General features: G+C 42.4%; 4 protein-coding genes and 1 pseudogene across 6 annotated transcripts; 3 read left to right on the forward strand and 2 right to left on the reverse strand.

Annotated features, from left to right (window-relative positions):
* The first annotated feature begins 837 nt into the window (after positions 1 to 837).
* On the forward strand, positions 838 to 5,063 carry LOC113035974 (uncharacterized). Its single transcript, XM_026191905.1, has one exon. The coding sequence runs from the start codon at positions 852 to 854 to the stop codon at positions 4,950 to 4,952; it is 4,101 nt and encodes a 1,366-aa protein (XP_026047690.1). The 5' UTR covers positions 838 to 851; the 3' UTR covers positions 4,953 to 5,063.
* A 4,863-nt stretch (positions 5,064 to 9,926) lies between these two features.
* Positions 9,927 to 17,371, reverse strand: LOC113036518 (tubulin alpha chain-like; annotated as a pseudogene).
* A 5,810-nt stretch (positions 17,372 to 23,181) lies between these two features.
* On the forward strand, positions 23,182 to 28,240 carry aqp11 (aquaporin 11). 2 transcript variants are annotated; one of them, XM_026193555.1, is made up of 3 exons: positions 23,182 to 24,084; positions 25,720 to 25,836; positions 27,476 to 28,240. In XM_026193555.1, exons 1-3 carry the CDS (start codon positions 23,487 to 23,489, stop codon positions 27,574 to 27,576), a joined length of 816 nt encoding a protein of 271 aa, XP_026049340.1. In that variant the 5' UTR covers positions 23,182 to 23,486; the 3' UTR covers positions 27,577 to 28,240. The 2 variants fall into 2 exon arrangements, 1 of the variants encoding a protein (XP_026049340.1); XR_003274523.1 differs by lacking the exon at positions 27,476 to 28,240 and adding an exon at positions 24,814 to 24,904 and having other exon boundaries at positions 23,425 to 24,716; positions 25,720 to 25,779.
* A 1,762-nt stretch (positions 28,241 to 30,002) lies between these two features.
* On the reverse strand, positions 30,003 to 35,277 carry clns1a (chloride channel, nucleotide-sensitive, 1A). 2 transcript variants are annotated; one of them, XM_026193479.1, is made up of 8 exons: positions 34,875 to 35,277; positions 33,789 to 33,925; positions 33,459 to 33,590; positions 33,243 to 33,353; positions 32,261 to 32,266; positions 31,810 to 31,983; positions 31,049 to 31,115; positions 30,003 to 30,372 (listed from the first exon to the last, which is right to left on the reverse strand). In XM_026193479.1, coding segments are annotated over exons 1-8 (747 nt in total). In that variant the 5' UTR covers positions 34,994 to 35,277; the 3' UTR covers positions 30,003 to 30,371. The 2 variants fall into 2 exon arrangements, with proteins under 2 accessions (XP_026049264.1, XP_026049263.1); XM_026193478.1 differs by lacking the exon at positions 30,003 to 30,372 and having other exon boundaries at positions 31,045 to 31,115.
* A 28,211-nt stretch (positions 35,278 to 63,488) lies between these two features.
* On the forward strand, positions 63,489 to 65,123 carry LOC113036672 (uncharacterized). Its single transcript, XM_026193097.1, has 2 exons — positions 63,489 to 64,229; positions 64,263 to 65,123. The coding sequence occupies exons 1-2, from the start codon at positions 63,721 to 63,723 to the stop codon at positions 65,092 to 65,094; spliced, it is 1,341 nt and encodes a 446-aa protein (XP_026048882.1). The 5' UTR covers positions 63,489 to 63,720; the 3' UTR covers positions 65,095 to 65,123.
* Positions 65,124 to 71,592: the final 6,469 nt, after the last annotated feature.

Raw genomic sequence — 71,592 nt, forward strand, 5'->3', positions numbered from 1 at the left:
AATTCCCACCCAAAAATCAAGGCACCTTACAGAAATTTAAATGGGAGGGAAAGCAAAATCCCACCCATTATCTAAATCAGGCTGTTGAAGACTGGGTGAACCATACAGGTCATCACCCCAGTAGGACTTGTTCACAGAGCATGTGGTTTAGAAGGGCGGTGCTGAGGGGCATTCCGGAGTCAGTAAGCCAGAAAATGGAGGATAATCCTGATTTGCAGGACTGTGACTTTGCAATCTGGAAGAAACATTTGATTTTTAATCTTAACAAAGTGCAGATTAAGTCTGATGATAAAGCGGAGAGCGTCGAAGATTTACAGTTGCAACTGTTGAAGGTTCAGCTGCAGAAAGCTAAAAACGACCTGGGTGGAAAAGGTGACAAGCCTAAAAAGCAGCTTGTGGCCGCTGCGGCTCCCCCTCCTGGTCCAGTTGCCCCTGATTTGTATCCGAACCCATGGCCAACTGATCCACAGCCCCCCCAGTATGGTGCTTATCACTCCCCGGCCCCTTATGGGCAGAGAGGTTCCCCATTTGGAGGAAACAGAGGTGGTTTCAGGGGAAGGGGTCAGATGGGAGGTGGTAGGGGAGGCCAGATGTATGTTTGTTTCCGGTGTGGACAACCTGGACACTGGGCTAAAGCGTGCCCTTTGAACCCGGCTGCTGGAAGAGGCAGGGGAGCCCGTGGTGGGCCCTATCAGCATCCTGGCCACAGAGGTGGACCTCGTGGTGCTGTAGTTGGAGTGCCCCCGGCCCCACAGATGCCTGTGATGGGGTGGGAGTACTACGAGGGTGGTCCCCAGCTATAGGACACCCCACAGACTGCCCAGGACGGTGAAGGGACAACGGCGGACCCTATGCTGTCCATAACTGTAGATAGAAGAAGAAGCAGCTTTTTAGTGGACACTGGAGCTACGTACTCCACCATTAAGGATGTTGCTCGTGAAAGACTTACTGACAGAGTGATTACAGTGGTGGGCATATCTGGGGAACCTAAAACTCTGCCTTACACCGTGCCCCTCCCCACAACGGTTGGAGATCAGACCTTGTTACACAGCTATGTTTGTTCAAAACAGGCGCCTGTGAATTTACTGGGAAGAGACTTGTTGATTAAATTAGGAGCCACAATACTCTGCTCTTCACAAGGCCTAACTGTGACTCTCCCTACTGGGGTTGTACTTCCCTGCTCTGATGGGCCAGAGGGAGGTGGTCAGTTTCTGCTGCAACCCTCCTCCTGTTTGGCGGACTCTGCTGACATCTACTGGGCATTATTGGAAGTTGAAACACCTGCTGAACCAGGAGTTTGGACTGCTTTTCAGCAATGGCGGCCGTGGCTCTCACTCCTACATCCTTATGTCCCTCCCCCTGACCCACCTCATGTTACACTGTTTTATGACAGGCATGACACCACCTGGTACCAGCACATGTTCCAAAAGCAGTGTGAGGGGCGGGCTTGGTCTCTGAACATGTCGTGCATTTTTGCGGCACCGGAGGGAGTGGCAGCAGCGGTTACTTTTACAACAGATCAATTACAGTGGTACATGATGTCTGATGAGGCAGCTCCCCATGTGTCACTGGCCTTACATCCTGGACACCAGGCTAAGGAGCTGGGTGGAATGGTTAAACGTTCCCTTGCGGCCACTGACTGGACACCTACAAAACTCCCACAGGTTTTGTTTTCTCCATCTACCAAGACATACCAAATTTTAAATGATTGCTTTAATTCCTCAACACTGCAACATGGAGTGGTCAGCGGGTCACATGGAAGAGAACACACAGACCACTGTGATGCTGCGCCTTTACTCGACTCTCTTCCAGATTGTTTGTGGTCCCTTGGACCCACAGATGTAGGTTTAGTTGATGTGGAGCCAGTCTCTTTTCAACTGTCATCTGCTACCCCTTTGTGGCAGCCTCAGTACCCACACAGACCGGAGGCTGAGGCTGGGATTGCAGAAACAATTTCTGGTTTGGTCACTGCCGGTGTCTTGGAGCCCTCCTGCTCTAAGTGGAACACGCCCATCCTACCCGTTGAGAAAAAAGGCACGGGGAAGTTCAGAATGGCACATGATTTGAGAAGGATTAATGCCTTACTTGGCACTCCTACTTTGCCTGTGCCTAATCCTTATGTTGCCTTGACCAACCTCCCACCATCTCATGCCTGGTTCACCTGCATTGACTTGGCGAATGCCTTTTTCTGCCTCCCACTTCGTGAGTCACTGCGTGACATCTTCTCATTTACATTTAGAGGCCGACAATGGCGTTACACTCGCTTACCACAGGGATTTGCCCTCTCCCCAGGACTGTTTAATCAGTGTTTGAAAGAACTTTTACAAACCAGCCCACTACCATCTGACTGTATGTTAATACAATATGTGGATGACCTTTTGCTGTCTGCCCCCACGGCTGACATCTGTTTGGAGGCCACAAGAGTGGTACTTCACCACCTGGCCAACACAGGTTTTAAAGTGAGCAAAAACAAACTACAGATTGCAAGAAAACAGGTTTCTTTTCTAGGCCGCATGGTCTCACAGTCCGGTATTTCCTTGTCCCCAGAACACAGGAACTCCATTTTGCACCATCCAAAACCTCTAACTGTAAAAGACATGTTGTCATTTTTGGGCCTGACTGGTTACAGCAGGACCTATGTCCCAGACTATGTTGGCCTTACTTCCCCTTTGCGCGTTTTGGTAAATGAACAAGGCATGAGAAACCTCTCTGCTCCCCTCTCATGGACTACAGAAACAGAACAGGCGTTTATAAAGTTAAAACAACAGCTTTCTGTCGCCTCTGACCTTGCTGTGCCAGATTATGCTTTGCCTTTTCATCTTGATGTTTCTGGAACTGGAACCCATATCAATGGTATCCTGTTCCAGAAAAAAGGGGGAGAGAGAAAAGTGTTGACATATGTAAGCGTAATGCTTGACAAGACTGAAAAACGCCACCCACCGTGCACACAACACGTTTCTGGACTTGCAAAAATCATTCAGAAAACAGCACACATAGTGATGAACCACCCACTAAAAATTTTGACATCACACAGTGTGGTGGCCTACGTCTCCTCACAGGCCTTCACACTCACTTCACTCAGGCAGAGACGCCTCAGTACCATTTTGGAAGCACCACACATCACCTACTCACATGAAGGCATAAACATGGCTGATCACATGGGATCAGGGGAACCACATATGTGTGAAGAGGTTGTGCAGGTACAGGAGAAAATCAGGCCAGATTTGCAGGCAGAACCTCTAATGGATGCAGAAAAAGATTGGTTCACAGATGGATGTTGTTTCAGAACTGAAAGTGGAATGTTGAAGGCTGCATGGGCAATAGTGGAACAGACAGACATGAGATGGAAAACAGTGAAAGCAGAGCAGTTGACAGGACAACAGTCTGCACAGAGAGCTGAACTGAGAGCGGTGATTGAAGCCTTAAGGATGGGAAAGGGACAGAAAGTGAATATATACAGTGATTCAGCTTATGCTGTGGGAGCAGTGCATGTGGAGCTCAAGCAGTGGCTAAGAGCTGGTTTTTTGACAGCCAGCGGAAAGCCTATTAAACATGAGATAGAAATGAGGGAATTAGCGGAAGCACTGTTGTTACCTGTTAAGGTGGCAGTGGTAAAATGCAAAGGACACAGTGCCGGATTGGACTTAGTGGCATTAGGTAACAAACAGGCCGACTTAGTAGCTAAGCAGACAGCTGGTTACTTACCCTCCCTGATTATGGTAATGGACCCAGAAGCCACACCCCCTCCAGAAAGACCACCCATACAACTAGGCCTAGCCACAATCAGAGAGTTACAGGACAAAGCCAGCCCCCAGGAAAAATCATTATGGGTAACAAGAGGGGCCACAAACACAGATGTTTGGCGTGGCCCAGATGGAAGGCCCATTCTACCGCCAGGGGTCAGACAGACAGCAATGGAAGAGGCACATGGAGTGGGGCATGTGGGACCTGCACAAATGATGAGGAACTTAGCCGCCTGGTGGCACCCTTATCTAAAAGACATGACAAAATACATGGTTAAAACCTGTAAGGAGTGCAACCAATTTGGAATCAAGCCCGCCTTCAAGCCAATAGCAGGGTACTTCCCCATCCCACTTTGCCCAGGGAAAGAAATAATCATTGATTACACAGACATGGTGGACAGAGTAGGTAGTTACAGGTACCTGCTGGTGGCTGTGGATGCATTTTCAGGTTGGCCAGAAGCCTGGCCGACAGCAAGTGAAAACAGTGGAACTGTGGTGAAGTGTCTGATTAATCATTATATACCACAGCATGGGTTTCCCGAGGTCATAAGGTCGGACAATGGTTCACATTTCAGGAACCACGATCTGCAGAGGGTTGAAGCCGCATTAGGTTTGAAACATAAGTTTGGCTCAGTTTACCACCCCCAATCCCAGGGGAAAGTGGAAAGGATGAATCAAACTCTAAAAACTAAATTGGCTAAAATCTGTGCACAGACCAAATTAGATTGGGTTAAGGCATTGCCTCTTGCATTAATGTCCATAAGATGCTCAGTAAATCAAACCTCTGGTTACACTCCATTTGAGTTGGAGCATGGCAGGCCTTTTCCTGGCCCCTCCTCTCGCCTGTTAATGTCGGATGAAGCTGATTCAGACCTCGATCCGAGGACATATTATAACATGCTCCGCAGTTTTGTTGCCCAGTATTCCTCACAGGTCGCTGAAAGAAACCAGCAAGAGCTGAAAGAGGCGGCTACACCTGGAATGGACTACGTCCTCCTGAAAGTCACAAAGAGAAAGTGGGCTGAGCCTCGCTGGACAGGCCCTTACCGCATAACAGAGCGGACCTCCCACGCTGTCAGGCTCGAAGGGAAAGGTGACACCTGGTTTCATTACACACAGTGCGCTGCTGCCACCGAACCAGGAAGAACCTTGAGAGAGGTGCAGAAGGACCTGTCAGAAGGAGCTGCAACAGCATCACCAACCACTTGAGGGAGCCAAAACTCAACCTACAAGCCGGCTGGTTACAAAAGGGGGTGTTCTTCATACTGAACTAAACATTTTTATTTTTCTATTTTTAACATCTTTTATGACTTTGCTTTTATATTGGCTTGAGTTTTTAAGATTTACATTTTACATTGCAATAGTTTTAACCGCTGAAAGCTCATTTAAAGTTGTGTCACTGATACTTTTTGTTGCTCTTTAGCTCCTAGAACACGCCCTTGGCGAGGTGGGGGGAACTGGACCACCTTTCTGTGCCCCATCATCCTCTATTAGAAGACATCCAAGCTAAGTAAACATGTCTTGGCCCTTTCCCCCTGAAATGACAGGCAGGCAAAGATGTTGCGTCTTTGTTTGCTTCCTGGCCCTGGGTCTCATTCCCATTGGCATAATCCTGATCTGTGAAGGGCCCCCGAAACTTCTGACACCTTCAAGTTCAAAAGCTTCGCCCCCTTCTGACAGTCCCAATCTGACAAATGTAGCCCCTAGGGTCTTGCCCACCACTTCCTCTCCAGTTTTGCCCACGCCCGATCCATTTAGAAAGAAACGAGACACGGTTACCTCCTGTACCCCAAGTACGACTAGAATGATTACTCTCTGTGTCCCCAACAATAAAAGTTGGGTAGTCGAAATAGATTTCGCTAGCTTCCCAGTCACTCCCGTCACCAAAGACCAAGGGGGGGATCTTTTTAACCTTGCAGTACATCTCTCCTCCTCAGTGTGGTATATAACCCTGGGAGGTTGGCATCAGTGGAAGTGGTCCAGTTTAGTGTCAGAAACGGACCTCGATTGGTCCAAGCACTCTAGGGGTCAGGCTTTGCACTGGAGAAACCAAAATATGCTCAGAATAGCAAAAAAACCGGATCTTTCAGGCTTAATTTTTACCCTAAAGGATCTGGCCTTGACCTCCTGTCAACAATTTATACTTGCCCCTTGGACTGATCGCACCGCCCTGTATTGGCAAATGGAAATATGCCCTAGCGTTGGTGCAGCTCCAAGCTCTGTAGTTAAAGATGATAATCCCACCTTTAATGGCCCTCCGGTGACATATACAAACGGGGGGAGAAACGGCCGAATACGCATAGTAGAGACAAATAAAATGTCTAAAGATGACCTCTTCCAAATTCTAACCGGTATTTCTGGAGCAACAAACAACTGGTTACTACTAGCTGAACAAGCTGCTGACAAGACGGCTTCCGACTGCATAGTGTGTATGGGAGCCCGCCCCACTTTAAGAGTGGTACCGGCGCCAGTCAATAGTGCATGCCTCCTGCATCTTATGAACAATACAAAACGAGGTCATTGCTCATATCTGGAAAACCACTTTCCTAAAACTCAACGCTCGGTCTCTAATAAACCACCTTTCTTTTCTTCAGATGTAGCTGTGAACAATTTCACTTGTATTAACCTGACTGGCAATGCAGTAAAACTAGGTAGCTTGAACTCTTCTTGGTGCACTGAGATGACGGTTATGAAACCAAACTTCCGACCTACGGCTAGGGCTGATTTGTGGTGGTGGTGTGGCAATAACAAGTTATATGATGGTTTCCCTCGGGATGCGTCAGGTCTTTGCGCTCTCATAACTCTTATTTTACCTGTTTTAGTCACTCCAGTAGATCTCTCTATAGAAGTACACGAAGTTGGCCTCCCATCCTCCTCTGAACGCCGCTCTAAACGTTCTCTAATCCCAGGTTCAGCTCATAATCCAACCTATATTGATGCTGTAGGTATACCCCGTGGGGTCCCCGATGAATATAAACTGCGAGACCAGGTTAAAGCAGGATGGGCCTCGATACTTTGGATGGTTGAAATAAATGCGAATGTAGACAGAATTAACTACATTCACTTTAATGTGCAACTGTTGGCTAATTACACTCGAGATGGTTTTGAAGCTGTGCATGCACAGTTATCTGCCACTTCCCTAATGGCTTTCCAAAACAGGGTCGCAACGGATTTTCTCCTCGCAGAAAGAGGCGGAGTCTGCAGCCTTTTTGGTCAGGAGTGCTGTACCTATATCCCCAATAACACAGCTCCTGATGGTTCCCTCACTAAAGCTATTACTGGTCTCACAGCTCTTACTGTTAAAATGAAGGAACACTCGGGCGTTGATACTGCCATGTGGGACTCTTGGCTTAACATGTTTGGCAAATATAAGGCCCTTGTAGCTTCCATCCTAGTTTCCATCTCAGTTTTTGTTGCTGTCCTAGTCACCTGCGGTTGCTGTTGTATTCCATGCATTCGATCCCTCTTCCAGAGACTGATTGTTACAGCTCTCACTCCTGAGGATAAGGATCTCGCCCGGCAGATGCCTTTATTGGCTAGTCAACTTCCCACCTCCTCGCCAACGGATGATGAAAACTCTGATCGTGAGGGTGACGAACATTATCGTCTTTCTCTTGTTTAAATGCTTCTAGAATGGTTGTTTCTCTGTGGTGTTTTGTATTAGGCTTGTTATTAATTGTTTCCCTCACCCACTTCCTCTTGAAGGATATATCTGGTTGAACTGTGTCTGGTCGGGTTGTGAGGGTTAAGCGATGTTCTCAGGGTCTCCGGACTTAAGCCTGAGCGAATGTGTACTCCCACCACTGGATATAAATTGTTTTTTTCCACACCCCTTCCTCACGTTTTACCATATTCACTTTTGAATGTCCTTAGCAGTTACCGTTCTGGGTTTATTTTACTGTTGATTTATTCTTTCACATTTTCACGTTTATATCTCTCATTATTATAGTATACTCTGTACTCTCCACATTTTTATCATTACTTATGCTTTTTGGTTGCTGGGTTACAGGAACTGTTAATTTTGTGTCACTACCCTGGTTGCACTGACTCGTTGTATCCTTGTGTGCAGGACAGCTGTTACTGCTTTCGTCTGGAACCGAGACTGCTTGCAGCCGACCCCTGGGCAGGGTGGTGCCTGGACTCTTTTCTCCTCATCTGCAATGACAGATAAAGACAAATGATAAGACCCGAGGAGTTTTTCGAGCCAGGCTTCGACACGTCTCTGTGTTCCTTTGAATGTTACTTATTTTTGTGTGTTGACCCATTTAAGATGGGTCAAAAGGGGGATTTGAAGAAAATATAATCTGATCAAACATTATTCAGCTTTAAATATTGTTCAGCTTTAAAGTTACTGTGCAACTGTGTAATAAAAATGTGCTCACGACTTTGGCCTTGAGAGCGATAAGAAGCGATCGCCTCATCCTGCAGGTGCAAGATATCTGCAAGCGAAGAGACTAGAACACCCAAGGCCGATTTCCTTTTATGGAGTTGTTTTTCTGCTAATGCAGCACGTTCCTCACAACCCCCTCCTGTAAGTTTTAGAGAATATATACCCATCCTCACAGCAAATCTTCGGAATCTCCTGATGTGAGCTGTGTTGAGAGGTTGTCTCTGTCTCAATAAAAGTTCACTGATTCCCCATCTGCCGCAGGTGTCCGGTTGTCTTCATTCTCCGCCAGCCTGGTTAAGTCAATTCCTCCTTAACATCTAAAAGAACCTATTTAATGAAGGAAGACGGGTTCACTTTGTGTTTAATATTATTCTATTGCTGTTGTTGTTTTTTTTGTATCCTTCACGAGCTAACTTCCGCTAGCTTCCTGCTAGCTTCTAACTCCGTTAAATGTAATACATTTTGTTTTCATGGATGCCTGGAAGTTAAACTTCATAGTTACACCTGGTAAAGCAGCAATGCTGATCGTTTTATTAAAGATGAAAGAATTTAGACAGTTTTTAACTCTTAGTGATGCTGCAGTGTTCGTTTGACCTGAAGTATACGGAGTTTAGGACCTAGATTACTCCCAGATTTAAGGGCATCTTAGTCCGACAAATACGACAATAACGATGGCCGCTTGCATGTTCTGCAAAAAAATGTGCTTTGTCGTGTATCTGACGGACAAACACCAAACCAGTTCCACATCACGGAAGTTGCACCATTTTTACAAACCAATTCTGGTTCATCTGTTTCACTCAACAATCGGCCATGTGCGTATGAAAACAAAGGCACTGCGCATGCGCGTTTTACTCATATTCTATCGCGATATTTCATTTTCCTATCGTTGCCTAACATTATACCGGTATTACCGTGAACGGTATAATATGGCCCAGCCCTAACACACACACACACACATACACACACACTCCATTTTTATCTGTATCTAACATTTCCGAGCAGCATGTCTTCATTATCTGTGTGTCTGCACTCTGCAAACACTCTGATTTCTGTGGTTTCAGATCCATTTCTCTCTCAAGGGAAATAAAGGGATTACACGGCCGTCTTTTCCTGTTTCATATGTTAGGCTATGGCTGTTTCCCAATTCAGGGTCTGCAGCCTTAAAGGCCGCATTTTAAGGCCGATTACGTCACAGCGACGCGACGAAGGCTGTCCCACTTCGAAGGCTGCTCGAAATCCGGCCCTCAAATGCGTCCTTCATTTCCCTGAATTTTAAGGATGTGGCGGTGTAGACTTTGTGGCCCAATATATCCCAGAATGCATAGCGCGGCAGTGGGTGTGGATAATTTTGGCGGAAAAAAACGGGGGATGAGGGGCGCCCGAAGAGTAAAGGCTTTGTGAACTAGGGGGGTTAAGAAAGATATAGATTCACTAAAAATGTTGCTTTTAGTTATTATAATGTTAAATTATTATATTTTAATTTATTTACGTTATTTTACTTTATTCAGAATTAACCTGGCGGTTAACTTTCTTTTCTAGATTTTGGGGGGTGAAAATTAAGCATACCAGTGATTAAACAGCTCATGTACTCTTTATTAAGCAGCACCTTAATAAAAGAAAGTGCTGATATTGAAAGAACAGAACTACAAAACAAAGTGGTCATGTCTCCATGTTACACTCTCACATAGCATTAAAACACATTTTCAAACACATTTATTTAAAGTTGAAAAATATACACAGGAATGTGTAACAAGATTTGGTAGAACGTAACAGTGCTTCTGAGCGAACTTGCATAACTTTGATGATTTTATTGCAATGAACCTACTCCTCACCTTCCTCATCTCCCTCCCCATCAACAGAGTCAACTCCAACCTCTTCATAATCCTTCTCTAGAGCTGCCATGTCCTCTCTAGCCTCAGAAAACTCACCCTCCTCCATTCCCTCACCCACATACCAGTGAACAAATGCACGCTTGGCGTACATCAAGTCAAACTTGTGGTCAAGTCATGCCCAGGCCTCAGCAATAGCGGTGGTGTTGCTCAGCATACACACAGCCCTCTGGACCTTGGCCAGGTCTCCACCAGGAACCACAGTGGGTGGCTGGTAGTTGATGCCAACCTTGAAACCGGTGGGGCACCAGTCCACGAACTGGATGTTGCGCTTGGTTTTGATGGTAGCAATGGCAGCGTTGACATCTTTGGGCACCACTTCGCCACGGTACAAAAGGCAGCAGGCTATGTACTTGCCGTGGCGAGGGTCACATTTCACCATCTGATTGGCTGGCTCGAAGCAAGAGTTTGTGATTTCTGATACAGTTAACTGCTCGTGATAAGTTTTCTCTGCAGAAATGACGGGGGCGTAGGTGGCCAGGGGGAAATGGATACGAGGGTAGGGCACCAAGTTGGTCTGGAACTCTGTCAGATCAACATTGAGGGCGCCATCAAAGCAAAGCAGTGATGGAGGACACAATCTGGCTGATCAACCTGTTCAGGTTGGTGTAGGTAGGACGCGCGATATCGAGGTTCCTACGGCAGATGTCATCTCGTTATCTACCATGAAGGCACAGTCAGAGTGCTCTAGGGTGGAGTGGGTGGTCAGGATGGAGTTGTATGGCTCAACCACAGCGGTGGACACTTGGGGAGCTGGGTAGATGGAAAACTCCACCTCCTGTGCAAATCTCCCATCCAGACGTTTAGGAGACACAGAGTGAAAGTGGACAGTACATCTTTGGTTTCTTAACATGAAACTCTTTGCTGTAACCAGGGGGAGCACCAAAGTGACCCCCCTTAGACTTGTTAGTTTTAATCTTGTTTTCCACTGAGGTTCACTGGTTTTCTAATATAATGTAAGTCTATGAGCTGCAGCCAACCCACCAACCTGATGACGTCACGTTCTGTTGTAAAAACGTCAAGGACTTCTTTCTTAAATCTAACTTCACAGACAATGTTACATCTATGCAAGTTTGTGAGAGCAGGGCTTCATGGTGCAAATTAATGGCCTGTATTTATATAGCGCTTTACTAGTCCCTAAGGACCCCAAAGCGCTTTACATATCCAGTCATCCACCCATTCACACACTGGTGATGGCATTGTAGCCACAGCCACCCTGGGGCGCACAGCCAGTAATCCTCCCCCTTTACTAAATTATAAGTTTGGTGTATTTTGCTTTACTAAGTATTACTTCTTAGGGCTAAATGCCCGCAATGTGCTGATGAAGGGATGCAGGGATCAAGAGTATGGAGGGTCAGGAGTGACAAAATTAATTAATTAATACACCATTAATAATTAATTAAATGTGGCAATAATTAATAGATACCCATTAATTTCATTTATGTATTCAATTTTTAATTCCATCCATCCATTCGCTTCCGCTTATCCTTTTCAGGGTCGCGGGGGGCAGGGTCGCGGGGGGGGGGGGGGGGGGGGGGGGGGCAGCTGGGATAGGCTGGAGCCTATCCCAGCTGTCATAGGGCGAGAGGCGGGGTACACCCTGGACAGGTCGCCAGTCTGTCGCAGGGCCAACACACAGGGACAGACAACCATTCACACTCACATTCACACCTAGTGGCAATTTGGATTATCCAATTAACCTATCCCCACAAGCTCAATTTTTAATTAATTATACAAAACATTTAATTCATTATTTAATTATGTTTTTTTTTTTTGTTCATTTTGGCACTCCTCACCCTGCAGCTGTGTTCTTGATTTATTTTTATCCATCAGCTTCACCCATCAAACTCAGAGGGCGGGGTTAACGCTGTTTGAGTCAAAACCATTGCTTCAGGCTGGTGGCCATTCCTTCAGCGGGTGTGATAAGTTTGTAGCATAAACCTATTCACTGGAACGTTAAGGACAATTCAACTACACAGAAAAAAGCATTAAACACCAAGTAGGCAAAGTTCTTCACGTTACTCATGCATGAGGGAGAGAACCACGACAAGCGCCGTTCCTTCGCTTGACCCCAGTCGCTCTCGTCCACTCCCCCGTAACACTGCTCTTTTATTGAGGTTACATGAATATACATAGGTTCATTAACATATGACGTCTACATACACACAAAGAGTACCTTGCCTGTGTGTGTGTGTGTGTGTGTGTGTGTGTGTGTGTGTGTGTGTGTGTGTGTTGTCAGAGTGTGACCCCATAAACGACTTCCCTAACCCTGCTGGTTTGGAAGTCCAACAGTTCATCTAAACAAAAGGCACTTAGCCTAAAACAGATATAGACACGTTTATCCGACCATAAAACAATAAGAGAAGGTACGACCTCTCCCATGCTCCCAGAGTGTGGGTGTGAAAGCCAGAGCACTCTGGAATGCACACAAAGCCTTTGCAGACTATTAAGGATCACACATCCTATCACTACACAATCGATTATACACCTCTAAGCATATATGGTTAAATATTTCTAAGCATAAATGACAATAAATAATACAAATTTAACAGGGCGTTTCTCAGCAACAATTATGAACATGTAGAAAATAATAATAATGGATACTTTATTGATCCCCATGGGGAACTTACTTGTTTTTCTCTGCATTTGACCCATTCACTCAGTGAAGCAGTGGGCAGCCCACTAAGCAGGCGCCCGGGGAGCAGTGTGTAGGGACGGTACCTTGCTCAGGGGTACCTCAGGGTAATCGTTAAGTGGATTCGAACCGCCGACCTTCCGATCATGGGGTGACCACTTTACCTACTGAGCTATCCCTGCCCCCTAACTGAACTGTGCTTTGAAGTACTCTGTTTGTGTGTCACCAAATATACTTTTAATATTTTTTTAGCCGAGGATGTAGCGTTTTTTAAGATAGAGCCTCTTTGCAGAAGTGCTGATTTTGTGGATTTCCTGGATGTCTGCCCAGCCCAGCTCTCATGACCCCAGCTGACGGTACACCGGCTTCATTTCCTAGGGTTATATCTACTTGTTTCAGTCGCCATTTCTGAATTATAATGAATATTAAAAAGGAGGAGAGAGCAAATAAATCAGATTAACACCTGATCTTTGTGCTTTCTGTTCAATAATCAGCGTGACCTGTGTATACACGTGTAAACTTTATTAAAAGAGATAATATTGGTGTTTCTGTCATGTAGCAACTCTTAGGTTTAACTTCATCAGACTTGTTCGACACTGTGAAACCCATCAGTATTAGTTTTCTTCTAACATCCAGAAGTCTGCACGATGTGTTTTGTCTTTCATAGTTTCTAAGAAGCCTTTGAGAGTTAAAAGGAACATGAACATCATTTTAAAAAAAGAGAGAGAAAAAGAAAACACCCCACACAAATCAGATGTTACTCTGATTTTATTTTTATTTTAGTAAACTCAGAAAATTCTACAGTTGAATAAATATTAAACAGTGGATATTTCTGGACAGACTGGAGTCTTCATGATCAGCATGCTGGTTCAGATGCTGCTCCTCTCGGTGGAAAATGTGCTTTCTCGTTCCTCCTCTGTCAAGAGATTTATTCTAAGAGACACTTCTTCAGCTGAGAGTCAGAGAGTGGAGACACACACGCTGCAGTTTTTACTTGCAAGGGCGATCACAGAACGCTCACACCAGAGTGGGGGCCCTGCGATGTGCGCTCTGCCACTGCCCGGGTTTTTATTTATATACAAAAGTAATACAATAGTGAATAGACAGAGGAATGTTGGTGCGTATGTATGTGCGTATGTTAGGTGTATTTTGTGTGTGTGTGTGATTCTGAAGGACGCGGCCCCTCTTCTTGTGAGGGAGCGCTGATAAAAGTGTCCAGCTCTCCTCTTCCTGGTAGGAGATAAACTGCTTGTTCAGCTATTATCGCTGTGGGAAAGAATTTATAAAACAGAAACAAATCTTATAGTGGACAACAGTCTAAGTCATACAAAGGTCATCATGCAGTGTTCTATCACATGTAAACTTATATCATTAAAAGCTTATACTGACTACTAAGTACAATTTTCCATTGACATCCTCATATAAAAAAGATTTTTAATGTTAGTTTTAATTCAAAATTCACGATTAAAAAGAAAAAAACGTAACACATACGAACACCAGATAAAGAAAACCGAATGTTTCAGTCTAACATGTGTGCCAGTGAGACAATAAACTTCAGTAAAACTACGCAGTCATGAAACTTAACTTTAATCTGTGCCAAACCGATTTGCTCAGCTGTAAATAAAACAGCGAAGTAAGCACAACCTGACAGACAGAACCTGAGTGAATTGAGTCCAATGTTTAACCACTGAGAGCTAAAACTCAGTGGTTTTAAAGCTGTGTGCCAGTGATTGGATAATCAGCCACTGATAAAGTGCTCTGTAGTTTTCTAACTGCCTTTTAAATCCTGTTTGTCATCTTTAACCCAGGTCAGTCACTTTATGTTAATCTTCCCAGTTATTGTCAAAATCAGCTAAGCTAGAACACCGGGGCTGTGAGCTCAGTACACTCTGTCAGCTGACTGTTAGCAGAGCTAGCGACATCACCGAAAACATCGCCTGTGCTGAATTTTCACAACCTGAACAAACGTGAAGATTACATTACTACATTTGTGGCTAAAAAATTATTAAAAATGTAGTTGGTGACAGAAAAACGCGGTATTTTAAAACTTTACTTACATTTTAGGGCGCCAGCACGATTGCTCCAATGACTGTAGAAAACATTGTGTTTTGAAATGCATTCTGGGATACCTGGCTGCCCCAAGTCCACACACCAGTTCATAGCAATTGATTATTTAGGCCCTGTCTTCACTTACTTTGCAGGGTAACCAATCAGATGTTAGACAAGCTGCAGTGGCAGCATTAACCCCGCCCCCTGAGCTTGATGGATAAGGCTGACAGATAAAATGAATTCATGAACACAGATGTATGACAAATTCATCATTAAATAATTAATCAAACGTGTCAATAATTAATTAAAAATTGAAATAAATAATTTAGTAAATGTTGTAAATGAAACGAATGGGCATTTAATTAATTATTTAATGGTGTATTTAATTAATTCATTTTGTCACTCCTCACCCTCCACAGCAGAGAGGCCTGCTGCTGCATTTTGTCTTTTAGGTACGTGTAAATGTTAGAGATTTTGTGTTATGTTTATAATGAGTTCGTCACCTAAGGCGGCACGTTAAATAGTGTTTTCAGCTATCCTGGGAAAAGTTACTTTTTTATGAATATGTGTTTTGTAATTGACCCATCTTAGTGAAGATTTAAATATTTTGAGTAATTATCAGTAGTTTATTTTTACTATACTTTGCTTCATACTTTCAGTTTTACCCCACTATTACGTATGATTTTGAAGTGGCTGTTGAGGGAAACTGTTTGTCATTTTTATGTTTTTCATTTATTGTGGGCCAGAGTTGCATGGACTCCACACTGGGATGAACAGATCGTTCAGCATCGCCTCAGTCAAAACACGCGATGGGTGCTTTGACTTACGAAAATTTTCGACTTACGAAAGACCCTCGGGAATGAATTAATTTCCTAAGTCGGGGGTTCCACTATAGTTTTTAATGTTATTTTTGCACAAACTGGCTGGAAAATCCTCAGTACTATAAATTTAGGTCTTTGACATTTAATGAGAAAAGGGATTTCATTCAAACACTTGATTGTTTTTAGGAAACAGCAACTAATACACAAAGCCTGTGAATGCTCCGCCAGGGCTGGGTATCGTCACTGATTTCTAGAATCGATTCGATTCTAATTCACAAGGTCCTGATTCGATTCGATCCACGATTTGATTTGGATTGGGGAAATTGTGCCTCAGACAGTCAGAAATTATTATAATTCTGATCATTTATCAGTACATATCCATATTTTTACATCTATAAAAAGAAAGCTGACACTTGTGACACTTCATCAGAGGTGTAAGCATCACAGCAGATGCCTTTGCGTCAAAGTAACTGAACATAAAACACAGACAAAGATGAAGGAGATTTTCCTGGCCTGGCTTTTTAAAGCAGATAACCTAAAAACTATTCTGCAGTAGAAGAAGACAGTTAAATAAAAATAAAAAAAAACAGCGGCCAACAGTGCTGTACACAAAGGTAGACTGGTGTGGAATAAGCAAGCGAATAATGCAGAAAAGAGAGATGTTTAGATGGGAAACTGTTCTTGAAGTACACTGAGAGAGAGAGAGCTCAGCAGGAAGTGGGATTTTATTGTGGTGGTTCAGTAAAAGGACTAGATGTTACAATCCCTGATAATGCACTGCTTCGAATAGAGAAAGTCTTGAGGGATGGCTGTTATGAGGAAAGGCAGCCCATAAACTTTACCAGCAGGACACATCGTTGTATGCCTGAACTTAACAGGGTTTTTTGGTCTTTTACCCAGGCTAATCTGCCATTTTTTAACCTTCCTTGGTTATGTGTAGGGATTAGAGATCTGATCTAGATTATCATATTCAATTTTGGGACACATCGTCAGTAGTGGACCTTGGAATCATCAGGTGTTTCGGCCTTTATCACTAGACACCCTCATCCAAGGAGGCTCTGCCAGGGTTGATCAGGCCCTGGAGTGTGTCACTGGTTTATGTTAAATTGTTTTTTCTCTTCTTTCTTCTGTTTAGTTTTCTACAATTTATTTTCTTCTATCAATTCCTTGCTACTGACAAGTAATACTTACCTCTTTAACATTTATGGAGGCTCACTTCTTTAAAGGGATAGAAAAGGTGATGGAGAGAAGTAAAACAAAAGAGACAAGATAGGAGAGAGCAGAGAGGAGAGCCGGAAGGGGGGCGCCCAATCTGGCTTCCCATACCTCTCCGCCAGATCAGGCTGTACGCTCTACCTCCCCACTGCCTCCCAGGAAAGAGAAGAAGAGCCCTCTACTTAGGCATGCCCTCCACGGGATGATCCATCCTGGGCATGTGTGCCGCGGTTAGCTGACTGCCTTAGCTGCCAAAGTGATGTCAGCCCTTTTTAACCATAGCCAGTGACTGGTCCTTTCAGCAGTGTTAGCTAATTCTCTTATAGCCTGCCATTGCGCTGTCCTCTGATCCCAATCTCTCTAAGCAGTTTTGCTGTTGTACTGGCAACAAAGCCCCTGCACCCCACTTCCACTGGGCGCACCTTGATCTTCCAGCCTCTGTTCTCTGCCTCAGCTGCCAAGTTGGCATACCGCAGCTTCTTACGCTCAATTGCTTCCTCCCATGGTACCGTCAGCTCAATGACGTACGCAAGTTTTCGGGAGTTGGACCAAAGGATGAGGTCTGGTCTCAGAGTAGTTGTTACGATGTTTGAGGGAAACATTAGCCTCTGATCCAAGTCCACTTGCATCTACCAATCCCTGGCAACCTTCAGCGGGCCCAGGTCCGGGGTTGAGGGGCTTGTCCTCGGCTTGTCTCCCTCCCGGACAAATGTTGATGAAGGCCGACGATCCTCTTGGTTTGTGAAAGGTTGAGTGTTGATGGATTTTCTCTTGCACTCAACTTTCTTGGCTAGACACCTGAGGACCTGGTTGTGTCTCCATGTGTCTCTGCCCTGAGTAAGGCTAGTCCTACAACCAACCAAGATGTGCTTGAGTATTGCTGGGACTGTACACAGGGGGCAGGATGGGTCCTTTCCAAACCACAGCTGCAGATTTATTGGGGAAGGTAGCACATCGTATGTCGCTCAGATGATGAAACTTAGTCTATTAGACTCCATTCCTCAGATTTCACTCCATGAGAGTTCCTCTTTTCAACACTCTCCCAATTCATCCAGTGACCCTGCTTGGCCAGCGCTACGGCTCTGGCATGTCTGGCTGTTTCCTCCTGTTGACGCACCTCCACCATCACCATTTTCCGACGTTTGGTTACGGATGCCTGTTGCCACAGAGGTGTTACTGTTCCAAGACCAAATCCTCCTCTGCCCTGTTGGATGTGACCCACCACGTCATGATGGCGAAGAGCAGATTTGGCCTGTAGCACAGATGTGGCTGGAGTCCACTTCCTCCCCTTTCCAAGGTGGGAGCAGTGCCTCTCACTATGGGGTCCCGGGAGTCCATGAGTGACATCTCAAGCCTCACTTTTGCACATTTAAACTCCTCTACCAGACTAGCAATGGGCAATGACAGTATCCCGTCGCTGTAGAGTCTAGCGCTGCGGAGGCATTTTGGAAGGCCGAGCCACTTCTTAACGTAGGGAATTCATGACGGTGTTTATGTGACGCGAATTGTGAAATGTAGTTGGGATCTTCTTTTGCTGCTGGTTCAGTTAATTTTGGTTGGAGAGTGATAAGACCTGCAGCTTCAGAATCTAGCGCAAAAAAAGACGTAAACACAAAGTGTAGACCCGTCATCAGAATCTGTGAGCTGTCAGCTTTCCAACGGCATGTCCATGGTTGGGTGAGAAAGCCGACATCTATTTCATCACTTCTTTCTCCCAACAGTTGCCATAAGAAGTCTGTGTTAGCTGCTTGTGTTTTGTCCTGTGTTTTAAGAATTTCTGCAGGTTGTTCCTCTACTGAAGTGCAGTGGGCTGCTGATTGGACCATGGATCACGTACCTGGGTTGAAAAAGCCCCTCCGACAGCTGCCGAGAAAGAGAGAGAAGCGAGTGCTTCTATAACATCGTCTATGACATTAATATCATATCTATAAAATGCAAACAAGATACTTACTCAAGGGTATAAACTACACCTTGGACATGCATTCAAAAACACAATCACGACTGTTATAACTGCTGCTGTTACACATTTACATGTGACAGTTATATACTACTGATTTAAGAAGTGTGGATGCTCCGCAGCCTGTTTTTTATGGTAAAGTTGTTTTCTCTTTGACTTTATAATCTGATACTTTAGAAAATGACCCTCTCACACACACACACACACACACGTGGCTTTTATCTGTTTCGTACACTTTCCCACATGCAGTTCTTCATTATCTCTGAAAACATGTTTACTTCAGTGGTTTGACGTCAGTTTCCTCCCACATATCCTCCACATTGTCCATCAATCCTTTCTCTGCAACAAATGACCTTAATTTTTTCCACTTGTGTAGATTTGGTATAAATCCCTACAGATACAGGAACAGGATGTATTCAGTATGTGCCACATCTGATCCTGGGCCTCATAGTGAGAACAACAGGAAACACCTGGAGTGAAAGGCAGTTGAGATCCTAAGTGTTATAGAAGAGTGCCAAAAAAGGAATTCTATCTAGCCGCCACGAACTGTAACTGACGCATGTTATGTTATCTGCTTACTCATGAAGGGGCGTGCACCCCGAAAAATAAAACAGTAGATTTCATGTGTTTTTCTTTGAGAGCGACACAGAGACTGGTATTTTGTACTTCTCCCATACATGTATGATAATAAATAATTGTTGATTGACTGGACCTGCTCTGAGTATTGGTTGTTTGTTCTCAGCCCAACATCAAAGAATTCGGGACAGCCTAAAACATATTAACTATGTATTTCTTCTAAATGCTGCCAAGATAATATAATTGTCACATGTGTAATGCCATAGTTCCGCAGCGACCTAGCGCCCCGCCATCTTTCTGTCTTTTTTGTGAAAAAAACAATTCAAAAAGTTTTAAATAGTTTAGAAAGGACTTTTACATTTTCATAAATATTCATGGCTGTGTGGTAAAGCTGACATTATCTCACTTGTAATGGTTCAGATTGGACACTGTGACTGGCCGCTTCTGTGCTCCAGACCACATGTTTGATACCCCTGGACCCATGCAACGAAGTATAAAAAAACGTGTCCACACTTTGGCTTGTGAAGAGTGAAAGCAGATATACGGCGTGATATCGAGCCAAATGCTTCAAAGTGTTCCTTGATGATGTGATAAAGAAGTGGCGTTCCTCCTCCAACCACAAACAGGAAGCTCATGAAGCGAGCAGTGTCAGTGCTTGTACGACACTCACCAGGAGACCTCTGAGCAGGATGGCTGCAGTCGCACAGCTCTGCTTCTCCCTGCTGTTCACTCTCATCAGCAACATTCATGCAGAAGAATTTATCGCCATAAGAAAAGAAGGAGGCTCTTTACAGTTCAAGCTCCCAGATCAAAACAGCTCCTGCATCACCTCCAGACGTGTTGGTGAAGATACTCTGGTCCTGTGGAACATCTCTGACCCCCGGAACAGAAAATTCACAGTACATGAAGACCTGACAGGACGACTCTCATTTCCTGAGACATTTCATGGTTCTCCTTCATTTACTCTCAACAACCTGGCCCACTCAGACTCTGGACTGTACCAAGATGTGTGCTGGACTCAGGGCAGCGTGACATATGAGAGAAACATCAGCCTGACTGTGTGCAAGACAGTAAGGTGGGAAGAATCTATCATAAGTCCTGATGCCACTGAAGACGTGCGATGTAAAGGAGCAGGTGAGAATCTGACGGTGCGTTGGATCAGACATTACGGGGAGTGGCAACAAGCCGGGCTGAGTAGTTTCGAAGACAGAACAATTTTGAAGGTGAATAAAGTCCAAGAAAGTTTCCTGCAGGTGACAAACGCATCACTTCTTCATGTCAACACACGACCAACGTCTTACATCTGCCTGGTGATGAACCAACAGCAGTGTGTGAGCACTTACTCTGTACGTTTGACCAAACAAACAAAGCTACGTTATGCTTCAGAGGGAGACACAGCTGTGCTGGAGTGTCCCTTCATGGACCCCATTCATGACCAGCCCCCAGTTTGGATGAAGGAAATTTCCTACGATGCTGATCAAGAAATTGGTCGAAACTTCTCGCTGGTACTTCCATCATTAACGTTAAATGATTCAGGTATCTACTACTGTGAAGGTGAAAAAGTAATACATCAGTACTGGCTTTTCGTGTGCCCTAAATTTGGTCCACCTGCAGTAAAGGTTTTCTCAGAGGGAGATGAAGTCACTATGAGATGCTCTGATGATTGGAAAACTAGTACTTCGGACTTTATGTTCATGAAGTCGATCCAAACAGAAGGCAAAATTGTGTACGATGATAAGTTCTGCAGTGACAAAAGAATCACTTGTTCCCGTGACAGCCTGATAATCTCTAATGTCTCACTGGAAGATGCAGGAGAGTATGTGTGTGCAGGTTATAAGTCAGAGAATGAGTGTGTGTCAGCAGAAGCATTTGTTCTGATCCACAGAGAGCCCTTTGGGGTTTAATCGACCTTCTACAGAGTCAGGTGGATACTGCTCAGCGGTCTGCAGGTGATGCTTTGTGTTGTTGTGGTCTGTGTGATACAGAAAACCAGGAGAGGAGAGCAGCTTTCAGCTCAGACACACACTTAATTCTTCTATATTTCTGCTCATATTTTATTTCATAATGGATTGGATTTATATAGCGCTTTACAATGCCACAATTCATTCACTCTCGCATTCACACACTGGTGGAATGCGCCATCGGCCCCCTCTGGCTAACAGCAGTAGGCGGTAGGGTAAAGTGTCTTGCCCAGACAAGATACGCTTCCCAACCCCCTGAGCCACGGTGGCCCCAGTTATAATGATTATGTGCTTTTTTGTTTTATGTGATTTAATTTTATCCATATCTCATTCATGTATCTCTCAGAGTATCATTTTGAATATTCTTCTGTTTCTATCAGTGATCAGTTCGATCTATAAGAAATGTTAGAAACCAGTTGTAAATGTATTCGTTCTTCACTCTGATGTGAATCATTATCATCTCTCTTGGAAAATGTATTTTGTTATTGTGTTTAAGAGCAGATTCATTACAGCACCATGTGTATCTGCACTATATTGTTTTCATTGTTGTGAATCATTTATATTTGCATTTCAATTGTTGTGATGCAGCAGACTGGAAACATGATTGTCTGATACAGCAAACACTTCATAATATGGACTTTACTGCTTTGATTGTGTTTTTATATTCTCCATTTTTGTTAGGAATCATTTCTGAAATAAAAATATCTAAACAACAGGCTGAATGTTGATGTTCTTTTGTCAATGACTCCATGATGATTTTTAATTTTAATAAACACACAATCCTCATATTACAGTGCAGGATGTAGAACAGAGTATATCAGTAAACTGGATCAGACCTCATCAGCATTTTGACCTTAATATGCAGCCAAAAACAGAATGCCGGCCAACACCTTATTGATTTAAATAATTTAAGGGATGGTTTATGGTGTCTGCTTTATTTCTTCACTAATTTAGATTTCACTGCAGAATATGAAGTAGGTTAATTGAAATAATCTACTGCAACAAAATAGTGAAGAATACTTTAATGAACCAGTACTCATGATCATACTTCATGATTCTGCACAATATAAAAGTATTATTGACATTAAATATAATTTGATAGTAACTCTTTTGTACTGTAAATATGATTATTGCTTCTGTTTGAGTAAATTTTAAAATGTTTGTGTGTGATGTCACAGGGCCGCGAGTGGGAGAAAAAACATGGAAGAAGGAGAAGAAACGCAGTGAATCAGGCCTCCTTTCCCTACATCGTTATACTGATCTGAGTCCGTACTAGTGATGGGATTCCCGGCTCTTTTTAGAGAACCGGGTCTTTCGGCTCAGCTCACTAAAAAGAGCCGGCTCTTCAGGTTGTTTTGTTGCTTTAATTTATTGTTAACAATAATATAACATTATGCACAAAAGGAATTACTAATGTCAAAAAATGGTTTTATTTATATATGTTTATATATAAATATGCGGTGGCCCCTAGAGACAAAACACTTAGTACAAACTCCAAAACACATTTCTAGCATTAACTGAACTTCCAAAACAGAGCTACTAGATCACTTAAATTACACAATTGAAAGCATTTGTGTATTTTCTGTGTATTTATACACAAGCACTCATATATGTTCAAATAATTTAAAAAAAAGTTCATTTACCTGTTACTACCACACACCAAATCCGGTCGTTGGTACTTGCTGGCTTGTGTAGCCACAAGATAACAAAAGCTCAACACTGCGCCCAGCATCCTGGAGCACTTCTGTTGTCTTTTGTATGTGTTTTGAGTTTTTGTGTGTTTCTGAGTTTTTATGTGTTTTGGAGTTTGCACATGCTTTGTCTGTAGGGGCCACCGTAAATATACTTTTATTTATTCACTCCACATAAAATGTAAGAAATAAATCATATAATACAAAAACCAACTATTCACATTTCAACTCTTAACTATTTAAATTTTCAGCCTTTTCCTTTTACATTTCGTTCGCGACCGACACATCACTAGTCCGTACTGTGAGCAGACAACCAGCAGGAGGAGGACTGCGGAGCTCAGTCACTTCCGCACCATGTGAGCCACCGGGACTGGAGCTCATTTGCTCCCGCTTGAACTCCACATCCTCCGGTATAGAGAAACAGCACCCCGGCACAGCAAAGACTTCCGCACCCCATCATCAGGGCGCTCTAGTGGGAGAAAGGAGGCCCGCAGCTCAGTGCACGCAGCGGCCACGCACAGGGATTGTCCCCGGCTGGGAGCACGGACCGGCCGGCAGCATGTCTGCGGACGTGGCGGTGTCATTGGCGGTGCTCGCGGGGATCGTCGTGCTGAGCGACGTGACCCGCAGGTTGCTGGCTCGGGCCCTAGCAGACACCGGGCTCTCCGAGTACGTGGTGGAGCTCGTGTCCACCTTCCAGCTGTGCTGCTGCACCCACGAGCTCAAGCTGCTGTCCGAGGTGGGCGGCATCGAGCCTGGTCTCGCGCTCACCTTCACGTATTTGGCGTCGGTGGTCCACGGGCTCACCTTCAGCGGGGCGATCGGGAACCCCTCCGGTGCGCTCGAGCGCGCCTACCACGCCAAGTTGTCGGGCTCCCGCGCCCTGCGGAGGATCGCGTGCCAGTTCGCGGCGGCCGCCGCTGCACGCGCTGCGGTGCCGAGGCTGTGGGGGGTCGGGCTGTCGAGACTGCACGCGCGACACAAGCTGTTCGGGTTCCGATGCACCAGCCCCATCCACGCGCCCCTGCACGAGGCCGCTGCGGTTGAGCTCGCGTGCGCCTTTGCGGTTCAGACTGTTATCACGCACACGCAATCGGTGCAGGAGAAATTCCGCGTGCACGCCGTGGCTGCGGTCATCACCACAGCGGTTTATGCAGGTATGATAACTCTATATGACTGCTGCAGGGAATCAAATCCGGCTCCACCGCTAATTAATCACGTGATCGGAAATCACGAGCACATCAGAGTATTTACATGGTGCCGGGGTCTGTTGGGGGAGACACGAACCGGGCACCAATCATACACTTCAGCCACGAATACATAAAAATCACCTAAATGTGGCTGAACAGTGGCTCAGACCTCCTGCTCTCATAAACACGCATTAGCGGTGTGAGGGTCGGAGCCGCATTGGTTGTGTAGTTTTCATCATATTACACACAAAAGTGTGCAGCTTATAGTTATGTGGCAACGTGTCCCACCTCAGGGTAGTGCAGGCATCAAAAGGCAGTGACACGTTACCCTGCGGGAGAGCCATCATACCGGTCTCTCATCACAAACACTGGGGCTTGGAAAAGCCTCAGTCCTAAAGTGTTAAGAATGGGAGCCAATCAGGTGGCAGCGTGACCGGTGAACCTTTACTCTGAGTGTGTGTAGAGGGACACATGTTCACTGTGTGTTTATATAGAACAAGCAGACTGGAACAATTATGATCAAGCCAAACTCAACGCTTAAAATCGACTCCTGATCTTTGATCCGTCCTCACCTGGTCGTGAACGTGATGGTCAGCCAGGTATCCAGTTTACCTTTGAGTGTCAGATTTAGGCAGATTTGATTGCTTCCGTTTCATAATGACAGATTTAAGTGAACTCCTCTGTCTCCATTCCCAGACTTCTACTTTTGAATAAACTTTCCTTTAACTTGCTCCGAGTGCTCCTTTGTCTGCATGGTGTAACTGCAGCCTGGCATGCTGAATAACCAGTGAGTGGACCTTCCAGAAATATGTGATTTTAGGATTTTATAAGTCATTTGGCTGTTGAATGAGGTTAGTCATCTTTAAAGAGGTGAATATTTATGGAGTCATCAGTTGACGTTCGTTTGTGGAAGTCTGTTTTCACTCTGATAATAAAGAGGATTTATTTATTTCATTGACCAATAATAAAAAGACTGTTATTATATTTTTAACATTATATGATTATATTCACAGTGATGCTTTGAGGAAGACTGCACTGTTTGTCCCAGAATAATCAAACTGCCATGAAATACATTCACTAATTTATTATTTGGAACTAACACACTATTAGTACATCTCAGAGACACCTTCTTTCTCACATGAAGAGTAACAGATTACATCTCTCACTGTGTCCGACCAACCAACTCCCGTGTAAAGTCAGTTATTAGCAGATTTTTAACTACACCCGTAAATGAACGTTTGACTGAATGCTGATGAGTGAATACTGAGAATTTAGGAGGAAATATTTTCAAATTTTCCTGCAGAGAATCTGATTAAAATCTAAGCAAGAATCAGTTTGATCAATGACCTTTTTTCAGCCAGTAACCTTTAAAGTCACACATCCGCTGGAATATTATCATTTTCTGCTCTCTTTTTATACCTTTATGGAGAAGAAAAGCGTCTGGAGTCCAGATGCAAATATGACCTGGATGACTGAGAACCTTCACAGACTTTAACTTTCTAAGGCAGATTCAGGAATGCATTCAGCTGCTTTGTGCTGTATAGCAGATTTAAATGATGAACAAATGTGAGTTCACTGATAAAACTGTGCATGTGTGTCCAGGTGGCAGCGTGACCGGAGCTGTCTTTAACCCAGCGCTGGCCTTCTCCACACAGTTCCCCTGCAGTGGACACTCCTTCCTCGAGTACTGCGTGGTCTACTGGCTGGGCCCGCTGCTCGGTGAGACTAACACACCTGACAGAGACGCTAGAAAAATCTCAACTTAAAGAGATCACAAGTATTTTTCCTGCTGCCGACTGAAGCCAGTAACATCAGTTTGAAAATAGTTTTTATTTGGATTTTTGCACAAACTGGCTGGAAAATCCTCAGTGCTATAAATTCAGGTCTTTGACTTTTAATAAGGATAAGTGAAATTTCTTCTGGCTTTTCATTTTGTTTATAAACACGACAGCTCAAAAAGTCCTGAATGAATTCTGATAAAACTTTGAGGGGGTGTAGCGTGGAGTCATGTTAACAGTCCAGTAACATTTGCCTTACATGCTATTTGAAAACAGACAAAAAGCCTTTTAACTAAGAAACTATGATTCTTACAAGTGTGGTGTGTATCGTCAACATATAGAAAATACCATATAAAGGTTTAAAATATCATATCACATTTGACCTCCGACCTTTCCTTCAAGGTCAGTTGATTGCTCTGAATGTCAAAGGGATAATAATAGTGCTATTTAAAACTATGTTTCTTACTGTCATTGTATTTTCATCGTGTCGGCGTATAGGGAATGATAAATGGGGTTCCTGAATATCACTTTATTTTGGACCTTCTTTCTGACCTTCTCAGTCTTTCCATGTTCTGTGCAATATTTTGGTCTCAGTGAAATTACCATCCCCACCCTAAATGACCATAGCCCCTCCCTTATTTATTTATTTATTTATTTATTTATTATATTGTATAACTGTCCTTGTATACTGCCCCACAATGTTTCTGTTTCAATTTTTGTATGCACACACCGTGGAGTTTACATATATATTTACATATACATATATACATACATATACATTTGACCTCTGACCTCACTTTTACCCTTCACATCTGCCTTTCTTTCAAGTTGAGTCCAAAACGTGGTGCAGCCTTAAAGACAGTTTCGTCTTTATATTTCCAGGACAGATTCAAGATAGAAAATATTTTTACACGACGGTACACAGAAATAAAGAGCTGTGGTCATAAATGACCCCTCTTTGCCACGTGGATCACCAGTAAAGGTTTTAGTTGAACTGTTAGACAGAAGAAACCGCATTAGCGATGAGCACTGCTACGTTTTAGTGCCTGTGTCTCTGGCAGCCAGCGAGCCAGTTGTGTTCAAAGTGTTGACACAAATCTGATAAGCTGCTTAAATATTAAAATCTCATGACTCATTTGTTTGAAGCAAAGATGTGTGTAATTTACCTTCACTGGCAGAGCGACGAGCGTCTAAAAATATCTCTCGGTGCTTCAGGAATGACATCGTTTGTTTAATGGAATAAATCCCATGATTGCCGTTTCAGGATTCAGGCACATTTAATTTGATGCAACAGCAAAACTCAAAAACGTGAGAGAGCACACATCAGATTTTGGTCGATGAAATATTCCAGTTTTTGACTGACATTTGTTGTGTAGTTAAAAAATAAGACAGCTTTGGATACAAAGCGCCTCGAGGTGACTGTTGTTTGGGAGTTGTTTCATTTATCTGAGCGGTGTGCATCGCTTCACAGTAACACCTTAAATGTTTTATTCAGAAGTTTCATGGTTGACATACAGAAAACAACTTTTGTCCTAAAAGTTTAATTTTTTTCCTCTTCTTCTGCATCGTGGTTCTTTCAGGGATGATGAGCTCGGTGCTGCTGTTCGACAAACTCGTCCCTGCGCTCTCAACAAAACCGTCACCTCGCCATCTTCCCACGGAGAGCAAGAAGAAGGCGTGAGCGTTACTGGACGGCGATTTTCAGGTGAAGCTGTTTGTGACGGACTGTCAACCTGCTGCTGAGAAAGAAGGAAGAAGAAGAACCGCACGAATGCACTTCTTTTTAAGGGATACCAGAAGCACATCTGAGAAGTTCAACACAAAATTAGCTTTTAAATTTGTGAACAGGGCAACGCCAACATTTTACTTTCAATCAAACCTGTAGAACTTTTTGTATTTAATCCTGAGTCAACACACTGACCTTTTTTAGGGTTACTAAAATAATGTTTGCATGAGTTTTTTTTTTTTTTTTAAAAGACTGGAACCACAGAGCTGATATAAAGGACACAGATGTGTTGTAACCCTGCAAACAAATGTTATACAGTAACATACACTTAGCCCCTATTTTATGTTTCAATCACTTTTTAAGCTACTAAACTAATCTGACAACTGCAAACTGAAAATGTGATGTAGCATAATATTGCAACAACCTCATTAGTCTGTCTTTGAGTGAATGATCTGTGTATTTTAGTCATATTTTTACCTAATGCAACATTCCTGAGCCATGCACAGTGTAGGAGTGTACATGCACATGTCTGTTAGTTTTTGCACAAATGCAATTAGTGCCTTTGAGCTCTTTGTAAATACTGTACATGCAAACATAAATAAACAGTGGTCAGTGATGATTGGTTGTTTCTTTGATCCTGGGAAGGGTTCAGCAAAAACATTAGTGTTTCCAAAGAAGCCACGAAAAGTTATTAGCTTCATACTATGAAAGCTGTCCTGAAATTTTGCACATTTCAGGGCTGAAAAACACATTTCAGCCAAATCCAAGTGTCAGTCTGAACACATCTGTTGCTGTTAAATATGCATCAGTTTTATGTTGATACCATAAAGCAGGGGTCTCAACCTTAAATGAGCTGTGGGCCACTTTAGTGTTCAAGTAGTACCAGGAAAACAAGAAAACATTGCATAATTGTGTTTGTATTTAACAAAATAAAAACGCAGACATAAGTGTGCACATCAGTTTTTGACTCTCTCACTGGACTAACAGCCAATCCCTCAGCATGTTTGTGCTCTCCGCTCTTGTTGCCTTCATATTAAAAAACTTTTTGCTTTTTAAAGAACTCACTTTAACAAGGACCAAATTCCACTGTATTTCTTCACGTCAATATATGGGCCGCAAATAGGTGTGACGTGGGCCGCGAGTTTGAGACGCCTGCAGTAAAGTTTGATCCGTTTTCTGAAGATTAACTGAAGGAAACTTCGAAAAGGGCGTTTTCATTTCACCGTGTGGGATACATGGCTGCTCAAATAAGTTAAATAAAGATATTTTTGATTTCTTCTGTGCAGATAATCTGCAAGATGGAAAACTTTTACAAGCTGATGCAATAATTGGCTCATTTACTATTTTATGATTACCGTTTTTTGATAAAGTCCATTAAACATTTGCAAAATTCAAGACTCAATCCAGTGTCAAGATGCCCATCAAGAAAATATAATTTTGTGAGATTACACTTCCTCTTTTGACTGACCTTAGTGAGACCATGCAAAGCTGAAAATTACTCAGAAGCTTCTATCATATATAAAATCCTTAAAAAATTGCCACCAGAGGCTCCTGGCGCTGCTCCTCGCATATCCAAATGAGTGGGCATTCACTGCCTGTTCAATGACGGCTGAGGAGGAAGTGCAGGCTGTTTACCATTATTGGAAGGCTGGTGGTTTAATGGTCAGCTTCTCCAGATCCACCAGTATGGTCTATAGAATATAATGCTATGGAACTGTTCCATTTACAAACCATGTAAAAAATGATGCAATCCAGCGGTCCCCAACCTTTTTTGCGCCACGGACCGGTTTATGCCCGACAATATTTTCATAGACCGGCCTTTAAGGTGTCGCGGATAAATACAACAAAATGAAACTAGTACCGGTACCAAAACAAAGAAGATTTATTCATAACACACGTGAAAAGACCCAGGAAAACAGAGTAAACGTTAAAAACGATAACATAATAACGCTGAAAACCGATAAAACCCCTGAAAACTATACATTTCACACCTGAGCCTCAACTCTCGCAGCCCGGTACCAAACGACTCACGGACCGGTACCGGTCCGAGGCCCGGGGGTTGGGGACCGCTGATGTAATCAACACTTGGAGGACGATGGTTCAGCTTTTTTAGTTTGTAGGAAATAAATCACATCTATAACTCACACAGCTGACACCGACTTTAACCAGGACCGCTAGAGCTGCTGGCCTGAGAACAGCGCCTTACAAATGAACTGTTGATGCTCAAAAACAGGACTGAAGACAAACACCTCAAACTGTTGTGGTGTTTGAAATTCTGTGATATACGAATTAATGAGCAGCTCCAGACGGACAAACTTTGGTGCTCCCATCCACATTGAGTTTCACTGTTATCTGCACTAACACTGAAATAAACAAGCTGATACAAAAACTACTTGTTTATTGACAATCACATACAAAGATCCACTGTCCTCAGCAAAAACATCAAATATTCAATTGGTCATTAGGTACAAAACAAACAAAAACTCAGCGTTAGTTGGTTTTACAAACACGTTCAGGACTGCATCTCAAAAGTCCAGAGTAGCTTTGTTACAGAAGTGCCTGACAGTATGTCGATGTGACCGTTATCGAATTAACAGAAACCACACGATGCGGCAGAGCAGATGTCGGAAGCTCAGCGGTAAAAGGTTTCACAGAAAAGAGAGTAAGAGCTTTAAAGAAGTGCTGTTGTCCTTGTCTTCAATCCCACGATGCAACACTGATGCTTTGACCGGCTGCAGACACGATTTCCATCTACAGAAAGAGTCAGAACGCACACGAATGAACCAAACTGCAAACGGGCAACTTTTCTGTGGTCGCAAGTTCACGACACGGTTAATCAATGCAAACACTGATTGATGGGCCGTGTGCAGTATGTTTCTCATCTCAGCACACATTTTACATTTTATTCTGCATATGATATTCTGTATATATTATCACTGCCTTTTTTAAATGGTAAATGGCCCCTAAGGACCCCAAAGCGCTTTACACATCCAGTCATCCACCCATTCACACGTTTTTAGTTAAACAAGTGGTAGTGTAGTGTGAGTGTAGTTACATTTCACCGGCATGGTGAGATTCAGACGGTGGATCTGGACCCAAAAGATCATCACATGATCTTTTGCAGCCATTATAAATGTAATTGTACTTATTTTTGAAGCATGACGTAAATGAATTCTTATTTCAGTGCTAATTAAAATCAGCACTTATAGCATCACCTGTTAAATCAGATTAAAATGCTTAAAAGTGTGCCGCCTTTGCCCCAAAATGAAGTTTTAAAAAGATTTCCACCCTCAAGCTACTGTTTTACCACCACATTTTTCACAGAGCTTTCTCTTTCTCTTCATAACGTCTGCTCTTTGGCCAGACTGCCTGTTCCTGCTTCTAAAGGCCAATTCCTGCAAATGCTGACCGACACACTGAGACCTACCAGTGCTCTACGTCAGCATCCTCGAACTGACCCGCCTCCATCGCTGCTGTGTCCACCTCCATCCCATCTGTCAACATAAATGTACACACCAGAAATAAATCTTAAAATAATTGATCCTCATCTTGCAAATCATCCAGAAATACTTTAATTTTCACTGCACAGAAAAGATTTTTGAGGAAATGCAAGTAATTTATATTTGCTCTACATTATAAACTGAACAGTATATTTATTAGTCTCTCATTGACTGGTTAAAGCAAGAAAAACATAGGATAGTTTCATTTTTAGTAACAACTGTACAGGTGATGATAACTCATACCAGAGCTTAAAGTTAGGGACTGGCTGCTTTGATTCACAGGTGTGTCACCACAGGTGTAGCTGCTAGCTGCCTGCTAAGCTTCACCTCCACTCTGTCCATGCTGCTGGTGCCTCCTGAAGCATTTTAATGAACTTATCTGACAAATACAGTTCGTTGAATAAACCAACATGGTGGCAACCAAAACACTAATGCTGCAAAGTTCAGATAGCAATGGATGACAGCCAGGCTGCATGCTGATCAACCATCCGCTTTCCCGATACGCATCAGAGCAACGTCGAACATGAGTTGACCTTTTTTGTATCTACGGTGCCATTTTGTTTAGTTTTAGTTTAACTTTGTGTTATTGTGTCCCTCACATCGGTCTCATCGTGCTCCGTGTGTGATGCCATTACTTATTAAGACTAAAACACAAAGAGCGACAGGTCGAGGTTTGTGCGACTCTGACCTTCAAACTCGGCTTTTGTTTCTTCCGTCCGGACTCCAGCCATGTGGTACTGCTGAGCGACTGACTCAGCCAGCATCCCCTCTAGCCTCTCCAGCGTGGCCTGACCCTCCTGCGTTAGCGCCGACAGGCCCTCGTCGCAGGTGTAGAAGGTTGGGATGTCAGCGTGACCGTGCTCTAAGCAGGTGGAGGAGAGAGATGGTGATTCAGCAGCAACAATTTAAAGACAAATTGGACCTGGATGCAGGGTTCACACATCATCACTTAACAACAGGATAGCACAATCCCCTCACTCTTATTTTGAAAGTTCAGCTGCTGATAACCATCTATTCTCAGTCCTGCTGCTTCTTCAGTGATTTAAAGACAGATTTACAAAGAGTACTGTTTAATCCACCTGTCCACACTGCACTGCCATAAACATCAGTTACTCTGTGCTCATCTCATTTAAACTTACCAGCCTCTGCAAGCAAGCAGTCCGAGTCACCAGTCCGTGAAGTGGAAAGAGAAAAGACAGAAGGAGAAAAATGAAAAGACTTTTACATTCAGACAAAAGAACTATTTTATCAAATGTTCTTTACAGTAAACTATTTAAACTGGAACTATTTGGTAATCCTTATTTTCTGTCATATATGCAGCTACAATGGTGCGTGCTCAGAGTAAAACAGCCACCATAACAAATCATGAGATCACCATACTAACAAGTAATCATTATGAGCTTTTAAGCGCTTATTAATGAGGATTAGTTTATAACCTGGATCTGTCTAATCTCAAACACGGGGACATCCATAATGTGGCTAATCAGACCTTCTCTTTGCTAGACAAAGCTAATCAGCAACAATTTCCCTTGTGGGATTAATAAAGTATCCATCCATCCATCCATCCATCCATCAGAAGGAAGCTTACTTAAATGGGAGGAGCTAAAGGAGATAAATGGGAGGGGTTTGTGTCAGACAAAGGAGGATCGAGGATGAACTGTGGTGCTGTCGGAAGGAGGAATAAAGTAAATATGAAATGTGTTTAAAGATAATTTAGTGTCCAAGAATAAAACTTTAGGTTGGAAATGAGCAGAACAGATCAACTTTACAAGAACAGCCATTGGTGATGTAAGAAATTCACTTCAATAGAAATACAATTAGGCACAAAGCCATTTCTACTCTGTATTCTCAAATACAATAAAATGCTTAAAAAGAAAACTTTTTTTTCTGGAAAGATTTTCTGCTTGTTTTGTGTTTCTGAATTAATTTGAGGATTTATATCACTGTTTGTTGGAATGCGAGGAGCTGTTGTCTTCTTTGTGTCTGCTAAAGAGACAAAGAAGTGCATGAAAAGAGGATCCTAAATCATCCAGACTGAAATCAGACCCATTTTTACAGGCCACTCCATTGTAACGTTGAGCCAGGTGCATTCTGCATCTATGCGTTTGAGTTTTGCCTCACCGGCTTCCTCCACGTCGTACTCCTCTCCTTCAAAGTCGTTGTCCGAGTCGTCATCCTCGGGATCGGGGTGGAGCGCCTGGCACTCGCACATGGCTGAGAACATGGACTCCACTGCAAGTAAGGCACACAAAGGTATAAGTGTGATGCTGCGCCATCTCCAACTGTCGTTTATACAGGATGTGCAGCCTGCTGCTCATCCTCAGCGAGGTCACTCACATGCCGCTTTGTCGCTGGGAACAAATCGAATCTCTGTGATCGCCCCTTCGTCTTCATCATCGTCACCACCATCACTGCTGCCGTCATCATCATCATCAGCTGCTTTCTCTGCCATTTCTGCCTCGTTCTCTTCTGTAAGGAAACAGGAGAAGTCAGCAGTGACCCAAAAACTCCTTCAGAAACTGTAAAGAAACTATTTGTACACAACAGGTCAAACACGCTTTAACAACCCTGAAGACTGGACTCCCCTCACCCCCCAAAAACTACATATTTTTGGGGGCCTAAACAAGTAAAAAGAGATATAAAGTTCAGATGTAAACTTCGCCTCACTGTTGAGTTTGCCGTTGACCATGACGTAGAGGTGTTCCTGTGGGTAAGCGCTGACGTCTCTGGAGATGGCGTGCAGACCGATGGAGGGATACTCCAGAGAGAAACCCAGGCCTGAGCTGTCAAACCACGACAGGCGCCTGATAAAAAGAAAACAAACTGCTTTAAACAACAGCACTAAACAACTTTTAGATGCTTTTAAATGTCTGCCAAGCTTATTATCTGACTTTTCTGGCAACGACTAATTACGGTCTCAACTGACTATTAATTTATCATATGATATTTTAAAAAAATGTTACAAAATGCCAACTAAATTACTTTAACATTGTTTGCTTCTACTTCCTAAAAGTAAAAAAGTGCTTTGTAAAAAAATATGTAATAAGAAAATATGTAATTGTAATGCAACAGCGAGGGTCTGTGAGAAACATAACACAGCTGTAAAATCTGAATTTACACACACACACACACACACACACACAATGTTTCCTTCCCAGTTTATTGCTGTTTTGTGCTTTTCCAAATTTTTTTACTAGCTTAAGAAAAATAAATATGAAATTAAATTAAGAATTGAATAACTGAAATAATATAACAACACGAAGACAACAAGAAGAAAAAGAACGCAAAGACAATGTAAAAAAGGAAAGAAATAAAATGATAGCACAGAAACAAATTCCAAAAAAATTAAAATAAAAAATACATTAAAAAAAAAAAACATGAAAAAAAGGAAAAAGAAACCCGCCTTTTAACATTACCGAGAGTCCAAGTAATACCAAAACACACACAAAATATATCATGTTTACGGAGAGGTACCAGAAAAAAATGTAATATAAATAATAAGTAGACATATTTCTAATACTGGATTTAAAAGAAGACATCCACATTTTGTTCTGCAATGTATTATTTTGAAAGAGTGCGCTCCGGAAGTGATTTCAGCGCGCGGAGCAGACCTTTATTTTATGTCTATAATGTAAACTGGTGTGATTTCCAATGAAGTGCGCGTGAAATCCCGATAAGAACCTCAATAAACACGAGCCTGAACCCCAGACCCACGAGCCAAAGAGCAAAACACGCGCCACGTGCACCACTTACGTTTCTGCGACGTAGAGGGTGCCGCAGCCGAGCCGCTGGCCGTCCAGAACCGCCGTGGTCTCGGCTTGTTCGTGTCTCACTCCCTCGGTGGGAGGGTGGAGGTTTTTCAGTAATACCATAGTCCTCGGTCCGCTCGGACGGAAAAGAACAGAAACCGGTGAAAACGCGCAGCTGCGTGACAAATTTTGTGCTGGCTAAAGCTGGCTAATTTTACCCGGGGTAACTTCTCAGTGCTAAATCAAAGTCCGACAGCTGGAGGCGAGTAAACGTCAGCCGTGCTATAACGCCTCTTCCCTTGGATTAGCAGATCCGGGACAGAAAGCTTTGAGTGCGAGAACAGGCGTGACAAAAACTGAAAACACAGGTTACAAAGTGCTTGTTCAGGGTGACGTCACGCTAAAGTATCGCGACAACACAGAACTCCCAACGAGAATTCACATACTCCAGATTGGCAGTTTAAAAAGCTGTCGCGAGATGGAGCTGTTTCGTAATCTTTTATTCCTAAAGATGTAGAAACATAAATTCTTACATTATTTACCCCCCCCCCCCCCAAAAAAAGTAAAAAAAAATAACATTCTAACAAAGACTGAGCATATAGACAAAACAAACACGATTTTTTAAATAAACAAGCACAAATCAACAAGGTAAAAAAGGGAAAGGACACACTGAGTAAACACCACTGATTTTATAAGATTTTTTTTCTTTCTTTTTTTCACTTGTTGGTAAAGACATTAACTTAAGGGCTTTATAAACTGATTTAAACACTGACTTAATAAAAAAGAATCATTAATATTCAAAATAGTAACTCATTACGTTTGGATAATTGATCCTCGTTATATCAGTTTCTTGAAAAATAGTTTGGAAACAGAATAAAGACAGAGTTTGTTTGTTTTTGTTGTTTTTTTTTGTTTGTTTGTTTTTTTGCCTGTCCCATTTGGTTCTTTAGCCGTCAGAATTGTTGTCTGAAGACCAACAAGGATACCCAATGGATTTACTTTGCCAAATGGATCATCGTGGCATTGCCGTATTGGTCCATTTGATCGACCTTTGTTTTTATTGTTTATTATATTTTATTTTCAGATGTTACAGACGGGACAGACATGAGTGAGGGATAGGAAAGGGAGAAAGAAAGAGGAAGGAAAAGAAAAACAGAAGGGGAGAGGGACAGTGAGAAAGGGGGGGGAGAAAAAAATCTCCTGGGTCACCTGTTGAGAGAAGAAGAATAGAAAACAAGCAAAAAAAAAAAAAAAAACCAAAGCAACATACTAAACACAACACCATCGCATTAATCTAGCTAAGTGTAAACAGCAGTAAATACTGAATATTCAATGTTGTTGTGCAGCACGCAGGACAGACAGCGCACAATGTGCTTTGAAGTAGCAGCCAAGAAAGGTGTAATTTAAGTCTACGAGCAGTGAACACCCGTGTGCATACCTGTGTGGATCAGCGCGCTTGTATTCAAATGGTTTCCACATGTAATGGTCTGCAAGAGGATGTAGCAAGCCATAGCCCCGTCCCCCAGGGCATGAAGTAGGCATGGAGGAGATCCAGGCCCCAGACATCCAGAGGCTCCCAAAGCACGAGAGCCCAAAGAGGACCACCGGAGGGGCATCCGTGCCACCCTCATGGGAAGGGCTGAGGATCCCCAGACGAGGCGTCACCCAGTAGCCACCGAGCAGAAGCTAGAGGGGGCTGCACCGGCGTGCCCGCCGGCTCTGCCGGCAGCCAGCTGTGCCAGAGTGAACCGAGCGGCAGACCCAGAGGCCCGAGGGCCCCCCGCACCCCGGAGGAGGCCCGACCGAGCAACAGGCGCCAGGCCCCGCCAGGTAGCCACCGGGAGTGAGCCGGTACATACCTGAGTGCCCAGCCCCGGACACCAAGAACCACCAATGCACCGACCCCTAAAGGCATCAGTCACCGGCAGGGAGTGTGGTGAGGGGAGATAGGCCTTGGAGGGCCTGGGAGTTCCCAGAGAGGTGGAGTGTAAGACCCGACCTGACATAGACACAGAAAAACAGGCACACACAGACACAAACATGCATTCCCACCCTCATGCACACATATACAAACACTCAGCACTCACCCAACGTAAGGATTGACATAAATGGACATGTACACACAATCGCACTCCCCAAACATATTCTATACCCCGGGTCCAGGTACCCTCGCCCCCAGAGGGGGAAACAGAACCCAGACCCAAGAGATGTTACCCTTCCCCCCGGGGTGGAGGCAAGCAGACCGTCCCAGGCTCCGCAGCAGCAGGGAGGCCAATCGGACAGCTAACATCTCCTCCCAGCCCCCCCGCCCCAATGGCTAGCAGAGAACGGGGGTGTGTGAAGACCCCATACCTCCCTCCTCCCGCTCATGTGTAGTGTTGCTGCGTGTTGTTCTAAAGTCTAAAGTGCATTTAAAACAAGGGAGAGCATGGTGCTGCTGCCAGAGAGCAGCAGGTGTTAGCACGGCCCCTCCCGAGAACCCTCAGTGTCTACATGGATTTAAAATTGGGAGGTGGGCACCAGCGCCAGAGGTAGGTTTGAGTACACAGACCGTCCACTGGACGCCGTTAACGTGCCCACCCTCAAGGCCCTATATATATGTGTGTGTTATGAGAGTGTAAGTAATGTGGATGTCTAAGTTGTGAGATAAAATTGAGGCACAGGTGGCCAGAAGGGGACGGGGGGGGGGGGATGTCTCCCATGCACCCTTGTGACACACCCGCACCCCAAGGCCCTACCTGTGTGGATGAGTGTGGTGGAGCGGGAAGAGGGAGGTAGCCGGGGATGGGGAGGAAAAGGAGGGAGGGGAGGATGCCCCTCCCTAGGGCCAGCTCCCCCGCTGACCCCAGTAGGCACCCCCGTCCTCTGGTACCCACCAAGGCAAGGGAGCCCAGGTCCATCCAGACCGGGGCCTACAGTAGCAAAAGACAGAGTTTGTAAGGACTATAAGGTCCACAAGCACTGAGGCAGTTATGCAATTTTCTAATCTTGCCTCAGAACACACACGCACACACACTGATTACTCATTTTACATCAAAGTTTGGGAGCTCTGATCCGGTTAATTAAATCCTGCACTGAAATATGAGGATTGTGTGTTTATTAAAATTTAAAATCATCATGGAGTCATTGACAGAAGAACATCAACATTCAGCCTGTTAAATTAGATTTAGATATTTTTATTTCAGAAATGATTCCTAACAAAAATGGAGAATATAAAAACACAATCAAAGCAGTAAAGTCCATATTATGAAGTGTTTGCTGTATCAGACAATCATGTTTATTCACAACAATGAAAACAATATAGTGCAGATAAACATGGTGCTGTAATGAATCTGCTCTTAAACACAATAACAAAATACATTTTCCAAGAGAGATGATAATGATTCACATCAGAGTGAAGAACGAATACATTTACAACTGGTTTCTAACATTTCTTATAGATCGAACTGATCACTGATAGAAACAGAAGAATATTCAAAATGATACTCTGAGAGATACATGAATGAGATATGGATAAACATCAAATTACATAAAAGAAAAAAGCACATAATCACTTTAGCTGACATTAAATGAGAATATATGAAAAGAGATCATCAAGATGTACATCAAAGAATTAAAAAAAAAAAGGCAAAATATAATAATAATAATCATTTATAACTTATATAAGAGAGTGAGCCATCCAGTCAGCTCAGAGCACAGATTCATATCTACAATAATATTTTTGTTTGTTATTATTATCATTATTATTATTATCATTATTATTATCATTATAAATGCTGATGAGCACATTAAGTGTGTGTCTGAGCTGAAAGCTGCTCTCCTCTCCTGGTTTTCTGTATCACACAGACCACAACAACACAAAGCATCACCTGCAGACCGCTGAGCAGTATCCACCTGACTCTGTAGAAAGTCGAGTACGGTAAACCCCAAAGGCCTCTCTGTGGATCAGAACTGTTTTTTCTGTGAACTTGCACTCTTCAAAAAAGTCTAAACCTGCACACCAGTACTCTCCTGCATCTTTCTGTGAGATATTAGAGATTATCAGTTTGTCATCAGAAAGAAGGATTCTGCTTTGATTTTCAATAATCTCAGTAAACTCAGTGATTTTTCCTTGTGCCTGGATTGACTTCATGAACCACCTTGTGAGCCATTCACTTTTTTGTGAACATCTCACAGTGACTTCATCTCCCTCTGAGAAGACGTCCACTGCAGGTGGACCAAATCTGTGGCACACTACAAGCCGGCACAATTGTTTTATGGTTTGACCTCCACAGATGTACCAACCTGAATAATTTAACATCGTGATGGAAACACATGCGAGTAGTTTTGCCCGGCTTTCTTTGATCCAAAGTAAAGGTCCACCTTCTCCCAAACCGGTGGTTGACCATGACTGAAGGGACACTGCAGCACAGCTGTCTCTCCCACTGTGTGATAGATGAACATTATTGCTTTGGTCACATCTATAAAGTGAGTGGTCACACACTGCTGTTGGTTCATCTCCAGACAGATGTAAGATGTTTGTGATGTGTTGAATACATGCAGAAGTGGTGTTTTTTTCACCTCCAAGAAACTTTCTTTTAAACTTTTCACCTTCACAATTGTTGTCGTTGTAAAAGAATTTCTTTGCCGTGTATCCCCCTCGTATTTGATCCACTGGACCAGCAGATTCTTATTTGCTCCCTCACATCGTACCTCCACTGTTGCTGTTAATAGAAACCACAATCGCCTTCCACCTCTCATTCATGTGCGTGCTAAGGCTCCGCAAGAGCCAATGAGAAACTGGAGGTGCTCAGCATAGAAATTATGCTGTGTGCAATGTATGTGAGAAGACAGTTAAATACTGTGGCAACACAACAAAGCCTTGAAGAGAGGATGTAATGTGTGTCAGTATGTAATAAATTTCCCAAAGAACTTCCAAGCATGCCTCCGTCGTCAGTTTCGAGTTGATCGCTGTTGATGATGCACTGCTCAACACTTCTCCAAAAAAGTAATCCAGTTACTAAAAGTTAAAAGTAGTTAGTTGTATTGTGAGGTTAGGACTTTGGCACTGGAGAGGGTGGCTGAGACTTTCATCCTGATTTGCTCTGCTTCTGTTTGTGATAATTCATTAATCCGTATGGCGGTTTCTGTGGCTGTGATGAGGGCCACTATGGGCAAATGTTGAGGAGAAATGGCAAAAATGAGTCCTTTGGCCAACACTTTCTTTTCAGGTTCAGTGAGATTCCGGTCAGAAAGGTTCTTCACCCATTTTTCCTGACTGTCCTCAGGTGTGTGTTCTTCTCTGAGTTGTGTAGATTCAGACTGAGGAGTGAGTGTTTTTGAAAGCAAGCTGTGGATTTTCCTGCATTGTCTTTCTTTTCCTTTAAAGTGTTGGCCCGCTGAGCCTTGTCCACAAGCTTATAAACCTCTTCTAGGATAGGAGAGGGTAGAAGGGTTTGTCTAATCTTGCTCTGGAGGGCATCTATAGTGACATGGACCTGTCTTATCCACCATGTGACCCTAGAACTGAAGAAGCTTCTCGGAAGCTTCTCGGATGAGAGGTGAAACGTCTTCAAGCAACCTAAAGAAGTCCAGACGACTTTCTTTACAAGCTCCTTAATCTCTAGTTTATGTTTTTGTTTCTCATGCTGCTGCTCAAAATCACGTTCTTGTACCTCTTGTCATAGTTGTTTCATCGTTCCTCATTGTGGTCACGGTTTGTCAAATTATTTAGTTCTCCCAGTTTAGGTTTTAGTTTAGGCCCAAGTTTGATCTCGCCTTGATTTTTGGTTTCTTGTGTATCAGCCCCCAAAAAGGTTCGCTCTTTGTTTAACTTCAGTTCAGTTCTCCCGTGTCCGCATTTGGGTCTGTACCTTTAACACACTGGCTGCTCAGCAGTGACAACTGCATCTTTAATGATTTTTTTAACAGTCTAATTATTTACGTAGCACTTAAAAGTGAGAGAAATACATTTTAGTTATGAAGATAGCTGTTAGTTTCTTGAGTTTTTCTGAATTTGAAAAGAGTATAAAGATTAGTTTGAGAATTTTAATCAGCTTATCTGGAAGAAGTTTAAAACATCAATCTCTGTGTCTAAAAAAAGACTAAAAAGACTAATAACTGACTTTCCACAGCAGCTGTTTGGTCAGATACAGTGAGAGATGTAATCTATTACTCTTCATGTGACTTCCTGAGAAAGAAAGTATCTCTGAGATGTACTAATAGTGTGCTGATGCTTTCTTTGTGGGTAAAAGATGAGGCGCATGAAACCGGTCCAAGTAGTTTCTGGTCCTGTTTCTCTTTTCATGTCACAAACTGGACGGTAGATTAGTGAATGTACTCTAGGACAGTTTGGTTCATGTGTTAATGTCAGACATCCCGATCCCTCGCAGCACAGAGTCACAGACTGTGACTCTGAAAGTCAAATGGATTAGAAAGAAGATGGATGTTTTTTTCCTCAGTTGATTATTTTCCATCAAGTCAAACCAACAAAAATATTTTTGTGTTTTCAGATTTTTTTTTGTTTGTCCTGTTGGTATTTTTGTCAAGTGAGAGAGACAAAAATTTTACAAATCAGTTTGATCCTCACTATACCAGCTTCTTGAAAAATAGTTTGGAAACAGAATAAAGACAGAGTTTGTAAGGACTGTAAGGTCCATAAATACTGAGGCACTTGTCACATAGGAGGAAATCACAGCTGATCCTAATTCACAATATGAAAGGGAAATACAAGCTGAACACAGTTAAGTCACACACAGATCTCCAAAGTAAAACAGGAAGTTCCCAGACAGAATACAAAATCAGAATAAAACTAAACATGAGAAAATAATCAAAACAACAGCACTGAGTCCACAGACTCAGGACCATGACAATTATATAAGTTTACATGTATACATTATATACATCAAATGCATTAAATATACAAAGGTTTCATATAAATAGTCTATAACTTAAATATTTTCTTTAGCTTAGATAATTAAAGATTTCAGTTACATAAAAAATTAGAATTTTGATTTTATGTTTTCTATTCTCTATATAATGTGGACTTCAGGAAGCACACAGCTCCACTCCCCCCATCATCCTGTCTGACACCCCCATCACCTCTGTGGACTCATTCCGCTTCCTGGGTACCACCATCACCCAGGACCTGAAGTGGGAGCCCACCATCACCTCCGTCATCAAGAAAGCCCAGCAGAGGATGTACTTCCTGAGGCAGCTGAAGAAATTCAACCTGCCAATACGGACGATGATGCAATCCTACACTGCAATCATCGAGTCCATCCTCACCTCCTCCATCACCGTGTGGTACGCTGGAGCCACTATCAGGGACAAACAGAGACTGCAGCGTGCTGTGCACTCTGCTGAGAAGGTGATTGGCTGCAGACTCCCATCTTTGCAGGACCTGTACACCTCCAGGACACTGCGGCGTGCAGCTCGGATCTCAGCTGACCCTTCTCACCCTGGACACAGTCTGTTTGACCTGCTCCCCTCAGGCAGGAGGCTCCGGTCCATTCGCACCAGAACCTCTCGCCATAAGAACAGTTTCTTCCCCTCTGCTGTTGGACACATGAACAATAACCATATGACTGTTCCCACCACTAACACATGACCCTACGCTGTGTTCACTGCATCATTCCATGTTTGGCACTGATCACCACCTGCACTCATGTATATATCATGTATATATCTATCTACTTAGCACTTTTAATTCTTATTCTCATTTTTATTTTCATGTCTATTTAAGCGTAATTTATGACACTATGTTTGCACTGAAGCACCGCAGCAATTTCCTAATGTTGTAAACCTGCTCAACATTTGGCAATAAACTGATTCTGATTCTGATTCTGATTCTGATTCTGAATAAATCCGTATGTAGCTCAATAAGTATAAAATCAAGAAAGCTACACAACATGGGGTGGTTCATTTACAAACACTAGTCTAACTTAACTTTCACTCTGTTTTTGTTAGTAATAATCAAATTGTTACCTGCTTTAATTTACACAAAATGCCAGAAATCATTGTCATGAATACATTTTTACCAAAAATTTAAACCTAGCTTCTCATGATTTATTGGATTAAGCCTCTGGGGTCCAGGGTATAATTGGCCATTTTTGGCTACTTTTGATTTTACCTTTCTATTTCATCACCTTTAAATTGTTTTTACATTTTTTATTCTTGCCTTGTTTGGTATCAACCTTTTCAGCACAATCTCACATGTCTGAATTTAAAGTTATTTATTTATTGACATACCGTACTAACACAACTGATCTGAAATCACACAAAAACATAAATGAGTAAGAAAAGGCTGTCGTTGGGGTTTTTTTTGTAATGTAAAAACCACAAACATATCTATAGAATTATTTTTCACAGCTTGAAATACAAAAATGAATTGTAAATTAAAAAAAAAAACCTAGGCACAAATGTTATAAACAATAAAGTTCATACAACTATTTACCTAAAAATGTTGTCAATGCCTCAGGTGTTTTTTGAACAACCACTTGAAACTACTAAAATTAAAATGAACGAACAAAGGAGCTGTAATCTGATGGAAAAATATAAATCATATTTAGAGAGTTCGTCCGCTAGTCGAACCTCGGATACAGGAGGAACAATGCGGTTTTCGTCCTGGTCGCGGAACACTGGACCAGCTCTTTATCCTCTCCAGGATACTTGAGGGTGCATGGGAGTTTGCCCAACCAGTCTACATGTGTTTTGTGGACTTGGAGAAGGCATTCGACCGTGTCCCTCGGGGTGTCCTGTGGGAGGTGTTGCGGGAATATGGGGTGTCTGGCCCATTGCTACGGGCCATTCGATCCCTATACAACCGTTGCAAGAGCTTGGTTCGCATTGCCGGCAATAAGTCGGACTCGTTCCCGGTGCGTGATGGGCTCCGCCAGGGCTGCCCTTTGTCTCCGGTTCTGTTCATAATTTTTATGGACAGGATTTCTAGGCGCAGCCAAGTGGCGGAGGGCTTTCGCTTTGGTGGCCTCAGAATCTCATCTCTGATTTTTGCAGATGATGTGGTTCTGTTGGCTTCATCGGGTGAGGGCCTCCAGCTCGCACTGGAACGGTTCGCAGCCGAGTGTGAAGCAGCGGGAATGAGGATCAGCACCTCCAAATCTGAGGCCATGGTTCTCAGCCGGAAAAGGGTGGAGTGCCCACTCCCGGTCGGGGATGAGTTCCTGCCCCAAGTGGAGGAGTTCAAGTATCTCGGGGTCTTGTTCGTGAGTGATGGGAGCCGGAGATCGACAGACGGATTGGGGCTGCAGCTGCAGTAATGCGGACGCTGCACCGGTCCGTCGTGGTGAAGAGGGAGCTGAGTGTAAAAGCGAAGCTCTCAATTTACCGGTCGATCTACGTCCCTACCCTCACCTATGGCCACGAGCTGTGGGTAGTGACCGAAAGAACGAGATCGCGGATACAAGCGGCAGAAATGAGCTCCCTCCGAAGGGTGGCTGGCCTCTCCCTTAGAGATAGGGTGAGAAGTTCGGCCATCCGGGAGGGGCTCAGAGTAGAGCAGCTGCTGCTCCACATCGAAAAGAGCCAGCTGAGGTGGTTCGGGCATCTGACAAGGATGCCTCCTGGGCGCCTCCTGGGTGAGGTGTTCCAGGCATGTCCCACCGGGAGGAGGCCCCGGGGCAGACCCAGGACACGCTGGAGAGATTAAATCTCTCGGCTGGCCTGGGAACGCCTTGGTGTTCCCCCGGATAAGCTGGAGGAGGTGGCTGGGGAGAGGGAGGTCTGGGCCTCTTTGCTTAGGCTGCTGCCCCCGCGACCCGGCCTCGGATAAAGTGGATGAAGATGGATGGATGGATATTTAGAGATGAAACAGAAGTCTGAACAAGTAACAATGAAGCAAACAGTAAACGAAACATGAAAGTTGTACAAATATCAGCTTTTACATTCACATCTGCTTGTGGGCTTAGAGTATGACGTTTTTATCAACGGTTTCCTTTTTCCATTTATTTATTTAATTAATTAATAATTTACTTTAAATTGGTTTAAATTAAAATGAAGGAATGTTTTCAGAAATACTTTTAGTGCAGTGAAAAATGTCTGAAAAGTCAAGCTGTCTGTAAAGTTTGGTCTATTTGGCATTTTCAGTTTTTGTGAAGAAAGCGCCACCTCTTGGTGCCATTCTGTGACTGAATGAAAGGGGAGTGTAGAAAGCCCAAACTCCCCAGGAGGAGGAGGAACGGCCAACAGGTAACTGGCTGGCAGTTCACTGGTAGCTATCTGGGGGTGGTCATTCTATGTGGGTGTATCTGTACACTGAGACGCACAACCAGACGACTGGGGTAGTGCACAGGAACATCTGTGTCACATGTGGATTACAAGTCCTCAACTCCAGCTGTGCTTCACTGTTGGAGGTGGTGGAGAACAACTGGAATTAGATCCTGTGGGACGCACATCAGCCCCCCAGGTGTGTGAGGGGAAGATAAATGTGACCGCAGCAACATCCAGTTTGCTGTTTCTCATCTCTCTCCTCAAACCAGGAGAGAACTATTCAGATTAACAATCGCTTTAGAGTAACAAGTTATTTAGGGTCCTGAACCCAGATCGGTGACATTGTGGAGCCATGATCCTCGCTGTTCCTGCTCTGGCGAGGATAAGAAAGCACAAAAGTGATGTTAAATCCATTGGCACAAGCCACACTTTAGTCTTATTTCGGTATTATCAGTGAACCTCTGAATTTTTTGCTGTTTTCCACTGTGTCAAAAACACCTTAGCAGTGTATATAAATGCACGTGGCTGTTATGATGTTATTGTTGGTGTGTGAAGCGACCAGTGCAGTGGGTGTAATGGTTCTCTTAGCCTGAACTGTTTTTGATGACTGGAGAAATTGGAGCTCCTTAAGAAAACATGCAAACCCCTCACAGAGTTCTGACCAGGTTTGATCCCAGGACCCTCTTAGTGTGAGACCACAGAGCTAAGGACAATAACACCTGATTTACATAGCACTTACAAATTGGAGAAAATGTTTAAATTATGAAAAAAAAAAATAGATTTCTTGAGTTTTTCTGAGTTTGAGAGAGTACAAAGATTAGTGTGACAGTTTTAATGAGACTATCTGGAACAAGTTTAAAACATTTCCTTCTAAATTCTCAGTATTCACTTATCAGCATTCAGTGTGCGCGATGCAATCTATTACTGTTCATGTGACTTTCTGAGAATGTATGAAAAGTGATCGGCTCTACTGCAATGCTCTTGTTTTGAACACCCACAGCAGGACTGAGGCCACGATTACAGTTTCGCCTCAACTTTTATCCTAAAATCAGTCAGGCTCGTGCTTCAGTGTAAATGATTTTCACTGATTGATGTTGATGATATTATGTGATCTACAGTGCATTTTATTTTCATGTCCTTCATCATTCTTTTATCTGCCATTGTGAGCTAAGTGCATGATTTACACTAAACTATCAGTGCACATTAAAGAAAAGCAGGACGACATTCCTTAAAACCTTTTGTTTGATCATTTCTCAAAAATAAGGTGAAATGAACAGTCAGACAGACATTTCTCTCTCAAACAATCACCACGTTAATAAATGATGTAACAGCTCTGTTTCACTCTACATCAGAGACATGTTAAAGTGTGTTGGCTGCATATTAACTCAAAATCCTGAAAACAAAGTTTGGGAGCTCTGATCCGGTTAATTAAATCCTGCACTGAAACATGAGGATTGTGTGTTTATTAAAATTTAAAATCATCATGGAGTCATTGACAGAAGAACATCAACATTCAGCCTGTTAAATTATATTTTGATATTTTTATTTCAGAAATGATTCCTAACAAAAATGGAGAATATAAAAACACAATCAAAGCAGTAAAGTCCATATTATGAAGTGTTTGCTGTATCAGACAATCATGTTTCCAGTCTGCTGCATCACAACAATTGAAATGCAAATATAAATGATTCACAACAATGAAAACAATATAGTGCAGATAAACATTGTGCTGTAATGAATCTGCTCTTAAACACAATAACAAAATACATTTTCCAAGAGAGATGATAATGATTCACATCAGAGTGAAGAACGAATACATTTACAACTGGTTTCTAACATTTCTTATAGATCGAACTGATCACAGATAGAAACAGAAGAATATTCAAAATGATACTCTGAGAGATACATGAATGAGATATGGATAAACATTAAATCACATAAAACAAAAAAGCACAAAATCATTAAAGCTGAAATAAAAAATGAGTACAAAAAAATAAGAATTAAGTCAAAAGATAAAAAAGGCAAAATGTTTAAAATATATAATCATATAAGAGAGCGAGCCGTACAGTCAGGTCACAGATTCATATCTACAATAATATTTTTGTTTGTTTTTGTTTTGATTCCATCAATCCTAGGTCCCTGTATTAATATTAACACTATTATTATTACTTATAATAATAATGTTGTTATTAAATGCTGATGAGCATATTAAGTGTGTGTCTGCGCTGAAAGCTGCTCTCCTCTCCTGGTTTTCTGTATCACACAGACCACAACAACACAAAGCATCACCTGCAGACCGCTGAGCAGTATCCACCTGACTCTGTAGAAGGTCGAGTAAACCCCAAAGGGCTCTCTGTAGATCAGAACAAATTTTTCTGCTGACACACACTCATACTGTGACTCTAAAACTGTACACCAATACTCTCCTGCATCTTCTAGTGAGACATTAGACATTATCAGGCTTTCATTGGAAAAAAGGATTCTGCTTTGATTTTCAATAATCTCAGTAAATTCAATGATTTTGCCTTCTCTTTTGATCGAATTCATAAACCACCAGGGCTTCATACCCAGTTTTCTCTCAGTAGTACATGTGAGATTGACTTCATCTCCCTCTGAGAAGACCTCTACTGCAGGTGGACCAAATTTGGGGCACACCAAAAGTTTGTACCATTGTTTTATGGTTTGACCTCCACAGGTGTACCAACCGGAATCATTTAACATTAGCAATGGAAGCACCAGCGAGTAGTTTTGACCGACTTCTTCATAAGTCTTCGAGCCCATTTCCCACTTCCTCCAAACCGGGTGTTGGTCATGAATGAAGGGACACTGCAGCACAGCTGTCTCTCCCACTGAGCCATGGACTATCTTTGCTGCTTTGGTCAAATGTACTGAGTGAGTGCTCACACACTGCTGTTGGTTCATCACCAGGCAGATGTACAATGTTTGTAATGTGTTGAAGACGTGAAGAAGTGACGTTTTCTTTACCTCCAGGAAACTTTCTCTTAAACTGTTCACCTTCAAAGCTGTGCCATCATCTAAAACTGTTAGCTTTAAGTCTTTGTTATACGTAAAGTCATGTTTGATCCACTTCACCGTCAGATCCTCACCTGCGCCTTCACATCGTACGTCCACTATGGCTTTGTGTGTTACATTACGCGTTGTTTCCTTACTTACTGTCTTACACACAGTCAGACTGATGTTTCTCTCATATGTCACGCTGCCCTGAGTCCAGCACACATCTTGGTACAGTCCAGAGTCTGAGTGGGTCAGATTGTTGAGAGTAAATGAAGGAGAACCATGAAATGTCTCAGGAAATGAGAGTCGTCCTGTCAGGTCTTCATGTACTGTGAAGTTTCTGTTCCAGGGGTCAGAGATGTTCCACAGGACCAGAGTATCTTCACCAACACGTCTGGAGGTGATGCAAGAGCTGTTTTGATCTGGGAGCTTGAATTCAAGAGAGCCTCCTTCTTCAATAGTGAGAATAAATTCTTCTGCATGAATGTTGCTGATGAGAGTGAACAGCAGGGAGAAGCAGAGCTGTGCGACTGCAGCCATCCTGCTCAGAGGTCTCCTGGTGAGTGTCGTACAAGCACTGACACTGCTCGCTTCATGAGCTTCCTGTTTGTGGTTGGAGGAGGAACGCCACTTCTTTATCACATCATCAGATTTATGCATGAAACATTTGACTGGTTATCCAGTGGTCTGTCTGCTTAATGTTCACTTCACTATATGTCTATTTTTTCATCATCTCTTTCTCATTATTTCTCTCCCCTCCTTCGTCACTGCTCCCGCTCCTTCCTCATTTCCACCTCAACCAAAATACAAAAACATGCATAAACACTCTTATTTACTCCTAATATCATCAAGTTATTTATTAGATTAGATAAACAAAACTCTCACCTCCCAACAACTGACAGGAGCAGACTAAACAACAACAGCTGGTTAAATGCTAATATTAAGCTAACATTTTGCCAGATACTTTTAGGTCCGAGTGTCTTAAAAATCAAACTTTCCATCCGACTGAGAATCAGTTTCCCTCATTTTGACAGATTCAAGTGGAAATTCTAAGTGATTCTAAGTGTTGAACTCATATTATTATTTGTATTAGAGGATCAGAGATGTAAATCAACACATTTTGAAGTTTGAAAAATGGACTCAGATGTCTCGGTGTGGTGTGATCCACTGCCTTCCATTACCTCCCTTGTTTATGTTACTCAGAATGTAACGAAGAAGTATCTTATCAGCCAATCACATGGAAGCACCAAATTTTTTGCAATGGTCTGAAAAAAGTTGAGTGCCGACAAACTACGCTTCACATTTGATAAACATCATCATGAATCTTACCGTTGCTGCTTTGCTTCCACCACGATAAAAATCACACTTCATGCACAGCTCTCTTTCTCTGTACTTCCAGAACAGTTTTCCATCACAAATCTCTGTTTTCTGCATTATTCATTCGATTATTACCCAACAGTCTGCCGTTGTTTACAGCGCTGTCGGCCGCTGGCTTTTGTTTTTTACTTAAATGACCTCGGACAAGAAAGCCTAATTTCTGCTGTTCAATACTGAAGAAATTTAGACTTGCAAATTATGTAAAATTGCAGAATATTGCAGAATGTTTTTAAGGTTATCTGCTATAAAAACTCGGGCCAGGAAAATCTCCTTCATGTTTTGTGTTTTGTTCTCAGTTACTTTCACACAAAGGCATCTGCTGTGATGTTCACAATTCTGATGAAGTCTCATGTGTATCAGTACTGATAAATGTTCAGAATTATAATATTTCTGGCTGTCTGAGGCTAAATTGAATCGAATCAAATCGGGACCTTGGAAATGAGAATCGAATGGATAATAGAAACCAGTGATGGTACCCAGCCCTAGTCAGCAGCCTAGGCCCGACAGAAGTGGATGTAGCTGTGAATAAGAAAATATGAAAAGAACTACTGATAACTTTTTTGTTAAGTTAAGGCCTGTTCCATCTGAAATTCATAGCCAGTGTTCTGACACGGAGCCATCAATCTCTGAATGCTGAAAAAGCACAGTGTATCCAGAAAACACATTATATGCTGCGATAAATGCACTGCAGCAAGTGTCCCCTCTCCCCACTGCTTTTCAGCGGCAGGCAGCAGCAGACAGGTCGTCAGAGGAGGCCGAGATGATGATTAAGTTTAACATTGTCTACAATACTACCAAAGAGTGCCAAACCACTTTAAGCACAAGCACAAGATTTTTAGTTAATCATTTACAAATCGATATGGACGGCAATTTTCCTCCCAAAAAAGTGCACATGTAAAATTGCAGTGCTAAGCGAAATGGTGAAAAACTTGGGTGCGCCTAACTTTACATTTTTGTATTTTTTATTTTTTTACATTTAGGCGCACCACACACACACACACACACACACACACACACACACACACACACACACACACACACACACACACACACACACACACATATATATATATATATATACCGATATACAAAAGAGATGTGCCTGAACATCACTCTTGTTAATTTGGGACAACTCAAGAGGAGCATGGAGTCTCCTCTTCAATTTGCCAGTTTACTCACAATACAGTACTGTGCTTAGGTTTGGAGTCACCCTTCATTTCTTAATACTTTGGTACAAATACTTTGGAAATAGGAAATATGTACATATGTATAAGGTTGAAATTCAGTATTTGGTGTTAACACCTTTAGCCTGCAACACAGACCAAACTCTCACTGAACTCTACTTAAGGAAATTAGAAGAAAGATGTCTTCAGGAACAGTTCTCTGGACTTTGGGGAGGCCAATCCCTGACTGTGTTTATATCTAGGTATGCTTTTACTGCATTGGCAGTATGTCATACTGAAAAATGAAGCCATGTCAAATCAGATGTCTTACTTAGTATCAATGGCTGTGTGATTATGTCGTTTTTGGTGCATGAAGCATTCCCTTAGCCTGAAATGTATTTTTTGGCTGGAGAAATTTAAGCTCCTGAAGAAAACATGTTACTGTGAGGTCACAGAGCTAACCACTGAGGAAAATAACACTTTGCTGTGAATTATTTACACATAGCAAAAAAATAAGAGCAAAAAATGCAAATGATGAAAAAGAGTTGTTAGTTTCTTGTTTGCAGGGTTTCAAAAAAGTATAAGGATTAGTGTGACAGTTTTAATCAGATTCTAAATTCTCAGTATTCACCGATCAGCATTTAACCAAACATTTTTTATCTCTGTGCCTAAAAAGACTCAAAGCTGACTTTCCACGGCAGCTGGTTAACCAGATACTGTAGAGATGTAATCTATTACTCTTCCGAGAAAGAAGGTGTCTCTGAGAGATCGTGTACAGTGATCGTGTATCTAGCAATGATTTCTTTTAAAACAACTAGAATGAGACCATGATTATAGCTCCTCCCAAATCATATTCAAAAACAGCCAGGTGTTTAATTTTTATTTTTTAAACGAAGCAGAAGCGAGCTTGCAGAGTTGGAGACAGCCTCACAAACCACCAACCTCCCAGCCTTTTCCTCACTAATACCAGATCCCTCCTCAACTAAATGCAGTCATGGAGAAGCTGAAGTTCACATCTAACTAGCGGAGAAGTTGAACTGCTTTTTTGCTTGTTGTCACTATAAAGGCATCAGCCTCCTGCTTCAGTACAAACTGCTCTCCCTCCTGGCTGCAGCACAGTTCCTCCTCCTCCTCTTTACTCTGTGGAGGCTCTGGCTCCTCCTGGTCATCCAGACCCTCCTCTTGCATTAATGCACCAGAGAAATGGGCAGTGGTTTCTCAGAGTGACCCAAAAAAATTATGTTGTTTGAATAAAAATTGAACAATATTTTGTTCTAACCAGTTTCCAAATCCATGCTGCACTTTTTCAGAGAGCAACTTAAAGTCTCCAGAGCTCAGAAATCAAATTAAAGGTGCAGTCGCAATTTAATTACGCCATATTCTTCCTTTTTTTACTTCTCACAACATAAACAGCAAATTTATAAAGAAAAAATAAATGCCTGTTTTTATTCCCTTATTTGGACTCTCAGTCCTCAAGAAGCGACTCATTCTCACCACTAGGAGGCGCCATCTCCCCATTCTCCTCCTTTAGTGGCTGAACGCGGCAGTGACGTGGATTATTTAACTCAGTGTGTTATTTTGCAAAAAGTAAAACCATAAAAATTGTTTATTTCTGTATTTTGATTTCAGTTTTTTCTGTTTATATTTTTCTACAGTGTGAACAACAAGAGAGGAATAATGATATTAAGAAAGTTTGATCCCAAAAAGTTGATTCTGCTCATCTGGGCGTAGCGTGTTCAGTGGGAGAAACGGTTCGTCACTCATCCAGGTGACTTCTTCAGTCTCAGCTGACTGCAGGTTTCCCCAAACCTTATAAACAGTACATTTGCACAATGACTGAAACCAGCACCACTGAAGGAACAATGGGCTCATCAACTGGAGTACAAACTGGGTGTCATCAGGACGCAACACAGACCGAATAACATCCCCACAGACACAGCGGCCAGGGAAGCAGAAGAACATCGTATCAAGAAGGCCCTGAATAAATGTGGTTATCACAGCAGCAACATCCAGTTTGTTTTTTCTCATCTTACTTTAGACGTTTTTCTTGAACCAGGAGCGAAATAACCAGATTAACAATCACTTTAGAGTAACAATTTCTTTGGGGCCTTGGAAAGTTAGTTATTAGTCTATTTTTAGACACAGCCGTTCGCCTGAATCCTGATAAGTGAATACTGAGAGTGTTGCAGGAAATGTTTTTAGTTTTCCTCCATTAGTGCTGTCACACTTATCTTTATTCTTATTTTCACAGATGTGCAGAGACATTCTTTGGGGCATGTGGTCAAGCCAAAAAAGGGCAAATTATTTTTTATAAATATTTCTAATAATATTTGGGTGGCATTCAGAGGCACTATCCATCCTCTTATCCTTGTGAGGATCACAGCTGGGCTGGAGTCTATCCCGGCTGTCATAGGGCCAGAAGCAGGATACACTCTGGACAGGTTCCTAGCCTGTTACAGGGCTAACACATAGAGACAGACAACAATTCAAATTCACATTTACATCTATTGGCAATTTAGACTCATCAATTACCCTAACCCCACTAACTGCATGTCTCAGACTGTGGGAGGAAGCCGAAGTACCCAGAGAGAACCCATGCAAACACGGGGGAAACATGCAAACTCCACACAGAAAGATCCCGGCTGAGTGGTGGAGTTGAACTCAGGAACTTCACCTTAGAAAGAGGTTGAAGTCCCCCCAGCTGCGTTTACATCACAGCTAAGAGAGGATAAAAGGTCTTTATGTCCAACCTTATGTGATTAAAAATGATCAAAGTGCTAAAACAGAGCTTTTCTCTAATGCCTATTAAAAAATTAAGAAATTAGAATGACACTGATTCTAATAACAAGCATCACTGTAGCCTGTACAGGGTCTGATCTTGGTGTGTAAATGTGTGGTGCAGGATGGAGCTGGGCTACTCATCGTCAGTTCGTTCAGTCACCCACTGGGGTCACAATTTTTGGGGATATCAGATTTCAGTTTAAAAAGGGAAACTATATAATTAATTAACTAAAAATGCTAGTGTTGCAAGAAAACCTGATGAGATGGAATTTTTAAATGATTTTTCCCAGTTTCACTGAGTCAAAAGTATATAAGAAACAAAAATAAAAATCCTGTGCAGTTTTTTTGGTTACAGACCTATCTAATCCACATCAATGTTTTTTTCAGCCATTAAGTCTGGTTGTGCATGCACCCCCACCCCCTCACTTTAGTGTTCCAGTCACAATTGACCAGTCTGTTTTAGCAGCTCTTAAATGAACATAAGAAATATTTTCCCCACCAAATTCAGTTCAGTGGGCCATTCAGGGGGTCTGACGCCAAAGGGTGGGTTCTGGGTGGATTCCCATTCATTTCCTATGGCGGTCACTCTTGACCAGGAACACCACACAATGTTTTAACAACATTGATTAAAACACTCAAAGTTTAAAGAAAAGGGTGCCCATCACTTTTATATGTTCAAGGGCGTAGTGCAAATGATGTAAAACACAACATTTATTTATGAGTTTTTAATTTGTAAATCGGTCAGATTTGACCCGAAAGCAACAGAAAAAAGGCGAATGAGCAGATGGCGCCATCTAGTGGTGAGGGTGAGTGGGCTGGTGAAGACTGTGGGTAAAATAAACGTTATTATATTGCAACCATTAAAGGAGGAAAATGGGATGTCAAAGTTCCACCACAGCAGACCCTGTCATGAACTTTAGATTTAGAAACACAGAGCTGAAAGCAGACAGGAAAACAAGACCTTACCTTATATGATGTTGTAATCATCACTCTGTGTGCGTCTTATTTGTGTGATCAGTGTTTTCTGTTGTTGATACAGATACTAAACTGCAGCGAGGCAAAAAGAAATGAAACCAGAAACACACGTCTCATCTTTTACCCATAAAGAAAGCACTCCACTGTTGGTACATCTCTGAAACACTTTCTTTCACATGAAGTCACAATGAGACTTTTAAATTAAAAAATAAATTCTGCAGAATTATCACCTCACACAGAGATTGTTTCTTTTGCATTCACTATTTTTCCATAGACTGTTTGAGGTCAGATATGAATAAACAGTGTTGAACATGATAATCAAAACCAACCACAGTGGGATGCAAAAGCTTGGGTAACCTTGTTAATAGTCATTATTCTCCTGTGTAAATCGTTGGTTGTTACAATAACAAAAAGTCAGTTAAATATATGATATAGGAGACACACACAGTGATATTTGAGAAGTGAAATGAAGTTTATTGCATTTACAGAAAGTGTGCAATAATTGTTCAAACAAAATCAGGCAGGTGCATAAATTTGGGCACTACAAAAAATAAATGAAATCAATATTTAGTAGATCCACCTTTAGCAGAAATAACAGCCTCTAAACGCTTCCTGTAGGTTCCAATGAGAGTCTGGATTGTGGTTGAAGGCATTTTGGACCATTCCTCTTTACAAAACATCTCTCGTTCATTCAGGTTTAATGGCTTCCGAGCATGGACAGCTCTCTTTAACTCACACCACAGGTTTTCAATAATATTCAGGTCTGGGGACTGAGATGGCCGTTCCAGTACGTTGTACTGGTTCCTCTGCATGAATGCCTTAGTGGATTTTGAGCAGTGTTTCGGGTCGTTGTCTTGTTGAAAGATCCAGTGCCGGCGCAGCTTCAGCTCTGTCACTGATTCCTGGACATTGGTCTCCAGAATCTGCTGATACTGAGTGGAATCCATGTGTCCCTCAGCTTTGACAAGATTCCCAGTCCCTGCACTGACCACACAGCCCCACAGCATGATGGAGCCACCACCATGTAGGTAGCAGGTGTTTTTCTTGGAATGCTGTGTTCTTTTTTCTCCATGCATAACACCCCTTGTTATGCCCAAATAACTCAATCTTAGTTTCATCAGTCCACAGCACCTTATTCCAGAATGAAGCTGGCTTGTCCAAATGTGCTTTAGCAGCTCTGTTTGTGCTGTGGGCGGAGAAAAGGCTTCCTCTGCATCACTCTCGCATACAGCATCTCCTTGTGTAAAATGCACCGAATGGTTGAACGATGCACAGTGACTCGATCTGCTGCAAGATGATGTTGTAGGTCTTTGGTGCTGGTCTGTGGGTTGTCTCTGACTGTTCTCACCATTCGTCGCTTCGGTCTATCTGAGATTTTTCTTGGTCTGTCACTTCGAGCCTTAACTTGAACTGAGCCTGTGGCCTTCCATTTTCTCAATATGTTCCTAACTGTGGAAACAGACAGCTGAAATCTCTGAGACACCTTTCTGTATCCTTCCCCTAAACCATGACCATGTTGCTACTCTTCAGAGAAAATTAAAAGAGGAGGGAAACTTACAGTTGACCCCCTTAAATACTCTTTCTCATTATTGGATTCACCTGTGTATGTAGGGTCAGGGGTCACTGAGTTTACTAAGCCAATTTGAGTTCCAATAATAAAGTCTAAAGGTTTTGGAATCAATAAAATGACAACAGTGCCCAAATTTATGCACCTGCCTGATTTTGTTTAAACAATTATTGCACACTTTCTGTAAATGCAATAAACTTCATTTCACTTCTCAAATATCACTGTGTGTGTCTCCTATATCATATATTTACTAACAACCAACGATTTATACAGGAAAATAATGACTATTAACAAGGTTGCCCAAACTTTTGCATCCCACTGTATCACATTTAAGCAAATAATACCGAACATAACTAAGTGACAGGAACTGACTTCCAGAGCACTCTCGGGTTTTGGACTTGCATGGTCCATGCGCAGTTGGAGGCTAATCCAAGAGGCAAATATTAGTTCTTGAAACTATATCAAAACATATAGCTTTTTGTTTCTTTTTTTTTCTTGGTATCATAACAGTGACATCATTGGTAATTTGCCCTTTCTTTCCTGCACTGCTGAGGCTAGTGGTCTCTCCCAAAGTCAGCTAGCTAGTAGATACGGTACTGCTACGGTACAAAATAAAGGAAACAGGCCTGATGGGAAAACTTAAAATCACTATTTGCTGTTTAACCAGTTCAGGATGGATCTTCATTCAGTCCGGCAGATGTTGTGTGTTTAGTCTCGCCTCACAGAAGAGGCAGGAGAGCCATGTTTGTCTTCATGGTCAGCCAACATCGGGGAGATGAAAGCAGGAGGGAACTGAAGTGCACACGGATGCATTTCAACACTATTTTTCATAGTTAACTTCCTAACTAAAAGACGTGACCTGGAGAAATAGCGACCTTGCTGCCGTAAACAGAGCCGTTCCAATTCTTACCCTCGCCCTCTTAATAGTGTCTCTGTGTTTCATTTCCCTTACCTGTTCATGTGTGGCTTTCATTGTTTCTTCTCAGCTCTGCTGTATGTTCATTGTTTTACTTGTTTATTTCCTGATGTTGTGTCAGTCTGTGTGTCTTAAGTCTGCGTCTCTGTGCTCTGCACAATCATGACGGATTTATGTCCTCAAAGTCTGCCTGGATCTAAATGAAGGAGCCAGGCGGCCCTCACCAGTACAGGGCCTGCTGCAACACACAAACAAAGACATATGCATGCAGAAATATCCCTACTTTACCTGATTATTATTAGTAGTAGTAGTAAGATAGAAAAAAGTTGTATTTTTCCCTGTTGTCATATCCAAAAAGTTGTTTTCCTGATGAAAGCTCTCCAACCTGCACTTCATTATTGATTCAACACTCATTCTGGAACAGGACCGTGTTACTGTCAGGAGGTGCTGAAGGGAGGTGGTGGTTACTTCTCTCTCTATCCTCCCCTCTGTCTTCATGCTGTCACCCAAAAGATAAATGTAACAGTGAAATTTTTTACAACCCAATGAAGTTTATAACAACACGCTGACTGAATGTAAAAGACATTTCCATTAAGTCAGGCTGTGTGTACTTACTTTAATTCACTTTCCATAAACGTCCCAAAAACTTGATTCTGTTCATCTGGACGTAGTGTTTTCATTAAAGTGACTTCTTCAGTCTCGGCTGACTGCAGGTTTCCCCTAACTTTTAAACAGTACATTTGCATAATGGCTGAAACCAGCCCACTCAAGGAACAATGTTGCTGTGAGGTCAGTTTCTTGCAAGCAATTTGCACGTTTACTGCCTGTTCTTTGAAGTAAAGTGTGTTTTAAATCTAAACCTCTGATTTGTTCCATGAAATTACCTCTTCATCTGCTTTCAGCTCCACAAACTCAAGTCCCAAATATCAATGACAAACCACACTTGTGCTGTGCTCTGTGTGAGTGCACTGCATCATCATGAAGAACATTGGACACTTAAACCTGCTTTCAGTCTAACATTTACTTTTTATCGCCAACAGACAAGTTGGCAAAATGTAACACTCAGAACATGGAGTCAGAAAATAATGCTAAAATGTTTTATTATTACTACGATTACCTTTGACTAAAACTCTACTTTGCAAGCATATTGATCTTGATAAGGACGTGCTGCTTACTTGTGTGAAAACAGTGAAACATAAAAAGTGTTTACTAATTTGTACCAACGTGAGAGAAAAATGGATCTGAAACCACTGAAACCAGAGTGTTTGCAGACCCACAGATAATGAAGACATGCTGCTCGGAAATATTAGATACAGATTAAAACGGAGTGTCTGTGTGTATCTGTGTTTGCGTGTGTGTACCGAGCCAAGATTACAAGATTACATAACTGCCTCAGCCCTTATAAGTCCTTACAAACTCTGTCTTTACTCACTTCTGTGAGGATCATACGTACATACATCACGACAAACTGCTGCAGTGGAGCTCACGTACAGCTTTGTGGTTCAGACTGTTTTCACACACACACAATCAGTGCAGGAGAAATACCGTGTACATGAGGTGGCTGTGGTCATCACCACAGCGCTTCATGACTGTCTGGACTGATATATTGTAGGAAATGACTTAGAGTGCAGAGGGGTAACTGCAAACATGCTTGCACACATAGATTATGAATAGAATAAGTCTCTGGGTCAGAGGTTCCAAATATGATATTCTAAACCAGGGGTGTCGAACTCCAGGCCTCGAGGGCCGGTGTCCTGCAGGTTTTAGATATCACTCTGGGTCAACACACCTGAATCAAGTGATTAGTTCATTAACAGGCCTCCGGAGAACTTCAAGACATGTTGAGGAGGTCATTTAGCCATTTAAATCAGGACACACATTTGGATCAAGGACACATCTAAAACCTGCAGGACACCGGCCCTCGAGGCCTGGAGTTCGACACCTGTGTTCTAAACCAACTTTGAAGAAGTATGATGGATAATAGCATTACGGTAGATTATCAAGGCTAGGCAGGGAAGTGTTTTCCTTTTCTGTCTCTTACAGAGGAGGCAGCGGATACCAGACGAGGTCACAGAAATACGAGGATGCTTCGCAGCAGACACCAAGACTGCCACGTCCATGTGGGTGAAAGATAGCTGCTATAATCTCTGTTTTTGTCTCACTATATAATGTTGTACAGCCCATTTGAGGGTCATCCTTTTTGTGAAACATGCTGCTGGTTTACATAGAGGTCCGCAGCGCTGTGTAAACTTGTAATTTCAACTGCCAAAAGCAAAGTAAATCCTTTTTTAAGAAGACAAACTTTTCTCCTGAGATTCCTTCCAAAAATTCTGAACACAGCAATAATTAATAAATCTGCTTGTTACAGATTTCTGACTTCATTTTAAAAGAGTGCTCACCTGTTTGCAGGAACACTTAAATATGCTTTAATCTGTTTGTTGTGTCCCAGCTCACTACTGATTTATTTTCATATGAAATCAACATGAAACAAAGATAACCATGAGGTAGGGAGGGGGGTGAAGCCCACTTTAAGGTCTGATGTGTTACGTACTTCCTGTCAGCTCAAAGCAGTCTGACCGTTCTCCTCTGACCAATGACATCAGCTAGGCGTTTTTACGCTAAGCAGTAATGCTCACTGGATGTTTTCTCTTTTTCAGGTCATTGATAAAACAACTGATCCAGGTGTTTAACCAGCTGAATCTGTCAAAATGAGGGAACAAGCCTCACCTGGACATGAAACTGATGCTCAGTCAGGTGTTCAGTTAATTCAGAGCCTGTGAAAATGAGAAACTGTATAAAGATGTCTGTAATTCCTGAACAGTTAACACAAACCTTCTGTTAAACTCCTTGAATTAAAGTTTAAAATCCACTGTGGTGGAGGGCATTACACTACTTGTGTGTCTGTGTGAGTCTGTTTGTGTGATCAGTGCAAGAAGCCGAACCACATGACGCTGATGTCACCTGTTTGACATGAACACATGAACCAAACTGTCCTAGAGTACATTCATTAATCTTCCATCCAGTTTGTGACATGAAAAGAGAAACAGGACCAGAAACTACTTGGACTGGTTTCATGCGCCTCATCTTTTACCCATAAAGAAAGCATCAGTACATTATTAGTACATCTCAGAGACAATTTCTTTCTCAGGAAGTCACAGGAAGAGTAATAGATTACATCTCTCACAGTATCTGACCAACCAGCTGCTGTGGAAAGTCTTTTTTTTGACACAGAGATGAAAGATGTTTGACTGAATGCTGATAAGTGAAAACTGAGAATTTAGAAGGAAATGTTTTCATCTGAGAATCTGATTAAAACTGTCACACTAATCTTTATATTTTTATTTTTGGACACTCTCAAACAAACAGATCAGATATTCTCTTAAACATGAAGACTTGCTGCTTTCTTTTTAAACCTTTAATTTTTTTATATTTAGTCAGTAAAAACAGGCACAAAGATGATGAAAAAAAGAAGAAAAACTTGAAACTTAAATCTTTAATTTTTTTTAATCTTTAACAAAAAACAGGCACAAAGATGATGTTAAAAATCATCATGACATATGAGTATATTGGAAAATAATTCTGACCCTGAGGTTGAAGATGATCCTGGGATTCAAATGTAGGTTGAAATGAGTCCTTTCATAAACTATAACTAATACGACCCTCGAAAGTTTACTTAAAATACACTTTTTGAAGTTTTCTCCAGTAAATGATCAGAAAACAGATTGCGCGCGCTCGGAGTGCACCAGTGAAGACAATGCCGTCATCATCACAGAGCATGCCGTGAGGAACACCTTCAGGAGGGTGAACACCAGGAGGGCAGCAGGACCAGATGCGATCCTTGGCCGGGTTCTGAGAATCTGCGCTGACCAGCTAGCACCGGTGTTAACAGAGATCTTCAACCTCTCCCTGGCCCAAGCTGTGGTTCCCACGTGCTTCAAACAGTCCATTATTGTTCCTGTTCCAAAGGAACAACATCCCGCTTGCCACAATGACTACCGCCCAGTAGCACTGACTTCAATTGTGATGAAGTGTTTTGAAAGACTGATGAGAGATCACATCACTTCTTCACTTCCTGCCACCATCGACTCACTTCAGTTTGCTTACCGGACTAATCGTTCCAGAGACGACGCCATAGCTCACCTGCTCCACACATCCCTGAGTCACCTGGACACTGGCAGAGGGAATTATGTTAGGATGCTGTTCGTGGACGTTCAGCGTTCAGCACAATAATTCACTCTAAGCTTTTCACCAAGTTGACGGATCTAGGACTCAGCTCATCACTGTGTCAGTGGATCCTCAACTTCCTCACAGATAGACCTCAATCAGTGAAGGTAGGAAAACAAGTCTCCCCCTCCATCTCACTCAGCACTGGAGTACCTCAGGGCTGTGTTTTAAGCCCCCTGCTGTACTCACTGTACACTTATGACTGTGTAGCCACATCAGACATCACCTCCATTGTCAAGTTTGCTGACGACACTGTTGTTGTGGGCCTGATCTCCGACAACATCGAGACGGCCTACCTGGAGGAGATTAGGAACCTGGAGACCTGGTGCCAGGAGAATAATCTCCTCCTAAACATCAGCAACACTGAGGAGCTTATCGTGGACTTCACTACAAAGCAGGTGAGGAATTACAAGCCCCTCATCATCATCAGTGGCACGCCAGTGGAGAGAGTGGACAGTTTCCGATACCTGGGTGTCCACATCACTCGGGACCTGTCATGGTCCTGTCACATCAACACCCTGGTTAAGAACGCCCGTCAGCGTCTCTTCTTCCTCAGAAGACTTAGAGACTTCCATCTGCCACTGAGGGTGCTCAAGAACTTCTACTCCTGCACCATCGAGAGCGTCCTGACAGCAAACATCTGCACCTGGTTTGGGAACAGCACCAAGCAGGACAGACGAGATCTGCAAAGAGTGGTGCGCTCAGCCGAGCTCCCAGACCTGCTGTCCATCTACACCAAGCGGTGCAAGACCAAAGCCAGGAAGATTATGATGGACCTCTCCCATCCCAACAATGGACTCTTCTCACTGTTGAGGTCTGGGAAGCGCTTCCGCTCCCTTAAGACCAAAACAGAGACAATGAGGAGGAGCTTCTTCCCCCAGGCTATGCGGGCCCTGAACCAGGTGTAGGACTGGACTCTCCCACACATATCACATCACTACACGCACTCTGGTTTTTCTTTATGCACACTTCCTATAATTTATAATCTTTATAATCTCTTTCTGCTATTTGCACATTTTTTACTGTAAAAGTTAATCTGTAAATTTTTGTAGAAAACTGTAAATTGTAAATACTGTAAAACCACTGTCATTTAATGGTCGGGCATTGCACAGCTACAAGCATTTCACCTCATGTCATACTGTGTATGGTCGTGTGTGTGACAAATAAAATTTGAATTTGAATTTGAATTTGAGTACCAATGCTGGTTTCTGTTACTGTACGTCACAGACATGAACCTGGTGCGGCTGTGCTAAATATGAAAAATAATGCAAATTCAAAATTTGAAAAATTTAAACCAATATTCTTAATTAGGGATGGGTACCGTAACCAGACCGAAAAGCAGCGCACATTTCGGTGCTTTATTTCGGTGCTTTTTTTTCCTGAGCTGTGATACACTTCTAGCCAATCATTTTACGTTTCCGAGGATAGTAGGCGGGCCCAGGTACGTTCGTTGAGCAGAGCTACAGATTAAAAATGCCCAAGGCGAAGCGGTCAAAGTCTGGCTGTACTTCACAGCAAAATATGCAAACTCAGCAGTCTGCAACAAGTGCTTTAAGCTGATATTGTGATACTGTCAAAGGAGGTAACACCAAGAATCCGATGAAACAGCTGGCGACGCATAGCGTTTTTTTTAAAAGCCCAGAAATGCGCCGTATTTGATAGCTTGCTGTGAGACCTCATACCGAGCTCATCTACTGCGGGTGGGTTGCCTGTTATGCAACATCCCCCAAAAACACAAAGAGGAGAGTCCTGGCCCCTAGCCCTGCCAGTGTAGCAGAAATAATGACGGATGATGATGGCAGCAGCAGCCGTTCTTCTCTGCGTGAGTAGCTTAATGTTGTTCGTGTGTAATTTACGTTGAGTAGGCTAAACACGTTATTACATTAATGCATGTAAGGTGAACTAGCAAACAGCATCATATCTATTTGCGGCTGTCTTCTTGTTTGATGGCAGATACTCCCTTCACCCTGGCCAAAAAGGCTAAAATGACCAAAGAAAAAGTGGAAAACAGTTAAACATGAGAGGTTTAGGACAAAGTTTGTGTTTTTTCCATTGTTTAAGCACTGCTTCCAGCCAAGAGTGATACCATATATGCCCCATAGCTGCAGAAAAGGCTAACATTGTTATCTTTTTACAAAAAACAGCTGAACATGAGAGGTTTTTGGACCAATTTTGTGTTCTCCAATCTTTAAGCACCGGTTTGAGCACCGTTTGAGCACCGGCACCGTTTCAAAAGTACCGATTTGGCACCGGTATCAGATAAAACCTAAACGATACCCATCCCTATTCTTAATATTAAGATTTTATGGCTTTTAAAAAAATATACTACAGTTATTGCACACAAAGAAATCAGCTGATTCTTGCTGGTTTGGGGTCCAAGGCAGTTCAGCTCTAGGATCAGTGTCTCTGAGATTTACAAACTTCTAATAATTTTTTTCTTATTTGAGCTGCAAAAGGTTTTGTAACATTAAGCAGACAGAGCACTTGATACTGAGCCAAATGCTTCAAAGTGTTCCTTGATGATGTGATAAAGAAGTGGCGTTCCTCCTCCAACCACAAACAGGAAGCTCATGAAGCGAGCAGTGTCAGTGCTTGTACGACACTCACCAGGAGACCTCTGAGCAGGATGGCTGCAGTCGCACAGCTCTGCTTCTCCCTGCTGTTCACTCTCATCAGCAACATTCATGCAGAAGAATTTATCGCCATAAGAAAAGAAGGAGACTCTTTACAGTTCAAGCTCCCAGATCGAAACAGCTTCTGCATCACCTCCAGACGTGTTGGTGAAGATACTCTGGTCCTGTGGAACATCTCTGACCCCTGGAACAGAAACTTCACAGTACATGAAGACCTGACAGGACGACTCTCATTTCCTGAGACATTTCATGGTTCTCCTTCATTTACTCTCAACAACCTGACCCACTCAGACTCTGGACTGTACCGAGATGTGTGCTGGACTCAGGGCAGCGTGACATATGAGAGAAACATCAGCCTGACTGTGTGCAAGACAGTAAAGGGGGAAGAATCTATCATAGCTTCTGATTCTACTGTAGACGTACAATGTAAAGGAGCAGGTGAGAATCTGACGGTGCGTTGGATCAGACATTATGGGGAGTGGCAACAAGCCGGGCTGAGTAGTTTTGAAGTACTACTACAACTACTCAGGACGAGTTTCAAAGACAGAATTTTGAAGGTGAATAAAGTCCAAGAAAGTTTCCTGCAGGTGACAAACGCATCACTTCTTCATGTCAACACACAACCAACGTCTTACATCTGCCTGGTGATGAACCAACAGCAGTGTGTGAGCACTTACTCTGTAAGTTTGACCAAACGTACAAAGCTACGTTATGCTTCAGAGGGAGACACAGCTGTGCTGGAGTGTCCCTTCATGGACCCCATTCATGACCAGCCCCCAGTTTGGTGGAGGGAGGCATTTGCCTACAATATTGATCAAGAAGTTGGTCAAAACTTCTCGCTGGTACTTCCATCACTAATGTTAAATGATTCAGGTATCTACAGCTGTTCAGGTGAAAAAGTAATGCACGCGTACTGGCTTTTGGTGTGCCCTAAATTTGGTCCACCTGCAGTAAAGGTTTTCTCAGAGGGAGATGAAGTCACTATGAGATGCTCTGATGATTGGGAAAATAGTACTTCGGACTTTATGTTCATGAAGTCGATCCAAACAGAAGGCAAAATTGTGTACGATGATAAGTTCTGCAGTGACAATAGAATCACTTGTTCCCGTGACAGCCTGATAATCTCTAATGTCGCACTGGAAGATGCAGGAGAGTATGTGTGTGCAGGTTCTGAGTCACAGGATGAGTGTGTGTCAGCAGAAGCATTTGTTCTGATCCACAGAGAGCCCTTTGGGGTTTACTCGACCTTCTACAGAGTCAGGTGGATACTGCTCAGCGGTCTGCAGGTGATGCTTTGTGTTGTTGTGGTCTGTGTGATACAGAAAACCAGGAGAGGAGAGCAGCTTTCAGCTCAGACACACACTTAATATGCTTATCAGCATTTATAATGATAATAATACCATCATTATTATTATTATACATACAACAAGATGAAAACAAAAACAAACAAAAATATTATTGTAGATGTGAATCTGTACTCTGACCTGATTGGACGGCTCGGGCTCTATCTGATTATGATTTTATCTTGTCACTTATATGTATATTATCTTTGCTGATATTGTATTTCAACTATAATGATTTTGTGATTTTGTGTGTTTTATGTGATTTGATGTTTATCCATATCTCATTCATGTATCTCTCAGAGTATCATTTTGAATATTCTTCTGTTTCTATCAGTGATCAGTTTGATCTATAAGAAATGTTAGAAACCAGTTGTAAATGTATTCGTTCTTCACTCTGATGTGAATCATTATCATCTCTCTTGGAAAATGTATTTTGTTATTGTGTTTAAGAGCAGATTCATTACAGCACCATGTTTATCTGCACTATATTGTTTTCATTGTTGTGAATCATTTATATTTGCATTTCAATTGTTGTGATGCAGCAGACTGGAAACATGATTGTCTGATACAGCAAACACTTCATAATATGGACTTTACTGCTTTGATTGTGTTTTTATATTCTCCATTTTTGTTAGGAATCATTTCTGAAATAAAAATATCTAAATATAATTTAACAGGCTGAATGTTGTGAATTGAGGTTGTGCTGCATCATGTTACAGAGAGCCAGGAGAGCCATGTTTGACTTCATGGTCAGCCAACATCAGGGAACTGAAGTGCACACGGGTGCGTTTCAACAGTTTATTTTTCATAGTCACGTTCCTAACTGAGAGACGTGACTCGGAGAAATAGCTACCTGGCGGCCATAAACAGAGCCGTTTAATTCTCTGAATACTGAGGAAAGGAGCTTCAGTGCTTCCTTTGTTGCCTCCTTTAGGAAACACTGGAGCATCCTTTATGAAAGGAGACGAGAAAATGCTGTTCCATAATTCACTGCAGCGGACCTCCATTCATAAAAACGATCAATACAATAAATAAAGTGACACAGATCATGGAAATGTTCATTCTAACTGTATTTTTCTATTCATGCCAAAACCTGCTGTCATATTTGGAGTTTTAACAGTTTCTAAGCTCACTGTTGAACTCTGAACATCACACTGCTGGAATAAAAACTGCTTCTTGTTGAGTTGTTGCTTTACATGAAGAACACAGATCTATATAAAGTCAGGTGTGTTTACGGCTCGATATAATCAGTTTGCATTAATAATGCCCTTTTCTGAGTTCCAACCTTTAGGATTCATTTTTACTTCAGTACAGTTCAGCAGCTAGATTTAAGGAATTTTACTGCAGTCACATAACCCATAAGAAGGGAGGAGGAAAGGAGTCTCACTGAATCACAGCAGGTAAATATAAGGAAATAAGATGTATTTAATGTTATATGATGTGTGAAAGACTTATTAAGGGTGACCTAACGATCTTTTGTTACAGCCAGTTGCAGCCAGTTCACTTCAGCACAAATGAGAAACTCCAAAATCCCGAGGATGGAGCGTGAGGGAAAGCCTAACAGACCAAACCAAAATAATCTGAAAACAGTAAATGAAACTCAGAAAAATGAGGAGGCTGAAGAAAAATCAACATGCTGTTCATATCACAAATAACTCTTTGGGTAGAATTTGCTGAGCACTGTGCAAAGGGTCTGAGGATTAGGACTCAGGTGCCGATTCATCAAGAGGAGCGTGGCGTTACTACAAACTGTTCCACCCTATAAACACTAAATGCATTTGAACAGCTGACCTGAACAATGAGCTGAAGAACACAAAATGTTATTTACCTTCAGATCACGAGCCGTCCCAGTCGAAGTGTGCATAAAGGACATTTTTTTAAAAGCATATTGCAATACTCAGTTCATTTCATTTCTGCTCTGAGGAGCAACAAGTGGGACTGTAAACGGTCAGTGTGAGGGCTGAGTGAAAAGTTTTAGGACCAAGTTTTGACTCTGTACTCTGTGGGAATTAGATCATTTTATAAGGATATACATTTCTAGGTTAGAGTTAAGACATAATTTGCTCGTAACTGCACTTTGTGGCTGCATAAGCAACAGTTTTTGCAGAATGTGCTCCTGATGTTCCAGAGATAAGCGAGAAGAAGATCAACAAGAAGCACCTGGCGTGGAGACGGTGAAAATGTCTCTTTGAGTGTGTTAAAGGTCGTCAACAAAAGAACTGTGGTGACTGTTATTTATGCATGTTATGTATCTGCTTGACGCAAGAGGGGGCGTAAAACCCTGACATATAAAAATCATTTGAAGTGTGCTTTTTAGCAGAGATTTATCCTGAGGATTGTGATGGTGTATTTCTTTCCACACTTGTGTTTAATAAAATCATTGTTTTGACGCCAGTGGTCGTTTGTCTCACATCTCAATCACGAATCGGGACAGTTTTTTGGTGCTGTTGACCCAGATTGAGGAAGGAGGTTGTTTGGTGGATCGGACGAAGGAGGCCGAGGTCCAGTGGTCATCAAATGGATGGACAAGAGCCAGCAGGTCGACTGAGTGGCGGGCCCTTAATAGAAAGGTAAGGCACCGCCTATTGATTAAAGTAAATATCTAAAAGGTGCTGAATTAGAAATCAAGCTAAATTAAATGCCCACTCAGTGGATTTTCTGGTGAAATGCCCGTGGTGATTTTGGGTCATTGGTGATAAAAGCAAAGGTTTGGGGAATATTTGATTGACAAAATTTATTGTGATTAATGCTGGGGTGAATTTCAAAAGTTGATGTGACGTGTGTTTGAAGTTGGTGTGTTATGTGTGTCGAGTGTGACGTCAGCCAAGAAAAGAGATTATATTAGGGCATTTGGTTAAGGGATTTCATTCCCAAATTGATTAGCAGGGTTAGACTCGGGCACCAGATAATTAAACTGGCAGTTAGAGTCCATAGTGGTGCTTTTAAATGTATTTAAATTATCTAGGACAGGAGTTGGACTCCGAGGAGCGCGATTGCTCAGCGGCCTGGCGACGTCCAGTTAGCCCGGGCAGTTCCCTCCCGCGGGATTTCGGGCACCCGAACCACTGGTTCACCACTGGTGAACAACAGGCTGTATGGTCAGTTTCTTACAAACACATACTTCCTACAGTTTGTTTCACCACTGATTTGTGCCATGAAATTACATCTTCATTTTCTTTCAGCTGCAGAAATTGAAACCACACTGGTGCAGTTGGAGCATCCACAGCCTCTGTGGATGCTCAGCAACATCATGACATGAAGAACACTGGACACTTAACCACACTTAAACTTTTACTTTTTATCTCCAATAGACATGTGGGGTGGGGCTTCTGCCGGGTACCGGCTGGTTCTTGGGCACCCGGAGCACTGGGACTCTGATCTCAGGTGGGAACAATACAAAGCAAACACAGCCTATGTTTTACCTGATGGGGTACAATGTTGCTGTTGAGGGGTTGCTGCTGCTCCTGCTGCCGATAGTGCTGGAGGGCAGGGCTGTGTTGATCTGAGACTGCAGACATTAAAAAGTCCATAAGTCTGATTAAAGTCTGACTAAACAAGTGGTATGAGATAACAATAAAATGCAAAGAAATACAATGGTAGGCTAAGAATGTAACACAAAAATACACACACGCACATAAAGTGAGATACTTTCTCCAGAACACTGCAAATACAATGGCCACAAGTTTGGTTCATGGTGCTGATCCAGAATCCTTCCCTTACTATTTATTTCTAGTGCTATAATAATAAAGTAATAAGAATAAAAAAATAAAGTGATAAATATTTTTTTAAAAGTATTTATGATGATTTAAGTTGTTTGACTAATCACTCTGTGCAAAGAAAGATTATTAAATGTTTAAACTGTAGAGATATAATAATTTTGCTGCTTTAAAATCGCCACTTTGTTATATTTGAAATGTTGAATTTGAAATCTAATATAATCTGTTTCTTAATGCATTTTCTTTAAAACACAGTGAATGTTTTTAATATAATAATTCTAATAATCTACATTGAATGTGAATATGCATACAGTAGAGTTTTTAACTGTTTCTGGGGGTTTTTTTTCTTTTTGTGTGATTTTAGATATTGTGTTGATGGTATTTTACCCTGCTGTCGTCTGTAGGGTTTCCTGGGAGCAGCTGGTGTGTTCACTGGGTGTAGTCGGGTTTTTGGTGGTACCTGGTGAGATTTTTGGCATATGATGGAGTTAGTGAGCTCCAATGCTCCAGACTGTGCTGCAACCTCTGTCTGTCCCATTGTCCACCTGAATTTTGGTTGGACCAACGTTTGTTTTGTTTCTTTTTTGCTTGTTACGGTGCTTGAACAGGAGATTTCTGACTGCAGTGTTGTCTTCATTTTAAAAGAGTGGTCACGGGTTTGCAGGGACACTTAAATATGCTTTAACCTGTTTGTTGTGTCCCAGCTCACTACTGATTTATTTTCATATGAAATCAACATGAAACAAAGATAACCGTGAGGTAGGGAGGGGGGTGAAGCCCACTTTAAGGTCTGATGTGTTGCGTATTTCCTGTCAGCTCAAAGCAGTCTGACGATTCTGCTCTGACATCGACATTTTCACCCAAATAAGTAACACTGACTGGATGTTTTCTCTTTTACAGGTCATTGAAACAAACATTCCAGATGTTTTACCAGCTGAAATAAGGGAAAAGGCCTCACCTGGACATGAAACTGATGCTCAGTCAGGGGATACTCACCCACGAGCCTCAACTCTTGTGGCCTGGTACCAAACGACTCACGGACTAGTACCGGTCCGTGGCCCGGGACCGCTGTCCTAGAGTACATTCACTAATCTTCCATCTAGTTTGTGACATGAGAAACAGGACCAGAAACTACTTGGACTGGTTTCATGTGCCTAATCTTTTACCCACAAAGAAAGCATTAGTACACTATTAGTACATCTCAGAGACAACTTCTTTCTCTGGAAGTCACATGACGAGTAATAGATTACATCGCTCACAGTATCTGACCAACAAGCTGCTGTGGAAAGTGAATGGGTTAAATGCAGAGAGGAATTTCCCCACGGGGATCAATAAAGTATACGTTATTACATTATTATTATTAATACCAAGAATTTAGAAGGAAATGTTTTAATCTGATTAAAACTGTCACACTAATCTTTGTATTTTTTAAATTTGGTCTCACTTTAGCAAACACATCAGATATTCTCTTAAAAATGCAGATTTGTTTATTCCTTTTTTTTTTTTTAAATGTGTATGTTTGTCTGTAAAAACAGGCACAGAGATGATGTTACAAATCCTTTTTGGGACATTTTCTTAGAATAATGAAATATGAGTAATTTGAAAATAATTGAGAAAGAATCTCAGTTTGATGAGCCTCGGTTTAAAATGTAACTTAAAAGGAGACCTTTCATATGCTATGACTTGTTTGGAGCAGCCATCTATCGCACATCGTCATATGACCCTTAAAAGTTTACTGAAAATACACTTTTTGACGTTTTTTTCCAGTGAATTATCTTTTGGTGTCCCTGGAACTTGAACCTAGCTTTTTCTGTTTTTTTATGATTTCATGGTCTGTTTGGGTTTTCAGAAAGGATTTATGTTTTGCTCTTTAGTTTTCTAATTAATCAGTTGTTCCTTTTTGGTTTTCAGTTTTGTCTTTTCATGGCTTAAGCCCTTGCCTAGCTCTTGTTTGTAGTTTTGTTAGTCGCTGTGGCATAGGAATAACAGACCCGACCACATACTTTTCTCCCAGTGAAAATGTTTCTTCCTGAATTTAAGGGGCCCGGGTGGAAGTACAAAGAGTCAGCATTGCAGGTAAAGGCGACATGGGAGGAGGGAGTCCAAGGGGTCCGGGTGAGAAGTGATCCAGAGACTCCAGAATGTACGTGGTCCAACAGCTCTGGCAGGGAGGCAGGCAAGTGAAGTGCCACGATACGTAACCTGACAGCAGAAAACTTGCATCCAGACAGAGGTGAGTATTGTTCCGTCTGTGAAGCATGATGACCAGGCAGGTAAACGAGTTAGCTGAAGATCTGGCGGAGGTCTGTTGTGAGTGCTGGTGTTAAATGCTGGAGACTGCTTGATTGCTGTCAGGTGTGAAGGCTGATTGAACTCATCACAGTGTACTGTTATTTCTCAACAAATCAGCTGATCCTGAGGTTTCAGATGTCATGAGTTTATATGGAATGACCCTCCCTGGTTTATTGCCTGTTTGGGGTCCAAAGGAGTTCAGCTTTAGGTTCAGTGTCTCTGAGATTTAGAAGCTTTTAATAAAATGTCAGCTTTTCTTGTTTGAGCTGTAAAAGGTTTTGTAACATCCACACATTAAGCAGACAGAGCACTTGATACTGAGCCCAATGCTTCAGTGTTCCTTGATGATGTGATAAAGAAGTGGCGTTCCTCCTCCAACCACAAACAGGAAGCTCATGAAGCGAGCAGTGTCAGTGCTTGTACGACACTCACCAGGAGACCTCTGAGCAGGATGGCTGCAGTCGCACAGCTCTGCTTCTCCCTGCTGTTCACTCTCATCAGCAACATTCATGCA

This window comes from Astatotilapia calliptera, chromosome 14 (genome assembly GCF_900246225.1).
Source record: "Astatotilapia calliptera chromosome 14, fAstCal1.2, whole genome shotgun sequence".
In the NCBI taxonomy this organism is placed as follows: Eukaryota; Metazoa; Chordata; class Actinopteri; order Cichliformes; family Cichlidae; genus Astatotilapia; species Astatotilapia calliptera.

What these genes read in the sequence shown, in the direction of transcription:
- aqp11 (XM_026193555.1), top strand. Translation starts at nt 23,487, where the DNA reads ATGTCTGCGGACGTGGCGGTGTCATTGGCGGTGCTCGCGGGGATCGTC. An exon ending in CACCACAGCGGTTTATGCAG is followed by an intron (nt 24,085 to 25,719) that starts GTATGATAACTC and finishes ATGTGTGTCCAG; the next exon opens with GTGGCAGCGTGACCGGAGCT. An exon ending in CTGGCTGGGCCCGCTGCTCG is followed by an intron (nt 25,837 to 27,475) that starts GTGAGACTAACA and finishes TGGTTCTTTCAG; the next exon opens with GGATGATGAGCTCGGTGCTG.
- LOC113035974 (XM_026191905.1), top strand. Translation starts at nt 852, where the DNA reads ATGCTGTCCATAACTGTAGATAGAAGAAGAAGCAGCTTTTTAGTGGAC.
- clns1a (XM_026193478.1), bottom strand. Translation starts at nt 34,993, where the DNA reads ATGGTATTACTGAAAAACCTCCACCCTCCCACCGAGGGAGTGAGACAC. An exon ending in GGTCAACGGCAAACTCAACA is followed by an intron (nt 33,591 to 33,788) that starts GTGAGGCGAAGT and finishes GTTTCCTTACAG; the next exon opens with AAGAGAACGAGGCAGAAATG. An exon ending in TCCCAGCGACAAAGCGGCAT is followed by an intron (nt 33,354 to 33,458) that starts GTGAGTGACCTC and finishes CCTTACTTGCAG; the next exon opens with TGGAGTCCATGTTCTCAGCC.
- LOC113036672 (XM_026193097.1), top strand. Translation starts at nt 63,721, where the DNA reads ATGGCTGCAGTCGCACAGCTCTGCTTCTCCCTGCTGTTCACTCTCATC. An exon ending in CAACAAGCCGGGCTGAGTAG is followed by an intron (nt 64,230 to 64,262) that starts TTTTGAAGTACT and finishes ACTCAGGACGAG; the next exon opens with TTTCAAAGACAGAATTTTGA.